The sequence below is a fragment of the Cucumis sativus genome, chromosome 6, assembly GCF_000004075.3.
Source record: "Cucumis sativus cultivar 9930 chromosome 6, Cucumber_9930_V3, whole genome shotgun sequence".
NCBI classification, from domain to species: domain Eukaryota; kingdom Viridiplantae; phylum Streptophyta; class Magnoliopsida; order Cucurbitales; family Cucurbitaceae; genus Cucumis; species Cucumis sativus.
Window position 1 is genome coordinate 9594462 of NC_026660.2, and position 59223 is coordinate 9653684.

Here is a 59223-nt window from a genome sequence, read left to right on the forward strand (position 1 = left end):
AACTTTATCTTACGTTTTTTTCTAAATTATATGTTTGATTATCATTTTTTTTTTGTCCTTGTTTTCCTTTTAATAAAAACTGAATCTGTATTCACTGATAATTACTATATTTCTTGTTCTCTATTTTCTAAAAATAGACAACTAAATCCTTTTCTCGTTTAGTTTTACTTATAAGTTTGAAATATCCCTGCCACAAAATAAATCTTTTAAAAGTTGTATAAAATCGAAGTTACAATGTGACTCGTGCAAAGTTGATAATTTGAGTGGCTAGTCGTTTGAAATAGTAAAACTTTTGAAAATATTTTTAGTATAGCAAAATGTCATTGTCTATCAATAATATCATTTAGTGATAAGTTGCGATTCAATAACAATTTGGACACATTTTTCAGTCCTACAAATAATTAAATCTCACCTATGTTCTCTCTAGAACCTCTAGATTTTGAGAAATTTTAAATGAATTCTATTGTTTGTTATAGCAAAAAGAGAATGATTTTAAAGTCTAGAATGATTTTAAATCATGTTTTTACTTAAATTTTCTTGACCAAAATGGTCAGATTTTGCAGAATTTTAAAGAAAATCACATAATTCATCTTTTCATTTTCTAATTTTCACTTTTAACACATTTGCAGATAACAGTCTCTATTTGTAAATTCATAACTTTATTTTTCTTTTTAATTATCATCCAAACATAGAAATTTTATTTATTTCAAATCTTTCTGGTTTCAAACAAAATAAATAATTTCATATCATTTCTAAAATTTCATATCATAAAATTTAAAATTATTTCTTCAACTTTCTAGAATCCAAACAAAGGGTTAAAGAAAAGAATATCAAAATTTTATCAAATTGAATTGAATATTATAAGGAATGTTTGTAGTGCTTAGTTGCTTACTGTAGGATTATAATAGTCCATTTTAGTATAAGTTAAAAATAGTATGTACTGAACTATTTTAATATAGAAGGAAAATAGTCCAAATAATAGAAATAGAAATATAGTTGTTGATACTAATTGGAAACGCCTACTATTATTATAATTAAAGTCGCAATCATGAAGATGATAGTTTACTCCACTCCCTTTTAAAAATTAGGAGTCCAAGCATCCCCTTAATTCTTAAATTAGCTAAGGAAAAGCACTTATATATTTTAAAGCAATTTCTCTTTGTTTTATATTGATGTAGAGGAGTTGTTGAACCTAATTCACCAACTGAAACTTTTATAAAAAATATGATGATATGTGACGTGTGTGCCCCTCCAAGAAAATCCCACTAATTGAATCGAAAAATCCAATTTAGATGAAAGATCCAAAGGACAAATCAATCTCTTATAATAATCTCACGTTACCAAAAATAGCTCTTCCAAAGGTTGCAATACGTAATCATTTAAGCCCTCCAATTTTCATCCAATATTCTAAGTTAACTTTTGAAATGAAGGATAGAAATGCTTTTGAAATAAAAGGTTGGTTTTTAATGATATTCACCTATAATTAATCAAATCCAAGTGAACAAAACAGTGAAATGCATTGAAAGTTGAAACACACACATAGAAGAGAAGATCAACAATGGAAAAAAAGGTTCCTCCACAACAGTAACTGCATTGAATCCGCAAGGTTCACTTCCAGATATGTTAAACTGGAAGAATGAACTCTCTTACATATCATCAAATTTTCCTTATTTCAAACTCTAAGATCCTAACTCTACTGTTCCACATTCGCAAACCGAATGATTCCATTCCAAGAAAAAATAATAAGAAGACACCTACCTCACTTAAATCAACTACTTACGATCAAAATCACAACCAACTGCTGGGCTTTGTGCCGATGACAAGAATATTGTTTAGTTTAAGGCTGAAACCATTGCCATGTGCTCGATAAGGTCCAGTACTCGGTTGCTGCAAAGACAAACAATAGTTGTTTACAAGCCATCTTCATAATACATTATAGATCAAAATGTGAAAACGTGTAAAGATGTGTGAAGTTGAGGGAGGAGAGTGTACCTGTATCCCCATTCATTGTCGTACCAAGTCACCAGCTTCATGAATGAGGTACTGAGACCTATTCCAGCCTTTGCATCAAAAATACTTGACCTATATCAATTAAATCATGTTATTCAGACCCAATAAAACTCAATTACGATCCATAGCGGAAAACTTCCATCAAAATCTATGGCTTCAATAGTCACCATTTTGACGCAATTTATAGATTTCTCAAAATATTTCATTTTGTTTTCTCCCATTTCAACGAAATTTTGATAAATCTCAAACTCAAAATTTCAAGAAAAGATTGATTTTTCTTTTTAACTAGATACCTTGGCTCGGTTCAAGTTTTTCAATTTCATGGTCATGATTAAACACAATTATATAGTTTCACACACCAATATCATTTTTGACAAAGGATCAGCTTTCTCAATGTTGTAATTTTTCTCATTTTCCAGTTTTATTTTCAATCCAAAACTTTGATTCCTAAAGAAATTGAATTTGGGAAAAAAAAGACCCACACAAAGATTCTATGTTTATTTTTAACCTCTTTTTTTACTTTTTCCATTAAATTTTCACACCATTTCACCTTAAAATAAAATTGACATGAGTTTTTTTTCCTTTACAACCCAAAATTTTCATTTTCACATCATTTTATATCAAACTATTCCTAAACTTTATGTTATTTTGTAATTATTTTCCTATTTCAATTTCAAAACTTATGCTCTTCATCAACAGTTACACAAATATTTACAGTGTATATCTTCTAAGTGTTGTCATACAATTAAAAATGGTCAATTATAGTTTAACTAAGACACAATCAAAGTTTAGTCAACTAATTATAACAATTTCTATCAACGTTCATAAAGTTTCCTGAAATTTCCATTCACATCAATAATTCAAGCCTTGTTACTAACTATGTTTAATAAATTATTTATTCTACTTTCCACACCTGGTATCGTATAGCCACATAAGTTAAATTAGAATATGCTGAAATTTTTTTACCTTGAGTCGCCAAGAAAATCAGTAGAGACAACATCCTCATCGGTATATCCAAGAATGCCTTTCAATGGACCTTCGGATGCATACCTATAGAAAGTATTGAAAAAGTTACCAAATGGTTATCACTCATCAAGCCTATGATAAACTAAGTTGCATTGGGAAAAGCTTAACGAAAAAAGCAGTGGTGGGGGCGACATACTTTACTGCTGCCTTTACATCTTCATAAGAAGCACTCTTTTCAAGTCGGCAAGTTAAGTCCACAACAGATACATTAGGTGTCGGAACACGGAAAGCCATTCCAGTAAGCTTTCCATTTAGCTCTGGAAGAACCTTCCCAACGGCCTGCAGGTATTAGAAAATTAAAGAAATAAAGACTGTCATTTTCAATTGATTAAAAACCATATAGATCTATTGGTTTTCTAGGCTGCATACCTTGGCAGCACCAGTAGAGCTAGGAATTATATTTTGTGCAGCACCACGACCCCCTCTCCAATCCTTCATTGAAGGGCCATCAACAGTCTTTTGTGTTGCTGAAAAAACAAATGAGAAATGAATACAATTGGCAAAGATGAAATAAGTTGAGAAAGCAAGAGAGTGAGAGAATGAAAAACCTGTTGTTGCATGCACTGTAGTCATTAGACCTTCAACAATGCCAAATTCCTCATGAACAACCTACATGAACATGACATAGCACACAATTTGAGTCAAGCAGACTGTATTAGACTAGCACAGAAAACTATACCCCTGTATTTTTTTAGATGGAGTGAAAATTATACAAATATCTGGTATAAAATCCACGCTGAATATGAATCCAAGAAACAATACTCCAAGTCTGAAATACTCAACACATTCATGGGTTTCATGCATACCTTTGCGAGAGGTGCAAGACAATTGGTAGTACAACTTGCGTTGGAAACAATATCCATTGCCGGCTTGTAAGTTTTTTCATTAACACCAACTACAAACATAGGTGCATCAGCTGATGGAGCTGAGATTACAACTTTCTTAGCACCACCCTGCAGTGCAAAATTATAAAATTGATAGCTTGGAGTTAAAAAGACATCAAAACAGAAGGGAAAAGCAGAAAACTAAAAAAGGAGAGAGTTTGATGCATCAACAATCAACAGCAACCTTCAAATGTGCTGAAGCCTTCTCTTTTGTAGTGAAAACTCCAGAGGACTCAACAACGTATTCAGCCCCATAATCACCCCATGGGATATCTGCAGGGTCCCTGAGTATGAACAAGAATCAGTTTCTAGTATAATTTAGTTATTATAGAATCAACCAAAAGCATACAAAACGACATTATAAGAATTTTACTGGTTAAACTACTTGCTGCACTAATTTACAATTTTAAAATGTTCTTGAGAAGCAAATGTTCAGTTACTACCTTTTGCTTACAACTTTGATCTGCTTCCCATTAATTTCCAAGGTAGAATCATCGAGAACCTTGATGGTTCCGTTGAAAACACCATGACTAGAATCGTATTTGAACATGTAAGCCTAAATAAGAAAATCCAAATAGATCATTAACTAAACTTGCATACTAAACACTTTGAGCACAAATGGATGATTGGCTAAACTTCTGCATACCATGTACTTGGCATCAACAAATGGATCATTAACTGCTACAACATCAATATCATCTCTGGAGGTTGCAACTCGCAATACCAGTCTTCCAATTCGACCAAAGCCTGTATAGTAAGTCATCACAAAAGTTTCTATTTGTCCTATGAACATTAATGGAAAGGAACCAACCAGCAAAAGAACTATTTTTATAAATGAGGGGAAACAAGTATTCCAATGTGGGAAGAAAAATCTAGATAACTAATGCAATAAGATGATCTTCCAGAATCAAATTACATAAAAGTAACAATAATAGACACCTTTCCCGAAAATGATGAATAATCAATCTGTGAACCTAGAGCATGGAAGACTTCTTGACATGATGAAACAATTAAAGATAAGACTTGTAAAAATTGAAGTACATTAGTTGAACCCTAGTTTTGAAAGAGGTCAATCAGGTTTCTTCAGCACACACGCAACCTTACTTAATCAAGCACTTCAATGAAATCAGTAGCTTCTGTTCTTCACATTCCAGTGCTTTTTGCTTCATTTTCATACGCAGAAACCTTGTTCACTAAGCTTATTATTATTCTTCTTTGTCTATTTCTCCATTTACGTTCTCTGACATTAAGTGACAACATAATATATCGACAGTATTACTCATATACATTGTGAATTGTCCCCTCACACAGTTACTGTTCAGTCTACAGAGAGCTTTCTAGACTTAAGACAAGGATTAAGAACCACAACACAATAAACTCCTACAAAAAAAAAAGAGTTACACAAATGTGCTGAAAGATCTTACCATTGATTCCAATCTTGGTCTTCCCACTTCTCGGAGTTTCTGAACATGCCACAGAAAGGGGAAAAAAAAGAATAAGAATCCATTATTCAGAAACTGACAAACAGAAACGCATCAACGTTTCTTGCGGGGGGAGGGGAAATAAAACGGAAAAAAGTACTTTGAATCGCTGGAGGCGCCTCAGTGGCCGTAGCTTTGATGGGTTGGACAGTTCGATTATTAGATGACCTGCCATCCACGTTTCAACATTCCCAAAGTAAATTAGCAAGGAAATCACACCATCCAATACGAAAACATACGCAATCCATTCAGATGGATGGTACTTAGAAGTTTAAAGCAGTATTTGAAGAACACATTCGATGAAGGCCGATCTTCACCTCAACTGTAAAGAAGACGCCCCACTCGAGACAGTAGTTCCAAAAAGACCAGATTGAAGCTTTAAAGAGTTCCCGACGAATGAAGCCTGTAGATACAGCCAACAAACACAACACGCACAAGAGAAATGAGAACAATAAATTAAACTCCAATCCAATCAACCTAAAGATCCAGTCATAAAAACACAACTATAACTCGATAATAAATACAACTATATTCATCAAGGACTAGACCACGACTAGACCCGTTTCCATTTTTCACAATGCAATTTATAACTATCAGTCCACCTTTAAACAGAACCAATGAAAAAAGTAACGGTCGGTAAAAGAAAAGCTACCTTCCGGAAATCAGACGGCGAAAAGTCAGAACGAGAAGCTTCGATCAGAGAAGAGGAAACGGTAGATCGAGCAAAGGAGGATGAGAAAGCCATGATCGCGTAGCTCCTTCGATGATCGATCGAAGAAGAAGTGGCGACAAATAAAAAAAAAAAAGAACGAAAAAGGAGAAGCTCCAAAACGCAAAAACCCTAGCGGAGAAACGGAAGCGAAATGAAAGATATTCAAAAAGTCTGCGGCCTCTTGTTAATATTTTAATAGCTCGATGGCGTTACTATTGATGTAGTAGGTGGCGATTCGGCGGCGTATGGCCGGTGATGGTCACCGGAACCGAGGAAAGAAAGCCACGTTGGATAAAAGTGATTATTTTTATGGGCCCCCGCGGCGTAAAGGGGACGCTTGTATGGCCGTTTAGGGTGCGACGGCGACCCGCTTTTTGGCGGTTGGTTTGGTTGGTAGAATCGAGCATTGGACATTGGGTGGGTTGGGGGGATCCAAGAAAAACCCCACATGATACGCACGTGCTCGTATTATTGTTTGGCAGAAGGCAAATCAAAATTTTCAACTCTTCCAATAGACCGCTAGCACGTGCATTTTGACTCCGTACTTACACGAAATTACTCTTTTCAATCTATACAAATGGTGTTTAGGTTTGATGTTGGTTTGGATTTGATGGTAAAAAAAATTCATCTGTGGATTGGTCAAAAAGAATTGTTATGTTCTTATTTGCATAAACTTTTTCAATTACTCTTCTACTTAATAATTATCGATCCAACTTAAATATCTTCTTTAGTTGCACCTCAAAGGTATTTTAATACGTTTTAATGAGAGGAATTAGATTCATAATTATTGATGGAAAACTTTTGTAACTTACTTTTTTTTCATATAACAAGCGAAAACAAAGAGATACTTAAAATTAACTAAATCAAAACAAAAAGAAAAACTAATAAGACTATTTAAATGGAGTTCTCTCGTGATCAACAAAACTCTCCTTTGCAAAGCTAGAATTTTCAATCAAAAGGTTCAAAAATTCTTTTAAAAAAATTTAAATTTTGAAAAAAAAAATCAAAGTATGATTAATAAATAGTTCAAATGCTATAAGAGGAGGGAAAATATCAATTTATATCCCTAAAATTTGAAAATCTCGAAAATTAAAATTCTGATATTTATGTTTATTAAAAGTTTCCTAAAACTAATATTTAAATTTGTTGATGAATATCTCTAAAAATTCATAAACTGATATCTATGTTTGTTTAAACTTTGAACTTCATGAATATAGTACACACCCTCTTCAAATTAAATTTGAAAAAGAAAAATCCATAAACTGATATTTATATTTTGAAAATCCCTAAAAATTCATAATTTGATATTTATGTTTGTTTAAACTTTCAACTTCCTGAGTATAGTACACACTCTTTTCAAATTAAATTTGAAAAGACAAAAATTGTACGAGACTTATAAATCTTTTAATTAAATAATTAATGTGTAATGACTAGACATATACCTTTTATTTAAAATTTTATTAATTAGTTAATGCTTAGACATGTGCATACTTTTATATGTCAAACTAATTACTCTTTTAAAATTACAAATTGGGTTAAAAAATTTAAACTTTTATTACTCTTTTAAAATTACAAATTGGGTTGAAGAATTTAAACTTAAAACTTATTAATTCTCAAATAAGTTTTAGTTGATTTAAGCCCTTATAAAAATTTACCACTTGAAAGATTAGAATGTATATATACTTGGTATGATAGGAGTATAAAAAGTTGAAAATCTAACCTTTTAATTTTGAATAAACTAGTTGAGTTCTCATAATTGGTTGTAAAGCAATGATGTTGTTGCAAAGTATTAAAATAAATTGCAAATTTTTATGGAATAAATAAACAAGTAGACGACATCATCCACGTGGTTGAACGTTTGGCCAATGAGATCATCTTTGTTAAATTTTTAAAAAGAAATAAGAGTGTGTTTGGTAAGCACTTACGATAGTTTTTTAATTTTATTTTAAAATGTTGTTATCAAAATCTTTTAGTGAATTAAATTTTGTTTTCAAGTCAACTCAAATGGGTGGAGAATTAGCATTTTTGCATAACTTTTAAATAGGAAAAATTGTTGATGGATATGTTTTTGGTTGGTTAGAAGTGTGCAAATGTGTTACATACATAGTATAGATTAAAGATAAGCGTTAAATCTCATTATTTTAGCACCCAATTTTTCATGTTTGTTATATTTTAATTTGTAAACTTTTAAAAATCTACTTTTGCTATTAAACTTTAAACAATACAATCATTTTGATGATTTTTATTGTCTACCTTACACACCTTTACTTTATTTAGATTGATATCACGTTCATTTTACATATTGATACACATACTTAAAGACTATGTAATTAATTTGTTAAATTAAATTAGAAGTAAGAATCAAAACAATTATGTTTTGAAAGTCAAATACGAGAGATTTGAGCTTTTAAACTATTGATCGAATCAATATGTTTTAACGGTTAGTCATACACTGTTTGAGATTAATTATAAAATAAAAGTCATTTTAATAGTAATAATGAAAATAACAATGGAAGAAGTATTTACAAGAGATAAATTTAGGGTTTAAAATCATTTAACAACTACCAATAAATTAATTTGTCAACATAAACATATTTCAACCAATATAAATTTATACTACCATCTTATGGAAGTTTATTTCTTCTTACACCATATGGTGGAAAAAAAATTGTGCATAACATCAAAAAAATTTAGATTAGGTATTGAGTCAAGTAGGCCTCTAGTTGTGCAACTCACCCAGGTACTCAATTAAAACTTCTGTGGCGATTTTTTTTCTTTAGATTATCATTTTTTAACCATGTGGCAAAAGAAATGGTGCATAAATGCAATATAAGGTTGCACCTAATTATTATTTTTGAATTTTATCTACGAGAAAAAATGAAAATAATTGAGAGGAAAATGGACATCCATGCACAAATTTATTACAACTCTTAAAGCAGTTGTTCTCCCTACAATCTGTTCCCAGCAAGCAAGGAAAAGTCAAATGCAGAGACAGAAAGGGAACAACAGTTGAAGTTACCACTTTTACAACAAAAACTCATCTTCTTCTACGACAATATATATATTTCTCTATTACACATTGCAATTTAAGCATTCAGCTGCAATGGGAGAAAAAAAAAATCAAATTGAATAATAATCCATCACCTACACGGCGACAGGTACGGCCTCATCAAGAGCGAGGACACCCGGTAGCTCTTTGCCTTCCAACAACTCCAAACTAGCACCCCCACCGGTTGAAATGTGGCTCATGACGTTTGCAACTCCCACCTTCTCCACGGCTGCAACCGAGTCTCCACCTCCGATGATGGTCGTCACCCCCTTTCCGCTGAGTTCTGCGAGTTTTTTAGCAATGGCCTGCAACCAAGTGCATATTTCAGATTGGTACTGGCGACATAAACACATCTGCTATACATAGTGTGCAAATGTTGAACTGCATTGGTTTATAGGTCTCTATCATGTCATACTTTGATGAACCAAACAAATCAGGCACCTCAGAGAACCATGAATATTCAAGATCTCACAGAGTTCCAGCACTATAACAAACATGTTGAGATCGGTATGCCATCCCCCACCTCCAATAATAGGGGAGGTGTGTTGCAATAACATGAAGGTTAAAAAGAGAAACGCTATCCTTACTCCTTGGTTTAACTTCAAATCAATATTTATGACTCACATACAAATACAAATCGGCTATATAAGTATGCAAATGACATCAATGTGAAGTATTAAAATGCATTTTTATCACCATGGGGAAGTTCTTTCTTACCTCTGTGCCCACTGCAAACTTGTCGAATTCGAACACTCCCATTGGTCCATTCCAGATGATAGTTTGGGTAGTGTCCAAAGCATCATTGAATGTCTTTACGGAATCTGGTCCAATGTCCAGCCCCATCCATCCATCAGGGATGGCAGATGCTGGGACAATCTGCAATTTAAAACAACATGTTCTTTATTTCCCTATCCATAGTTTTGAAGTTTCCAAGAGACTGGAAAACCAAGACTAGTTGAATCAATCAATAAAATTTCAGAAGCTTGTGTTTCTGTGCATTGGTTTGAGAAATGGATCTAAGAACCAAGATTCACAAACAAACCTTGCTGTTTGCATCAGGAGCAAACTTGTCTGCAATGATGACATCGGTTGGTAATAAAAGGGATACTCCTTTAGCCTTGGCCTTCTCAAGGAGGGAGGTCGCTAGTTCTAGCTTATCCTCTTCCACCAAAGATGAACCAACGGAAAGTCCCTGTGCCTTGTAAAATGTAAAGATCATTCCACCACCGAGGAGTAGGATGTCACATTTTTCTAGAAGTGACTCAATCACTCCAATCTTTGAAGAAACCTTTGAACCACCAACAATAGCAGCAAATGGCCTCTTCGGGCTTGACACGGCCCCCACTAGATAGTCGAGTTCCTAAAGTGATTACCCGCAGGGTTAAAAATCATTAGACATAGCAGCAATAAAATAACATGATAAACATTGAGCCAACCATAATGTATTGAAGTTTGGAGATTGTGAACAAATTGAGGCCGGTTACCAGTTACATACGAGATCAGTGAAAAAGAAAAATAGTATATAATTAGTAACATATGGTATTTGTGCAAGTAACCAGTGAATCCTACAAGGAGAAAAAGATCCAACCTTCTGCAAGAGGAAACCAGCTACGGATGGCTTTAAAAACTTGGTGACTCCCTCGGTTGAAGCGTGAGCTCTATGTGCAGTCCCAAATGCATCATTCACAAAAAGATCGGCTAGAGAAGCAAGCTTCTTTGCAAACTCGGGTTCGTTTTTCTCTTCTTCCTTGTAGAATCTCACATTTTCAAGGAGAAGAACTCCACCGTCGGGCAGGGAAGCAACCAACTTTTCGACCTCCGGACCAATGCAGTCATCAGCCTTCACAACCTGCTTGGACATGACATCTAGAAATGTTTAGTGTAACTCTGAGGCGTTAAATGAACAACATACGGGAAAGGAAGGAATCAAAGAACAGTAAAACAAACCCTTCTTTCAGATCATATGAAGGAAAAGGTACCTGAATGCTAAGGAGTTCAGAAAGCCTAGGCACAAGAGGAGCCAAGCTGTACTTTGGAGTCACACCTTTTGGTCGTCCCTGAAAACTCCATTGTTTAACAACATATTCACAAGCTTGTGCAACATAAACAGTATACTGTCAACACTCTAATCTGATCCCTGATCACAAGTTTCCATGGATGGCTAATCAAAAAACCAAAAACCCAATTGTCATTACATGCAATGTACCATCACAGCTAACATCCCTTAACCTTTTCTCTACAAATTCCATTAACCAAGAGACTGTCACATACAAAATCACCAAAACCATCAACCCATCAATAACTTCAAACGACTTTATAGCTACTGTCATCCAGAAACAACAGAACAAGTCTAACTAGTAAACAAGAAGTCCCAAAGGTACACTCACCAAATGACTGGATAGAATAACTTTAGCTCCCTTCTCCGTCAAATGCTTGATTGTAGGAATAGCAGCTCTGATCCTAGTGTCGTCAGTAATATTCTGATTATCATCCAAAGGCACATTCAGATCAGCTCTCACGAACACCTTCTTCCCCTTCAAGTCAGCGGCAGACAAATCCCCAACGCTCTTCTTAGCCATGGACACCACACCCCTCGAAGCCTTCCCCCCAAACGACCGAATCTTGGAAGCTACATGGAGGGAGAAAAGTGGGTCTGCAGCGGCAAAGCCAAGGCGAGGAGTGGCGGCGCTACGGAGGCGAATTGAGGAAGAGGAAGTGGTAGATGGGGAAAATTGAAGAAGGGCAGAGCGGGTTGAAGAGGAGGAAGAGGATGTGGTGGGAAGGAGATGGAAAGTTGCACGAGAAGCTGCAGACGCCATTGATGATGATGAGAGAGGAGAAGAGTGAAGTGGGTTTTTGTGGGTGAGTGAAAAACAGAGAAGGAAGCGATTTGGCGAATTGGGGAAGTATTTTTATGTGGAAGAAATGGAAGGATGAAGATGATTTGTGGAGGGGGAGAGAGATTGAATGGACGAGAAGAACAATGAGAACGAATGGGCAATAATCAATTTGTGGCTTTGATCACACATATCTCTTATCGTTGAGATGAGGTTGACGATCCATGCTTTCGAGATTGTGTGATGAACTAGGTTGATTTCTTCAAGCTTTTGTCCACTCCATTGTTGTACATTTGTAAATTTCATCATAGTAGATAATTATAATATTGTTATTAGAGTTCGATAAAATCTTATAAAATTTCTCTATAATTTAATAAAACCTTCATTAATTCTAATTTTTCTTCAAACTATAAGAATCAATTTTGCAATTTAACCTCTTCTAATCTTGCATTTTTAATATTAAATTCTATACAAACAACAAAAAATTCAATATAGCAAACGAGGGTGACTTGAATGGTGGACTATTTTCATTATGTTTGTATTAGCAATCTGGCAAGGATTCAATCCACGAGAATTTAACTCAAATAAGATTAAGAAAAAAATGATATGTTATGTGTTCACGTTGTGGTTGTTAGAGCTTGTATGATAATATTGTGGATTATGAAGAACATTATTTAGCATGTGATGAGCTATATTGTGATGAATATAGTGAGTCTTACAGGTTTTCCTATCTAAGACCAAGTGTAAACTTAGGTTTTCTGATGAATACATGGTCGAACACAATAATTTGGCGTTTATGATTGATTGTCTAAATTGATCTTTTAGCAAATATCCAAAATAACTTAAATTTAGAGTTTTAACAAACAATTCTGTGGACAATTTTTTGCACCAATTAACCTCTTCTCTTAGTGACATAAACGATCTTTTTGTGATTGTATAAGGTAGGGTGTTGAGCAATCAAGTATAAAACAAACAGTTAAGTTAAAAGAATTATAGATGATGCATAGGGTTGAGAAGACTTTTCAACCCTTCCTCCAAGCCATGCATGAGTAACATTTATATGTCAAAAAACCTTTAATTACGACAAACTAACTTTCGGCGCCTTAATGCAACATATACTCTGTTTATAAATGTAAATAATGTAGTTGTGCATGATAGACTTACTCTTGTTTCTTAGATTGTTTTCACATTCGTTTAATGAGTCTCAACCACTTATTATTTAAATTAGTTAGCTACCTATACTTTAATCAACCTTTCAATTGACCTAAGTGTTGATATCTTTTTCAAATTAAACATTGAACTAAAGTTTACTCGTGCATACTTTTCTAGAATGTTAGTTCATCTTTTCAACTTAGTGAACGATTTAACGAAAGACAATAACATGAATGAATTAGAAGTGGAAACGATAGCGCTCATATTGAAAATATAAAAGATTTTTCAGTTCTTAATTCAACAATACATCACTAAATAAGCACAAAGTGAAATAGAATATTAACGTCTAACCACCAATCACAATTTCTTGCTCTCTTTGACTACTTAAGTGATGGATTGTATTGATTCGCGACTTGATTGCCAAGTGAACAGAGAATGAAAGGGATGAAAGGATTTTATTATCTAGTATTATTATCTCCCTTTGTATGTCTTATGTGTCCATATTTATAGGCTTAAAAAGTATGACTTCGTTTTGTTTGTCCTCCATTAAGCATATTTCCTTAGTTTGAGGAGGATTATTCACACGGTCTAGGGTCCTCTCCCATACTATTTTTGTTATTTTGCAAGCACATTAACATAAGATAATACGACTCATACTCTGTTGTCTTGTTATTGGGCGTTGAACTTTCCAATATGCATTCAGGTTATTCTCAACGCCTAGTGAAGGTTTTCTTGTTTCTTCAACCATTTATCATGTGCTCCTTTACTTTTTTTAGTTTAATCATATTGTTTTCTCATACGGTGATTATGCGTTGCCACTCCTATGCATCCAAACTTGCGACAATTTGTTCCTTAACTAATTTCTTCTTCTTTTCTTCCAATCCTACAATACAACAAACAACAGAGACTCTTATATTTTCTTTCAAGATTTAAGCCATATAAACACACATAAACGCATACTTCCGTAAATTTACAAAGTTTCAAAGTCTATTTGATGTGTTTTCTATCATCTTTTCTTAATTATCTTGAATAAAGATAAACATTTAATTTTTACGAGTTATATGTTCACCCATTGAGTTGATGATTTAACATATGTTTTAAGAATTTTGAATTAAAATGGGTATGTTTTAATTCACTATATCTTCTTTTGATGTAACGTTGGTATGATTTTAGTTTGTAGCATAACAACCAACACTACCATCATTCAATTAGCTGAGATGGTTATTTTATAAACTTTCTAACAAAAAAAAAATAAATGATATTTTAGTCTAAAAAGATTTTTCTCCAAAAAAAAAAAAATTATAAGAGAATTCTACCTACTACAAGTTTCAATATTTGTTATTCAAATTTCTCATCTCGATTATATTAAAGAAATAAAATACGACCCATTTTCTAGCTTCTTTATCACAACTAATCAAATTGAAATAGTATATTCTACGTATGAGTGTGATCTAGACCATAGACAATTACGAAATATATATAATAAACTTGTTTTTCTTACTATAAACTTTGTGTGCATTATACATTTTATCGTGGAAAAAGAAAATCATGTTTATTAATTGAGAAACTTCTAGATTTATTGTTGATAAGTATGAATATTAAATATAAGAAATAAAAGTATCTAATAAATACTTTTATGTTTCAATAATTAATGTTTGTGAGTTATGTATTTATATTTGAATAACAATGTAAAAATTTAAAATGTGAAACATCTAATAATGTAAACCATATAATAAAACAAACATTGTATGACAAAGCTACGAAACAAACAAAACACTGAATGAGCTCAGACCTTTTCCTTTAGAGTTTGAAAGTTTGATCGCTCATCCTCATGAGTGGTTATTGGGTAACGTTTATTCATAGAAATTATGAACAAACTAATAATCTTATTAATTTTTTGTTTTGAAAAAGAAGTAAAAAAGTTGCTATACTATCAAATATCCGAACAATATACGGGCCAAACGTGGGCCTGGATTTAAGAAACCGTGGGAAGGTTGGCCCACGTTATTCGGCCCAATGAGACACCGAATCCAAATTAAGATCCAACCCAGATAATAGGGTCGAATATCGGCGGGTTCATCCATTTCTTAAAATTACAAATCAATTTACGCAGTTAAAACTCAAAGCTCTTCCACGGGCAAAAATCCACCGGAAAAGACGACGGAAACGGCGGCAGAGTAGTGAAAATTTTGTAGTGTCTATTGTTTCTTAACATTGACGATGAAGCTTTAGCTTTAGCTGCGCATTTCAGTGTAATAACTCTATCCATGTCTGGATATCACATAAACCCCTAGCTTAAACCCCAGTTACCCACATCCCCATTTCAATTTTCACCTTATCTTCCCAATTGCAACTCAATTTCTTCGAGTATGGATGTTGTAACCCGTTACAGACCCAACCAACTTCTATCTCCCGCCACTCCGTTCCTCCAACAATCTCAAAATGTGATTCTTTTCACTCTTCCGGCCAAGCGGCGAGCTAAGTACTCCCGTCAGAGGGCAAAATTACGAGTTCTAGGATCCGCTGATGGTAATGCAGCTGATGAATCTCCTTTTGGAAGTTTCAGTAGGTCAGTTCGTCGTGGGTCCGAGAGATTCTGGTTGAATTTTGGCGAGTCTATTAGAAAGGAAACTGGGTTTGGTTTGAAGAATACTGATGGGAGGTTGGTTGAGTTTTTTGCGCGGGCGAATGAACGGTTAGAGAATATGGGACCTGAGCTGCAGAGGTTGAAGAATGAAACTTTACCGGAATTTATAACCTGGAATCGTTGGGATCGCTGGAAGGTAATCTTTGAATCCAATTCAAACACTGGTTTATTTATTTTGGTTTGAGAAGTTGAGTAAAAAATAGACATTGAATCATCTTCCTAAATTTAAAAGGCAACGTAGATGATGTAGCTTTTTATTCTAGTCACGTCTGTTTAAAGCCTCTCTTCGTGAATTATTTTTGTCTCCGACTGGTTCATAAATTGTCAGAGAAGACAGAAAACTTGAAATCCCAACAAGCGAAAGAAAGTTTCATAATTTTGATTATGGAAAATGCCATGCGATTGAAATTTGAAGTTATTTGCTATGGATTGTCTCAATTGCTCTGCATCTACAACTCTTTTGCAGGATTTCAAGAACTGGGAGCCAAAACGAGTGGGTGCTCTGTTTCTCTATGCTCTTGTGATGATTGTTTCTTGTCAAAGAATTTATATGTCAGTTCGAGTGCCATTCGTAAATCGCGAAAGACTAAAGCTAACAGAGGCTTATATGGAGGCATTGATTCCTGAGCCGTCTCCTAATAATATTAGAAAGTGAGCTTCAGTTTACTCTTTTCCAACTGTTGAAGCAATATATCAAGTAAAATACATATCTGTACGGTCAGATTCTTAATATTGTCTACCTGTGCTGCCTATTTATTCTATAGCAAAGGCAATGTACCACCCATATCTGTGCCTGCAGAAGTATATCTGCTTCACGGTTATCTGGTGATTACAGAATATTAAAATTTTTATTGGCGCTACATAATTCTTTTGTAATAAAGTCTAAGATCCCCTAATTCTTGTGTAAATATAAAACACATTAGATTATGACGGTTAGATGTTGAAAAGTTTCTAAGATAGGGATACTATCTCTGGCTTTACAGCACAATTTCAGTATCGCGTAATAATCTCTATACTTTTCTTTCATCCTCTCCTTCAGCAAGGAGCTTGATTCAAAGCTTCAATAAATGAACACACACACACACACATTTGAAATCTAACAGCGGTCGACCTAGCTTGAAACGTATGATATTCTTTATGCTGCTGCATGGAAAGGGTAAATTATAATGCCAGTAGGTTATTTCCTCTATTAAATATCTCAGGAGACTTTCAGAAATTTACAGATTTAAGACAAATATGCTTGATTGGAAAATGTTGGACTTGAGTTTAAGCTTCATTTTGGTTGTTCTCAGCTTTGCGTTGAAAGTCACAATTGGCCCTTGTACTGCCTGTGCAGGTTTAAGAAAGGGTTATGGAGGAAAACAATGCCTAAAGGTCTGAAAATAAAGAAATTTATTGAAGGAACTGACGGAACCCTTGTTCAAGATTCTTCTTATGTTGGAGAAGATGCATGGGATGATGATTCGGAGCTTCTGCAAGATAATGTTAAAAAGATTATTGACAGTGATGAAAAGATTAAGGGTGATGAAAAGGAGAAGATAAAGGAACAATTGGAGATATCAGGTTACGCTTTATAGATAAACTTGTGTATTTTTATTCTCTCTGTTGTTTATTCAGCATATTCTTAATGAATTCAATGCCTCGTTGAGAACCCAAACAATTTTTTTGTTGCAAGACATTTTTCAACTTTTTTTTCCTTCTTTAAAAAATATAATGTTTACATGAGAATAATGTCATTGTTTTATTTAGTTACACTGTACATGTACAGTTTTAGGCATATTTAAATTAGTGCAATTCTATTTAACTTGGTGTTGTGCAAGGTAGAAAAGACAAATGAATTTGTGCCATGGCTTCCATAAATTACAACTTGAGATTGTATTATTATTAAACCACCAATTCACTCAAAAGCTTAAGTTGGTGGTTGAAGACAAATTTAATTATATATCACCAACAATTATGACTTGTTTGAATTGAGCTTGTATTCTTCTACAGGATGAGCAGCCGTAGTACTGAAACTTTCATAAAAATTAGTAATCAAGCACTCTAATAGAGCATTGTAAATCTAGACACTATCGCAACTAAAAGGCCATAGAGAATTGTGGTATATTTTACTTAAAAATCTACCTATGGCTAGTGAGATACACTCAGTTTTTATTCTTCAAATCCAGAAACATTTATGCTTTACTCTACTCATTCAGGACAAAAGGACTCTGGAACTTGGCGTGAAAGGCTACAAACATGGAAGGAGATCCTTAGGAAAGAGAAATTAACTGAAGCTATAGATTCTCTGCGTGCTAAATATGTTGTTGAATTTGACATGAAAGAGGTTGAAAAGAGTCTTCGTAAGGACGTGGTAGAAAAAAAAACAGATACTCAAGGAACAAGGGCACTTTGGGTATCTAAGAGATGGTGGCATTATCGACCTAAACTTCCTTACACATACTTTCTTGACAAACTTGATTCCTCTGAGGTACAATGCTCTATTTTATATGCTTGCTTTTCTTGGCAATCCGATCTGACTTATTGGTGTTGACAGCTTTAAAGTGTTTTTTCTCCTGGGTTCTTAGTGTTTAATTTCTTTTAGTTCTTGTTCTTTCTTTTCTTTTTTTTGGGGGCAAGTATTTGAAGTTATGACTTCTGCTTAGAAAGTGGGTGATACATTAACTTACTGTATTTGTCTTTCATTAAAATATATATGGAAGCTTTTATAAAAAAGATAGCTATTTATATGGAAGCAAATTTAAATTGGGTATCAGTGAGTTATTATATCAGTTGCATTTGGAACAGAGTTAATTCTTAATGCCAGTAATAGCACAAACAAGCTTGTTTATTCCACTGTTGTCGCAGTCTCTCAGAAAAAAGTTATATATTTGCATTTGGCAATAATAATGTTTTCTATGTAATCTTGTATTTAGCTGGTTTACTCTGATGCTGTGGATTGTCTTAGGACAGGTTGCTGCTGTTGTCTTCACTGAGGACATGAAAAGATTGTTTGTAACAATGAAAGAAGGTTTTCCATTAGAGTATACTGTAAGTTTATTGCATGGATGTTATAGTGCCAGTTCATGGACTGTTTCTCTTGGGTATAACTTTGTTTATCGTTCTTACATTGAATAGGTTGATATTCCCCTTGATCCTTACTTGTTTGAGGCTATCACCGGTTCTGGAGTTGAAGTTGATCTTCTTCAGAAGCGCCAAATCCATTATTTTCTCAAAGTTCTGATTGCATTGCTGCCTGGACTATTGATCCTTTGGTTCATTAGAGAGTCTGTTATGCTTCTAAGTATTACTACTAAGCGTCTTCTTTATAAAAAGTACCAACAACTTTTTGACATGGAATATACAGAAAACTTTATCCTGGTAAGTTTTTGGTTATTTTCTTTCAGTTTGCCAATCGTGTATTCTTTGGTGTCCTTGTCTAATGTTTTCAGCGTCTGTCATTTTTATTTGGCCAGCCAATCGGGAATGTTGGTGATGGTGAAACAACATCAATGCACAAGGAAGTAGTTTTGGGTGGTGATGTTTGGGATCTTCTTGATGAATTGATGATTTATATCCAGAATCCTATGCAGTACTATGAAAAAAGGGTGCCGTTTGTGCGGGTAAATCTTCCCATTCTCTTTTCCTTAACCTTTTTCCATTCAGTGTGAAGCACGGTGGTTCTGTTGCCCTGTTCTCTGAATCTAAAAAAACGAACATGATAGAATTATATTTTTACTGTGGTTCACTGGGTTTATCTGATCTGTTTTGCTTCTTTTATTATTTTCCCTTTCTGTTATTTTGTACCATCTTATTGCTTGACAGTTGACAAGACGTATTTTGTCAATATATATATCAATGATATTCACTGTGGTTTTTGTCAGCACATCTTCTCACTTGTGTATGCCCTTATTGTATACCACTCATACAGAACTTGACTTCTTGCTTTTTGGGTAAAACAGGGTGTTCTTCTTTCTGGACCTCCAGGTACTGGGAAAACACTTTTTGCGAGGACACTTTCCAAGCAAAGTGGATTGCCCTTTGTGTATGCATCAGGGGCAGAGTTTACGGATAGTGAAAAAAGTGGTGCAGCAAGGATCAATGAGATATTTTCTATTGCAAGAAGAAATGTAGGCTATGTTACTTGAGTCTGTGTTTATTAATGAAGTTAGTTTTATTACTGTTTATTATTATTTTCATGATTCATATTTGGGAAAATATTGGTCTTTTGAAAGCTTCTCAATGGACTAAATATGCCCCTTCCCTTCTTTTCGAACCAATTAACTTTCTGTCTCAACCAATTTACTCACTGTTTCTCCATTTTCTCTCTCTAACATGGGAGTCCTTTCACGGGTCAATGATATTTTTTCTTGTTTAGAATAAAAACATGTCCCCTCTCTTGAAAAATGAATTACCAAATCATTTTGCAATTATCAGTTAGAATTGATCCTTCCGGATCAATGGCTCTTCTTGTTGCTAGTGGGATTCTTCTGTTTTTTTTTCCTTTTTTTGTATGGCTTTATATTCCCTTTTATTTCCCTCGTTGAAAGCTCAGTTGCCAAAGAGGAGAGGAAAAAGAAAAAACTAAAGCATTTTGGGTCAGCATCAATTTCTGCTTTTTTTTTTGTTGTCGTTGTTGAAAGAACTTCTTCTTCTTATCTAGGTAGATTGTAAATACTGATGTTTTAAAAATTAGTTTGAGTTTGCATGCAACGGGTTAACAAAGAAATGTCAGGAGGTTCTTTGAGTTTATCTGTAAAAGGCTTTATTTGATATTTTCTTTTCCATATTCCGTGCTGCAATCATAACTTTGACTCATTTATAGGAGACAATTATTACTCATCGCTGTCCTGTATGCAGGCTCCATCATTTATTTTTGTTGATGAAATTGATGCCATTGCTGGAAGGCATGCAAGAAATGATCCAAGAAGAAGAGCAACTTTTGAGGCTTTGATTGCCCAACTTGATGGCGAGTAAGTGTTTTATTTCAATGTTAGCATATGGATTTCTTTTTCACTGTGCATAACATGACTGAGCATATAAGTTGACCGAAATGGCTAAGACTATAATAGTATAACACCAGCGTAACTACTTGGGCTTTTCTATTGGAGGGGGTCGTAATAGAAAAGAGATGTGGAACACCCTTGAAGAGCGATTCAGATATAAAATCAACAAGTGGAGGAATGTGATTTTTAGGATCCCACCTGGATTATCTCAAGAAGAAAAGATGAACTCAAGAACACTTAAAAAGACCCCCCTCCATTGCTGTTCCTTTGATTCGTCATATTTGGAAGACTAAAATTTTGAAAAAGGTGAAATTTTTCTTATGGTCTCTCGCTTACAGAAGCCTTAACACTCGTGAGAAGCTACAAAAAAAAAAAAAAAATCAGTACACTATGCTTAGCCCCTCGACGTGTTGCCTTTGCTTCAAAGAAGAGGAAACCTTGGACCATTTATTTCTGCACTGTCTCTTTACTAAGAAAGCTTGGAACACTTTGTTTAGAATTTTTGATTTGGAGCTTCGTCTTCCTAGTAAGGTTGATAGTTGGATGATTGAAGGGCTCAACATTAGAGGTTATAGCTCGAAAGGAAGCATCTTATGGAGATGTGCTACTTGGTCCCTTTTGTGTTGCATTTGGAAAGAAAGGAATAGTAGAATTTTTTAAGATAGCTATAATTCTTTTGATTCTTTTTGGACTGTATTGCAACACACAACTTCTTGGTGGAGTACGGATTACACCAAACACTTTTGTAATTATAGCCTTTCAATGGTATTCAACAATTGGAAGACCATCATTTTTTAGTTTCTTCTAGGGAGGGCCCCCTTGTCTCTTGCCCCTAAGTTGTTCTTTTTTGTTATATGGATACACACGTTTCTTATCTAAAAAAATATAACACCAGCCTAACATAACTAGTAACTTAGTAAATGTTGTCACTTCACTTCCTAGCTAAGTCTGGATTTAGTTTAGTTTGCGTTTAGGAGTCATTTTGAAATTGTTAAAATCACTCGTCATATCCAAAATAAGTCTGAAGCATGCTTTTAATCATTTAAAATTGATTTATTTTTAATTTAACACTTTTTTAAATGCATTTTTTCATATCATCAAAATTGGTTTTGAACGATTAAAAACATGTTTTAGTGTGATTTTGAAAATAATGAAAATGGTTTGAATCATCTGAGAATCACTCTTAAACATGTCCTCGACCTTAATTGGAAGGTGTTCTTGAAATAGTTTTATGTGGTGTGCCCAACTGAGAATAACTCAATTATTTATGGCATTATTTCTCCAACCAAAATGTCAATAGTTTTAATTTTATTATTTATGGCATTATTTACCCTTTATTATCTTTGTTCTTTTCCATATTTGTAAGAGTTCTCTCTCCTATATAAGAAAACCTAAATTGCTTATATTCAACCAGACAAATATTTCTATTTCGTCAATTTAAGGTTTTGGGTCAATTAGTAATTTAACATATTAGATAACACGAAGTTCCAACTCAAAACCAATTGGCAATGAGAATGGTAGACCATCCATCTATCATATTAAGATTATGAGTTCCCTTCACTTTTCTAATATGAAATCTCTAATATGCCCCTTGAACCTCTTTTGGTTCACCATTTCTAGATTGGATCACAATTTTTTTGGGACTGTATGCATGTTTGGTCTTCATGGGCTCTAATGCTATATTTGAGGTTCCATCTTAAAACCAATTAGCAATGAGCAAAGTAACTCATTGATCTTATTAAGATTTTGAGGTAACTTGGTTTTTTGACGTGGGATCCTCAACATCATCCCTACATGTTATGCTAAAAAAGTTTACTGTACTGGGGCTTCCACTACTCTGGCTTTAGGTAGTTTTCTTTCTGCTCTGAGTATTTAATGTCGTATAGTGCAGTCCAATTGATATGAGATAAAAATTTCAGTCATATAAATTTAGGGATTGCAAACATTTTCAGCACTGCCCTCTTTAACTAATTAGTTTTATTGTCCGGTAATAATTAGGAAGGAAACAACTGGTATTGATCGATTCTCACTTAGACAAGCTGTGATATTCATCTGTGCAACCAATAGGCCTGATGAGTTAGACCTAGAATTTGTTCGTTCTGGACGCATTGATCGTCGCTTGTACATAGGATTGCCAGATGCAAAACAGAGAGTGAAAATATTTGGTGTGCACAGTGCAGGAAAGCAACTTGCAGAGGACATTGATTTTGGGAAGGTAAACTTGGTTTCTTCCTTTTTCAATCTGCTTTGGATTCTTTTTCGAACAGAAAATTGATTTCAAATTGCATGTCAAGCATATTTACACTAAAAATTTGATTCAAATGCATAGTGCTGTTTATTAAGATATCTCTCAAACAACTCCTTAACTGCTGTACATAGTTATTGGTTTTGGTGATCTAGCCACCATTCGCCCTAACATACTTCTCCCAATGGCTTGTTTTGTTTTCAAGTTTTCTAAATAGGTTATCTTTTGTGAGTTTAATAAATGTGTAGGGATTAAAAGTGGTGTTTCCTTTACAATTCACTAATCACTAGCCATTAATATATTTCATAAATTCAAGGTCAAAATTCAGAATTTTATAGAAAGAGGATTGGACAAGCTTCTATCTGAGTCCATTATAGCTTGTTCCTTCCCTTTTGCTGACTGAACTTTGAGAAGGCTTGACCATGAAGGGGTTTTTCTTTGTTTTGATTTGCAGTAGATATTGTCCTCTTCGTACAAGCAAAAAAGGGTTTATTACATATATTCTCTTTTGTTGAGAACAATGACCATCTAGTTATTTTATAGGTTTTTGAGGTGATAAGCCTGTGACTGGGTGTTAGGGAGGGGAAGAAAAGAACATGTTTACTGTTAGAAATAATTAGTCTAGGTCATGTTGAAAGCCCAAGGGTAGTTTGATAGACCCCTATTATTCATCAGTATAGTAGAAGAGGAAAGAAAAAAGAGAATGTTAGTATTAGCATGTGCGGGGAGAATAATCAAGTCGGTTAAGTGAGTTAGTTAGAATATGAAGTATAAATAGAATTGTATTTTTTGGGGGAAAGGCAGTCAAGCTTTGAGTCAAGAAAGTATTTGTGCACCTTTGAGAGATAGGGTAACAAAGAGGGAGATTATAATCAAATTGAGTTGTTCTCAGTTCGATCCTTTCATTTCATTTCATTGTTCTTGTAATCGAATACTATATTCAATATCAATAAAGTACTATTGATTGAACACAAGAAAGGGGTTCCACCATATTGGTATCAGAGCAGTAGTTTTGGGAAGGAGAATCACGATGGTACAAACACGCATCGAAGAGAGATTGGAAGCGCACGATCTAGAAATGTTTGGAATGAAGAAGGAACTAAGCAAATTACCGGCGATGGACAAGAAGTTGACGACGATCACGAAGAATATGGAAAGCCTTAGCGTGCAGACAGAAAAGACTCATTAGATGATTTTGATGTTTATGGAGTCGATAGTAAAGGAGTGTTCCGCCATGAGTGAAAAGATGGTCGAATCTAGCATGCGTGAAACAATGACGATAAGAACCAGAGGAGGTGAAGGCTCGTCAAGTAAAGAAAGCAAGGCGAAGCACAGGAAGGGAAAACAGAAGACGAAGACGGAAGTACTGAGTGAAACAAGTTCCAATACTTTACCCGCACCTAGTTTTTATCCCTGTACTAGGGTAAAATTGCGTCGTCTCTAATTCCAATAGTTGCTTTTTAAAATGTCACTGCTTCAAGCTGAAGTAGCAGTGTTGACTTGCTTTCTTTGGTCGCTTTATTAATATTTCGATTCTTAATGTTGCATTTTCTCGTTGAGGTTCAAATTAGTCTTGTATTTTTACTTACAATCACCATCTTGTACTCAACAGCTTGTCTACCGCACAGTTGGTTTTTCTGGAGCAGATATACGGAATCTTGTCAATGAGGCGGCAATAATGTCGGTATGCTACATATCTCTTAAATACCATCCTTTTGTTCTACATCTGATTCTGAAGTGTATAACTAATTGGGTTACACCTGGGATGCTTCTTTCTCTTTCTGATTGATGCGCCACACGAGTTAGGGGAAAAGGTTAACATAAGGTCTTTCCACCAACAACTAATACAAAAAGGGTGTGTATAAAGCACTCCTAGAGGAGGTTGTTAACTGCAGTGTCAGTTTTTTCATATATTTTAAATATTTTATAATCCTTTAATTTATCACTTTTTTCAGCTCTTAGCAACATGAAAACTCTTGTTGGTGGAGATAACCTTCCGCACATATATCCTTAGGGGGGCAGTATTTGCATATAGTAATTAGTACACATTATTTTGCAGACTCTTATTTTGTTTTTCCTCATCTCTCATTCTCAAGCTGTGAAGGCTGTTTGACCGTTGTAAATTTCTTTCGTTTGATGGTCTCCAAATAGGCCACAAAGATGTCATATGAATATTTGTAATCTATTTCATCATTTCAGCACTATTGTGTGTTCTTTTTTATTTTCAACTTTTAAGTATACGAATGGGTCACTTAAATATCTTGGAATGGTATTTGAAGCTACCAACGCTTCTTGCTTGTTAGTAGAGACTCTGTTTACTCTTCACTTCTGATGTTTGATCTTGTAATTAGTACACATTATTTTGCAGACTCTTATTTTGTTTTTCCTCATCTCTCATTCTCAAGCTGTGAAGGCTGTTTGACCGTTGTAAATTTCTTTCGTTTGATGGTCTCCAAATAGGCCACAAAGATGTCATATGAATATTTGTAATCTATTTCATCATTTCAGCACTATTGTGTGTTCTTTTTTATTTTCAACTTTTAAGTATACGAATGGGTCACTTAAATATCTTGGAGTGGTATTTGAAGCTACCAACGCTTCTTGCTTGTTAGTAGAGACTCTGTTTACTCTTCACTTCTGACGTTTGATCTTGTCTGGATACCAGGTGAGGAAGGGACATTCTAGGATCAACCAACAAGACCTTGTTGATGTTTTAGACAAACAACTGCTTGAGGGTATGGGTGTACTTCTCACCGCAGAAGAGCAACAGAAATGTGAAGAAAGAGTATAACTTGCTCTCGTTCTTTTTTTTTCTTTTTTTTTTTTTCACTTTTTGTGTGTGTGTGTTGGGTGGTGGGGGTGGGTGGGGGGTGTATTCTAATAGAGATTGACTGTTTATGGAACTATGGTCATTATTATTGAATCATTGGTAATATTACCTTTTGGTGACTGCACAACAGGTGTCCATAGAAAAAAGGAGACTGCTGGCTGTACATGAAGCTGGTCATATATTGTTAGCACACTTGTTTCCTCGTTTTGATTGGCATGCCTTTTCTCAGCTTCTACCAGGGGGCAAGGTGATTATTTCTTCCATAAAATTTGAATGCAGACGCCACTTGTTCTGTTGGAAGGATTATATATTAACATGTTTTTCTTTCAACATTAGGAAACAGCAATTTCTGTTTTCTTCCCTCGAGAAGATATGGTTGGTCAAGGTTACACCACCTTCGGTTACTTGAAAATGCAAATGGTAGTTGCTCATGGAGGACGCTGTGCTGAGCGTCTTATATTTGGTAATGACATAACTGATGGAGGAAAGGATGACCTAGAAAAAATAACGAAGGTTGATACTTCTAGTCTTATTTGTGGAAAAATTTGAAAAATTATTACTATATTGGATAATCTGAAACAGAACTTACTGCCGTGGGTTTTAATACTAAATAAAATTTTACAATTATTTCCTTACACTCAAGATGCTGTAAACTGCTTAGCATATAAAGCTGGAATCTGGGAGTTTTTCTTTGCTCTAAAGGAATTATCTTAAAATTATTTTCTTAATTATCTTAAGTTAAACTTCTTCAGTTCCTTATGTTTCCAGATTGCTAGGGAGATGGTAATCAGTCCTCAGAATTCAAGACTTGGTCTTGCTGCCTTAACGAAGAAGTTTGGGATGACAGATCAACCAGATAATCCAGATGGCGAATTGATTAGATATACGGTGATCTTTTTCTCTAGTGGTTAAAAGGACGACAAAAAAACCCAAAATTATTCATTTTTGATTTTGTAGCTTCATCTAACGGACTTATCTTCTGCATTTTCTTGTCAGTGGGATGATCCACGAGTGACTCCGGTCAACATGACACTTGAATTGTCTGAGTTATTTTCACGGGAGTTGGCAAGGGTACGTTTAGTTGCTTCAAATCTCCCTTGACTGTATCATATTGTGCTATGAAGAGACTACATGCATGACATGATTCACATCATTGCATCAATCTAACTTGTAGCTAAACACCAAAATAGTAAACGAAAATACAATACAAGGGCATCTTGCCAATATGCAAATATTTATAGCAAAAAGTAATTGGAAAATTCACGTCCATAAACTACTTGAAAATTTGTATGATAGCTAGTATTTTTATCTCATGCATACCATAGATTTCCATCATTGTCACAAAATTAGAAATGTCCCAAGATGCAAGTCTATAAACAATCAAGTGTACTATGTAATCAATTGTCGATATAGCCAATAATTTGTTATTCTAGAACAAGAGCTATGTTAACAATATTTCTTAAATACACTTGCTGGTTTTGTGGTATAAAATTATCCTCCGGCTCACTAGAAAAAGCAGAAAGAAAAGAGAAGAAAAAGGAAAACCTTTGAATGATCTTTGGAGCTCATCTTTAAGTATGAGTACTTTTCTGCAGTATATTGAAGAGACTGAAGAATTGGCGATGAACGGTTTGAGGGAAAACAAACACATACTGGATATGATTACCGAGGAGCTGCTGAATAAGTCTAGAATGACTGGATTGGTAAGTTGTTAACGTCTACTTTGCTTGCTTGCATCAAATTGGAATGCAGTTTTGTTTACAGTATTGACTTAATCCCCCAAACCTCCGTTCCACAAAAGAGATACAAGAGACACGTACACAAGCAGGCACACACGTTCACCGATACATAAATCCAGATTAAAGCATCCCTGAATACGAAAGATGGTTAGATGAAAAGGCCATTAGTATCAATTAAAATGTATTCTCTACTGTGACATGAGCAAAATATCAAAATCTTGTCCATTTATACTACTATCTTGTAATATGAAACAATATCGACGGACAAATACCTGCTTACAAAAGGGGGATGGAGAACAGGGGCGTTTATAAAAAACTATGAATCTAGAATTTGAAATTATTTTCTTTGCCATTGCTTCTTTTGGTTCAATCATTATTGATAGTATTAGTGCCAGAGGAGCTTTTATTTTACTTTTTTGGATTTAAACTGAAATCATTTTTAACCGATCGAATTATCATTCCCCTGCTCACTCCCTTTTGTAGGAAGTTATAGAGAAAATGAAGGACCTGGCGCCATCCATGTTTGAGGACTTCATCAAGCCAATTCAGATAGACTTGGATGTGGTAATCTCATTTCTTTTTGTTTCAATCAACTAAGAGAGTGTTTAATTTTGAAAATTAGTTATTTTGAAAAAAGTTGAAGTGTTTGGCAACTACTCAAAATAAGTTTTGAAACATTTCTAAATTATATTTTAAACTCTTTTTATTAAAATAGTTCATAAAAATGATTGTTTTGAAAAACACTGTATTCTTTAGTTAATCCAAACTTGCCCTAAATATGTGGAGAAGAGCCTAGTTTGAACAAAGATTATATAGGTTACCCAACTGTCTAAGGAGATAAGCATTTCGCTGCTTTTCTTTTATGCTCACTTTCATCTAGACATAATTTTTTCTAACAAAATCAAGCAGTTGATCTTAAACTTAAGGGATGGGACAATTTTAAATTGGAATTTCTGTCTAGGAGGGAGCACTGCCACATAAGGATAAACTGCGATACCAACCTCTGGTCATATACCCCGCACCGCTGCACAGATGTTGAAGGGGCTGTTTCTGTTCTTGGTGTTGCTTTGTTTTGATGTTGGTGGATGCAGTCAAGAGACAACAACGGGAGGAGCTAAGCGGAGGCCCTTGCTTTATGCATAATTGAACATCTCAAGTGATTGTATGGTGCATCGGCCTCGACCTCGACGTCGACATAATAAGAGAAAATCAAATGTCAGTCTTCTTGAGGATTGTGGGCTGAAGCATCAAGAGTTTAGCTATGAACTTGTACACCTTTGTATTGTATTCTTTCTTTATTTAGCAATTCTAATTTATAAGTAAGATGACTGCCATTAGAGCAATCAACATGTTTCAGGAAGTACAATCTCTGGCATCTTGATTGTTGGCATTTATTGGAGGGTAGCTTAATGCAATGGATAAATGTACAAGGTTTTGTAACTATGGTTGTAGATCTTGCTTTTGTAGTAGTTGAATTAAAATAACAAATAAAAATGACCAAATGTCAATTGAGCTATAAACTCACAGCTTCCTAACTCAAATTTATATTAAAGTTTTTAAATTTTTTATTTTGCTTCATAAAATTTTAATACTATAGTTGAAACTATCATCTTTCATCAATTTTAGTTTAGAGTAACTGTTGAAGTTTGAAAATTTTAAATGGGTTGGGAGATATTCTCAACCCAATCCATTTTTTCGAGTTGGTTGGATTGGCAACTCGAATTAAGTTTACAACTCAGCGGGTAGAAAATAAGTTGGGTTGTCAGATTTGTTTTCTCTAAATTTTAATGTTTGTAAATGAAAATCAGCATAAATCAAATATGTTTTGCATCAAGTTAAGCTACAACAAAAAACAAAAAAAAAATCTCAAAACACATAAGATCGTTTAACTTTTATTAAATAAATAAATTATAAATGTATATATAAATTGGAGGGTTAGGTTGGGTTGACTCGAATTTTTCATCTCTTCAACTTGAGACCCAATCCAACTTGAAAAGAATCAAAATTTTCAATCCAATCCACATTTTAAACTAACCTAATCCAATTCATATGATATGGGTGGAGTAGTTTGGGTTGTCGGCTTATTCTTACTCCTACATTTAATCTTTGAAGGTCTTAAAGTTTTTGTTGAGTTTTATGTCCTAAAATTTGTGATTTGTGAATGTTAACTTACTATATTATTCAATAAAGTTGTTATTTAATAAGTGATTTGCTCATTTTAAATTGTGAAGCTAATAAACTAAGGTTCCTTGACTACAAATATTTAAACTTAATAAAGTGACATAAAAGTGAATTAAGTTTGAGTTGGTAGTCTAAATGATCTATGATATAGGAATAAGGTTGAACACCTTATTTTGGGACATTATAGATGTAACCCACTTTGTATTTAGTGCAAACGATGTGATCATAAATCGTTCATGTAGAGACGTGTAAGTGGGTCATTCTATGTAAAGAGTTTACATAAGATCGGACCATGACATAGTTAGTTTACTATATAACAACATTTATTATCTAAAACTAGCTATCTCGACTTCGATAGTCTATGTAATTTGATCTTAATCCTAATCTAACTATGAAATCCTTATTTATACTTACTTATTTTCAAATTTATAATTGTGAGGATAACTCAACAACACTTGTCCGAATTCATTCCTATCCGCTTCTAGAGATGGTAAAGAGGTTTTTTTTCTTATGTACTGACTTTAGGACTTGAACAAGAGGCCACACCCTTTCATTGAACCATAAGAGATTCGATTTAGTAGTTAAACTATAAATCAATTGTTCATTAAAAACAACGAAACTTAAGGGACCAAAATTAAACTTAAAAAAGTGTGATCAAAGAATTCAAATTGATCAAATTCATTTAGAGGATAAAGTGTTGATAATATTCAATATAATTAACGATTACAAATTGGAAGAGAAATGATATTTAAATAAGATTTACGTATAAATTCAAATAGGAATTTGAATTAAGTCAATTGAATTCATCGAGATGAATGATTAAAATAATAATTTAATATTTGATATTAAATTTGAATTAATTAAAATTGAATTTATCAATTATTTTGATTAATTATGATTTTATTTAACTAAATAGAATATTGATAAAATTGGAAATTTGAGAAAAATTTGGGTTTGAAATTGGAAGCCAACAAAAGTAAGTGAGTTTCTCCAACCAAAGTGGGAGGGTGAATAAGGTGCTTCAATGGTCAAATGTTATTCCCTTAACCTCCCTGCAGATTTCATTCCATTTCATTTCATTAACATTCAAGTTGAATTTAAACCACAGACTTCTTACTCAAGAATTCTTTCTTTAAAATATTTCTTAAATCGATCACAAATTTGATCCCACAACTAAGTTCTAGGTCTTAAAAGATATTGAGGATGGTCTTACAAGAATTTGAGATAAACTTTTATGGCATTCTTTTTTTTGTATTCTTTTCAATAATTTTGGTAAGGCAAGCAAAAATATAAAAGAATATTTAAGTTTAATGCTGAAAAAGCCAAAACTTATGTAAATTTAAACCTTATAATATAATATTCCTATAGATGTTTATGGTGACTTAGGGTATGGGGTATCGGCTTACCTTGCCGTCGCTTCTCTTCCTCGCCTTTGACTGACTTTTCATACGCTGATTTTGCCCTAATTTAACGGTTCGCACTTTTGCACGGCGCCAATCCTTCGAAATTTTGCTCCAATTTTTCAAACCTGCAAACCCTTTGGATTCTTGTTCCATGGATCAAGAAGTAATTGTCGACCGGAATTTCCCGCTTTTCTCAAAACCCCATCGGAAAAAGCATAAACCTTCCGAAAACCCTACCGCCGTCCCGAACGTTGCTCCGAAAAAGTCTCTTCAGATTGAGAAATCCACAGAACTTACCACTAAATCCACCAACAATATCACATTTGCCGACCTGGGATTGTCGGAATGGATCATCCAGACCTGCAAAGAATTGGTTATGAAGAAGCCCACGGCTGTTCAAACCCACTGCATCCCTAAGATTCTTGCTGGCCTCGACGTACTTGGTATTGCTCAAACTGGGAGTGGGAAGACTGCTGCCTTTGCGTTGCCTATTCTTCAACGACTTTCAGAGACCCCTTTTGGTGTATTTGCGTTGGTGGTTACTCCCACTAGGGAACTGGCCTATCAATTGGCTGAGCAGTTTAGAGCACTTGGTTCCTGCTTGAATTTGCGATGCTCTGTGGTTGTTGGAGGAATGGATATGTTGAACCAGACGCAGAGTTTGTTGAAGAGACCTCATATTGTAATTGCAACGCCGGGGCGGATTAAGGTATTACTGGAGGATAATCCTGATATCCCTGTCGTCTTCTCCAAGACTAAGGTTCGTTAAATTGGTTCTTCGTTCGTTTCTATTATAGATGTGGGACTAGCTAATTTGAATTTGGTTAGTATTGAAAGGTCAGATGATTAATGGGTATTGGTAGATGAACAGAAATGCCATATATTTTTTTACATTTGTTTTGAAATGAAACGATGAAAGGGGGAAAAATCATCCAAGTTCTACATGGGGCTAATGGCTAATGAGTGAGAACTTTCCAGTTCAGGAGTTGAGATTCTGAGTTTTTTCAATTTTGTTCTATTGCACACAAGACGAGATATATTATTGGTGGTAACTAAGATAAAGAAAGTGATTTTTTATACTATGCTTGGGAGTGATTGTGAAATTGTTAACTTCGCTTTTGTGGTGTTTAGATCACGCTCTGAAAAACACTTGCAACTAATTGAGCATTTAAGTTTATACTTTTAAATTTAATTTAAATGTCATGAAAATTGGTTTTGAACTATTAAAAACATGTTTTCAAGTGATTTTGGCATGAAAATTGGTTTTGAACTATTAAAAACATGTTTTCAAGTGATTTTGGCTTCTTTTTCTCATGCACGAGGAAGCTGTTTGTTGTTTCATAGTTGCTTGTCATGTTTGTAACGTTCATGTTCTCATATCTGCATAACCCCATAACTGCAAAACTTCTCATTTTTTTTTGGATAATGACCAAGCAGCTCATGTTCGTGACTTTTTTATTATCCATTGATACTTCAGTTCTTAGTTCTGGATGAAGCAGATAGAGTATTAGATGTTGGCTTTGAAGAAGAGTTGAAAGTAATCTTCCAATGCTTGCCACGTAACCGTCAAACTCTATTATTCTCTGCAACGATGACAAAGGATCTGGAAACACTGCACAAGCTTTCTGCAAACAAGGCATACTTTTACGAGGCTTATGAAGGGTTCAAGACAGTTGATATGCTCAAGCAGCAATATGTATTTATACCCAAGGATGTGAAGGATCTGTATTTATTACATCTTTTGTCTAAAATGGAAGACATGGGTATTCGATCAGCAATTATATTTGTCCAAACTTGCAAGTATGCATTTTTTGGCCTTCACCTCCTTATTCTCTGTCTATCTCTCCCCCACAGTATTCATATGAACATTGGCATAGGTTTTAACTTTCAAATCTTATTAACTTAGCATTGTAAAAGCTTTAATTAATTGATTTCTTTAACTACTCTACCTAAAGCTGGTGTTTATTCTTTCCTCCAACTGTATGCAGAAGTTGTCACCTATTAGGGTTGTTGCTTGAAGCACTTGATCAGGAGGTGGCGGCATTGCATTCAGTTAAGTCACAGTCTGAGAGGCTTGCTGCACTATATCGGTTTAAATCAGGACGAGTTCCTGTGTTGCTTGCAACTGATGTTGCTAGTCGAGGTTTGGATATTCCAACAGTTGATCTTGTTATCAACTACGATATTCCAAGGTGGGCTTTTAAATTGATTTCTTCTGCTTACATTAGAAGTGTTCTCAAAATGTTTTGTGACATAATATAGTGGCATTTTAATTCAGGTTCCCAAGAGATTATGTTCACCGAGTGGGACGTACGGCACGTGCAGGCAGAGGAGGATTGGCTGTGAGCTTTATTACCCAGGTGGGTGTTACTAATGTGGTGGATTATTGTAACATTTCAATTCAGCATGTTTCTTGGAGATGAGCTCAACATCAAATGTTAAAAAGTTTCTTAAAGAAGTCGCTTTTCATATGTAGTGTGAATGGTTATCAGTAAGCTACATCACGCTTGTAATATCATATAGTAACTGTTCTTGCTATTTCTTCCATATTAAACATTCTCCAGTTTACGTGGGTTATTTATTTTAAAAAATATGGGTAATAGGACAATCAATGTGGGGGTATGAAATTTGAACCTCCGACTCTTAGGAAAAAATGTATGTGTACATGCAAATTATGCCTGAGCTACGCTCATGTTGGCAAATCTGTGCAATGTTAAAATGGATTTGTAATCAAGGTTATATTATTATTACTGTCATGCAATTGCAAAATCTACCACGCTATATCCATGCAGAAAAGTTATAAATTGCATATGTTTTTTGTCTTCATCTCTTTAAGCAAATGCTTTTCCTGAGTTATATTTGTTTCCTTACACTTAAACATGAATTCTGTTTGCAGAATGATGTGCACCTTATTCATGAAATAGAGGCCAATCTTGGAAAGCAATTGGAGATTTTTGAATGCAAGGAGAACGAAGTGCTTGAAAATATCACCAAGGTAAGTTTTGGATGCTTTGACTATTTTCCTCCTTCAACGCAATGACAGAACTTTGGATGCGAAATAAATTTCTGTATTTTATACCGCTTGCCAATTGAACTTGAAGCCAATTTAACGTTGGAGGGAAAAACAATTTCCTGCTCTCCTATTCGATCACCATGGAGTTCTTACCACAAAAGTTATTTATAGTGAAACTGTTTTGTTATCTTGCAACACTGGTGACAAGACAACATCTGTTTTTTGAGGGATCATCTGTGCATCAGGACGCATGCGTTTGATCATCTCATTCATTCTACTTCATAACATTCATCTGACAATCAGATGATATTTGGTTTTTGCATTTCTTGTCATTATATTGAGAGGCCATGGAGTTTGATTCATCTTGTAACGTTTATACACAGGTTTACAAAGCTAGACATGTGGCAAAAATGAAGATGGTGGATGGTGGATTTGAGGAGAAAGTGAAAGAACGAAAGAAACAGAAAAGAAAAACATTGGCAGAGAAAGGATTATTGAAGAAACGGAACAAAAGGAGAAGAAAAGAAAAAACTTCCGAGTAATTGGCAGTTGGTTGTATGAGAATCTCAACTACCATCATCAAAATTTTGATATTGCTTAATTTTAATGTGTAATTATTTTCCCAGCGGTTTAGTGTCTTTTGGCTCTTCCCTTAGAAAATTCCATAGAGAGATAGAATAATGGTAGGGGGGGTCCTATAAACTTGTTAGTATTTTTTTCTCTTTAATATGTTTGTACCATAGTTTTTTAAATTTTGATTACCTAACCTTGCGTCCCATTTTGTTTTGTTTTCTATTTTTCAAAAGGCTGTATGCCTTTTTTCTCAATTAGAAAATGAGAATATTCTTAGGCTCTTTCTTTTTCTCTCAGAAAACTTAACTTTTACTTAAACACTTCATGAAAAAAATGTTACAAAAGTTATTTTGAATTGTTATCAAATGCTTAAATTTGACTCAAAATGATTTATTTTAAATGAAAATTATTATAAACGATAATTGTTAAAAATATTTATGTAGTATAATATAATTTTTATCAATAGAATACGAAAAATTGTTATATTAAGTAAATATTTTGGTTAATTTTACTCTATTTTATAATACTCATTTGGTAAATTGAACACTTAAAAATGTATTTTAGTTGGTTTTTCTCTGATTTTTATTTTAAACCACTTTTTAACGATTGAATGATACTATCTATTTTTAGTTTCAATTTTTGTTCATTTTCTTCTCATCGTTTTTGTGCTAGATCTATTAAAATCTGTTGGTTTATATATATATGTATGTATTAAAAGTAGCTATTTTATTTGCTGTATGCGAAAATTTGATCACATAGGAACAGAGAAAAGTTGCATGAACTGCAATTAAAATAGCATTTTGGAAAATTTCTATGATCTTCATTCAAATCTTTTTGAAGAGAACTGTATACGCAAAATGAGAACATGTAAGATTTGAATTTTTCCAATAAAAAAAAAACAAAAAAAGTAACCCTTTCAACCAAGTTATGAAGTTTCAATGTCAACGATTTTTAGCTTTTAAAATTATAGAAATATATCATACAGTCGGAAAAGAAATATATGATTCAGAGCAAAAGGTATAAATTTAATAGCAATTGAAAGAATAGTCTCCCAAAGAAAAGAAAAGAAAAACTGAATTTAAAAGTTCAAAGGAACCAAACTATAAATTTTGAAAGAGGGGTAGAGGTACAACATAACAACAAACGAGACCAAGAAGCTGCTGGTGAGTTCCAAAACAGACATTTAAACTCAAATAAGAAATATAAGATTTTACCTCACTAAGAAAGTCAATGGATTATGGATTATGGATTGAATTGGCTTTCTAAATAACTATAGACACCTTTTTTAAAGAAACTTATAACCACTTAAAATGTCAATTCAAAGAATATTTCACAACCGCACTACAAATCACAACATATTAACTAACAAAATGGGGAGTGAGAAAAAAAATAGTTACATAATTCAGATATAAGTAGATGATAACTCAATTTGTGAATCAACCAAAGGGCAGAAACTAGGTTGGAAAATCGGTGGCAGCAATGCCTGGCTATAACTAATTTTTTTTTTCTTTTTTTCTTTAATCAGTTTTTGCATCAACTATAATAAAGAATTATATGAGTGGTTCACAATAATATATTTTCACACCAAGAAAGACACTTATCTACCTTCTATTGACAAAAATACACACAATTTTCAAGACTGTAGAATAGAATGAACAAATATATATAAGAAAGCATGTGAATAGAACTCAACAATCTTTTTGAATCATTATATTTATGACCTTGCTATTTTGGGACCTTGTGCTTTTGTTTGGCTACTAGCACTAGTTGACATAACGCGCAGCCTGCCAGCGACTTCGGTGAAGGATGGCCTATCTGTAGGATTTGGTGCCCAGCAATGTTCCATCAACCTTCTCCATTCAGAATCACAGTAACTTGGTATGGTTGGTCTCAGTGTGTTATTCACAATACCCCCTGCACAAAAAGCGTGATATCTTCAAGATCAAGTTTCGCTTCGGAGATGATTTAAAATCACTTGTATTGCTAATCTCCAGTGCTCATATGGTCAAAACCAGCGGGATCCACAAGTCAGAATAAAAAACCAAACTTTCATTGATAAAAAAGAATTGAAAGCATACACAGACACACAATAAAGGAGAGCCCACAAAAATGGAACACAACCTACAAAAATAACCTCCAATCTAAAAAAACAATACATAGCTGGAAATTACAAAAGAAATTAGTTACAAATTCCCATAAATACATAGAGACACGTTGAGTTAATGTACAGTCATTACTTGTCAGGTTTCCATAAAACTAAAACAGGTATTGATAACCAAAACTTAGCTTGATTTAGAATGCCTGAACTCGAATAGCATATAAAGTTATGGATCCTAATCAGTACTATATTTTTCTTTGATATATGAGAGATGAAGAGAAGAAAGGTCATACGTGCATGAATCGACATAGAGATAGTATTTTAACAAGCAGGTCCGAAGTTAGAGTCTAGATATTCTTACCTATGATAGCCCCATAGTGCATGTTCGCATATGGTTCCTCTCCTGTGAGAATCTCCCATAAGACAATACCGAAGGAGAACACATCAACCTGTATATCAAATGGCTTTTTGTCAGCTGGACAGTCGCTTTAGAGTTTTGTATCCACGTTGTTTCCAATTGCAATAGATTCAGAATTATTTCTTTAGCCACCTCATATAATATATGTGCCAGATCAGAACATATATTATATGCATGCATGCATGCATGTATGTAGTGTCAGTGTGTATACAGAGAGAGGGAGTTGTGCGTTTTTGTATATTTCCACAAAATACACGCGTCTTAAATTTGAAACCATAACATGCAAACAAAGCTATCTTCCATAGATTTAAAGAGTTCTTGGAATAGTTTCAAATTTCAGTGTCAAATACAGGCAACTGAGAAATTCCCATGCCATCCCAAACTTCCATGAATCCAAATGGTAGCTAGAATAACAGAGAAATTCTGGTTAATTTTCTAGTAGGGCATTTAAAAGATAGTGAAACGTGTCATTCACCTTCTCAGAGACCTTATTGCTGCTGCCATTTAGTAGCTCAGGTGCCATCCATGGGAGGGTTCCTCTTACACCACCAGACACCAAGGTATTTCGCTTGATCTTTGAGAGGCCGAAATCAGCTACCTGAAATAGGTGACAAGCGCATAGTAAAGAATATATATCTTAAATGGACTAACATCATAAAACAGCATAAACACCCTCGGATTACCTTGCAAATTGGTCTTTGAGAATCCTTCAAGTTAACAAGCAAATTATCACATTTCAAATCAAAATGGACAATATTTTTTGAGTGTAAATATTCCATTCCAAATGCTGCATCCATAGCAATTATTAGCCTCTTACGTCGATCAAGATGCCTGCAAGTTCAAATTTTGTAAAATGGAAAAGGTAACAATGAAAATAAACTGGAGCACAGATCAAAGTCTCTCTTTAAGACAATCGATTTAGTATATAAATGATATAATTTGGTTTATTTTTGGATAGATCCTGAAATATACTAACTCAAAACCAGAACTCAATATCTGGAGACTTACCGATCCTTGGAAAGCAAAACATGTCGAAGGGAACCATCAACCATGTACTCTGTCACAGTAGCTAATGTTCCGCCAGGACCATCTTGCACAACACCATAAAATGCTACCACGTTGGGATGGTGAAGTTTTGAAAGGATGTCGGCTTCCCTCCAGAACTCTACAGTCTATAGGGGAAGAAAGAAAAGAGAAGTAAAAGATTAAAAATGATGGTGTTAATGGCAACCCAAATAGATAGAGACCATTACATACCCATGATTAAAGGGAAAAAAACACGATGAGTATGACATAGCAGCATAATTTCTTAGTACTTTCCCCAATAAATGCCAGGAACTAACGGTGTGTTGGAAAGTGTCCAAAATAATAGTAATAATAAAAACGAAAATAATGCAGCAGCAACAAACAGCTGGAATTCATTAAAATTACCAATCTCTCTAGCTCTGAAGATCGACCCATAAAGCAGGTTTTTTTTATCCTCTTAATCGCGACATCAGTTCCTCTCCACTTTCCATGATAGACAGTGCCGAAAGTACCAGAACCCAATTCCTTCAACTCTTCAAGATCATCGTTCATTATGATCTAATATGTGCATGCAGAAAGTAAGCAAAATGCAAAGATAGTACAGATTCAGGAAAAAACAAGACAGAAGCTAGTTTGAAATTGATCTTCAATTAAGATCACGCAACCCGAGGTATTTGGGAAAACCAGGTGGTTTTACCGCAGGAAAGATGTGTAAGGTGATGAAGCAGATTAATTCTAAAATGCTAATTAATATAAATTAAAAATTAAATAAATATTAGACTCATATATACTAATTATTTCGTATTTCTCCTCATCACAAGGATTAACGGGGCAGAAGAAGTTATTTACAGCCAGCAAAGAGGATATCATATATTAAACAACATCAAAGAAATATACCTGTAATGAATTAGGATCAAAATTTCCCAAAGAAGGATCATTGGGAGGTAGGCCACTGTCCTTAGATGCTACCTTAACATTCTGCCAGGAGGATAATTTTTAGTTAAAAATCATCAAAGTTTACGTGTCATTTTCTAAAAATAAATAAATAAAGGAATTACAGATCTGTAGTAAAAACTGAAGTGCACCTCATGCCTATACTCCAATGTCTTTAGGTTTTCCATCATAGCATCAAATTGCGAACTATCAATGCCATTCATACGGGAATGATCACAACGTGAAAGAAAATTGGTGGCATCATTTCCACTTATCCTATGTACTTTCTGATCATCACCAAAATTGAGCTGGGAATCTTCACGAAGTATAGTTGTTAAAGGTGTAAAATCATCTCCCGCAGTCTTAGGAGCAGAAGGAAAAACAATGTGATCTTGGTCAATAAGAGAAACATCATTTTGAACATACTTTTCTTGTGCCAAATCATGGACATATGACCAGCCCTTATGTTCATGATTGTCCACATCAGGACTCAAACCAGTTCCATCGTTGTGCAGTTGGCTCCGACTATCTAATGAATTCTCGAAAGGTATTGCTTTGGAGAATATATCAGATAAGAAATCACGAGAAAATCGATCATCAATATCTATAACAATGTCTCCTTGCACTGGCTTGGAAACATTTCCCGTGGATGGTCTTTCATTAACATGATTAATTAAACTTTCTTCCTTATAAGCCAACTGAGTTTGCTTAAGACTATTATCATCGGTACACCTCATTCCAACAACCTCGCCCAAGTTGAGCTGCAAAAGATCCAACGCAGAATCCTCATGATTCTTTAAAGAAGATACTTGGCCAAGAGCAGGTAATTCTGATTCAGGTCTACTTAATTTAGGACCTGCAAGCTTCTCATTGTTATTCACTGGGCAATTCAGGTCCTTGCCAGCCTTAACAACCCCATCTACTTTTGAATCAAGTGTAACATCAAAGTTGTTCTGCAACTTCAACTCGGTATCACCATCATGTGAAATATTCCAATTCCTTCCACTAACTGCCTCATTAACATTTCTGCCATCTTGAATATGGGAAAGCTCATCATTCCGGACTTTAGTAGCATTATGTGATGATTTTTCCATGGGAATGGAATTTTCAGATTCGTAATTACTGCTATCTTGCAATTTGACAGCAGAGTCTGGAATTTGGTCCTGATCAGACTGTGAATGAGAGATTAGAAACTGGGAACCATACGAATCATCAGATTTAGACAACCGATTCAGTAACTCCTCCTGCTCCCTAGGAATTCTCTCAGAGTAATAGACTCTTTGCGCAACAGCTGGAGGCTCAAGGAGACTCAAATCAACAATCTTTGACTCGCTGTCTGTATGACCATGTGGATATGCATTTGATGGCATGTTATGAATAATGTTATCCATATCATTTGATCTAGAAACTATAGGATTTCCAGAAGCAAGCATCGAAGAAAGCCCTTCAGAACTCTGGAGCTCGGTCTCATTCTTGTGAGTTAAAAAGGGAAACTCACCTTGCGCGATGGAAACTGGTGTTGATTTTTTATCCGAAGTCATGAGATTGCCATCAAAAAAGTGAGAAGGATTTGAAGAGCAGCCACTTGCATCATGAGTTTCTTTCTCAAATGAATCCTTGAACTTACCTTTCAACTGTGTTGATGGTATCTCTGAATTTTGTCCTTGAGGTTCATGATAAGCCTGTAAAAAGGTTTCATAAGCATTCGATGCACTTGCCCGAACAGGTTGTGAAGACTGTAAGGATGACGATGCAACATTAGCAGTTAAGGCCGATGCATTTACACCGACCAAGTCCTTAAGAACTGTACCCCTCTCAATACTCTGTCCATCTACCTCATCCAGGTTATTGGCAGAAAAACTTGATAAACCATGCAGGTTTGAGTTTTTCCTGTCCATGCCATTGACTGCAACAACATACTGGATCTCAGAGTCATTATCAACATTACCCATGGAAAAATGCCCTTCATCCAAATCACTCATTGAAAACAAAAAAATTCTAAGTTTTTTGGATCCTTTATCATTTTTGAATTCATTGCACTCCTCCATCATATTTTGAAGATCCTCATCACAAGAAACTGAAACCAAAGCATCAAGCTCCTCGCCGGGAAGCTGATATTTAATTGCATATGTTTCATTATAGATTGATGATGTTTTCCGCATAAGCTCCTGCCAAGAGATGTCCATTTTTATCTGAATGATACGAGTTTCACCCCCAACATATCTCAACTTACTATCACTTGGACGAGGTAAAATTTTCCCACCAAAACTGCAGAGGACTTTCATCTTTGCTGATGAGCCATCAGAAGTTCCAGAAGATGCATAGCCATGACCAATTGCACGACCACTATCATATCTTGATAGCTCCGGTGATTTTTGATGAGCTGATCCAAGGTTATTTCTGTCTCCTCCATGTAATGAAGAGTTTGTCCGCTCAAAATCTTTTGACCCTTTTTCCATTGAAATGATCATAGAATTATCTGAGCCACACTCAGACCCAGTACGACTAAGGCCTAAAATTCCTTTTAAATCCATATAACGTGATGCACAACTGGGGTCACTAACAGAGTCCGAAACGAGTGGTTTCCGGGGATTTGCTCGGTCGCGCATAAATTCAAAAGAGAATTCCTCACCTGTCTGTATGGAGTAATTAAGGACGGGCTTAACCTCTGACATCCTAAGGTCCATGGTTCTTCCATCACTTTGCATGTTAACAATGCTCACACGGTTCTCTATGGATGATTTAGACGCAGGTTGGAGTTCCCCAAATCCATAATGCATGGGAGTGCATTGGAACTGGTCATTTCTTGACTGTTCCATACCATCATGTTTTTAAACTTTAAAGTTAACTCGGCCAAACTTGAACTAGCTCCACCAGTCAAAAGACAACAAGGAAAGCTGCTTGAAAATCAGATTGCTAGCTCTACAATAGCAGGAAAGGGAATATATATTAAAAAAAAAAAGACCATAAGAGACAGTACAAAGTAACTAAATTAGCTGAAGCATTTCGACTTGCAAACAATTGAAATTTCCAGATATGATCTGATACATATAAGTATCTAGAAGAAATATATGTGTGCTTTAAATTGTTTGCTATATCCCAGAAGATAGTTGGCTGTGAAAGAAGACTTACATAAACCATCAAAACTACTATTCATCACTAAAGTAACCTGATAGCTCCAGCCAGAGAAGTATAAACACAGACACGAAGATAAAATAGCACAGATAACATGACACATGAAATACATATGATTGGTTAGTTTTAACATTTTTTTAGTTTACGATCTTTTCATAAGAATGAAAATTTAAAAGTGAAGTACAGGTGTGAGTAATATTTCAAGTGATCTAAGAGACTAGTTTCTTATTTAGAAATGTCTTACAATACCTGAGAAACGTCTAAAATCAGTTTAAAATTCTTCCAAATTATTTAGCATCTTATAAAATAGAAAATTTTGAGTCAATCATGGTCGTGTATTTGAATACTGAAAAAGGAAAGTTTAAGTATACTTGCACCAATATTCCAATATAGATCAATAATCAAGCACTTAAGTGTTTGACGCATGTCCGATAAGTGGAGAGGAATTTGAGTGTATCTGGCAGCGTCAGTGATAAACATGCTACCAAGCTTAAGTTCTTGTGATTCATAGACTCAAAACAATCAATTTTCTAAAACTAGTTGATCCACACAGAAATTCATAAATACTCTACATTCTTTATTTCCTTCATCTGATTAGAGTCAAACAAAGACTTACGATCTGTACAATCAAAGCCAAGTCAATCCATTTGAAACAAACTACGATACTCTAGTTTTGAGTAATCAAAACAAAACAACTAGACAACGAAGAGGATGGATAATAAGGATCCATCCACCATCTCAATACGTTCCCCCAAACTGTCAGTATACTTTACGATCACAAACACTCCGTTAGGTTTACAATAGAATTCAGATTCATCAAACCGAAAACTCAATTACAGAACAAGACACACACTAAACGAACATAAAATTTAACAGCAATGAAAGTAGTATCACACTAATAAACATCAGATCAAGCCAAAATCTCCAAAAGTTAAATCAGATCCACAAAAAAGAATAAAAACATAACGAATCGGAATACCTGATGAATTTGCAGAGTGACACCAGGGAAGAAACACCATATCTCAAAGCTCCCGAGAAGGCTTAAGTTAGTACTAAACAATAGTACTACCTCCACGAGAAGCTCGACAAACGAAATTTTCCTTGGATTTCTCTCAGTTCACTCACTCTTCCCAACACTTTCAGCCTTTGATTCGAGAAAAGAAAAAAAAAAAAAAACTAAAAGAAAAAACAGAAAAACGAAATTAAAAGACCTTTTATCTTCAGATTTCACGAACAGATTTCATTGAAGCTTCGTTTTGGGTTAGATTATATGCAATCGGAAGTTCGATCTTGGTTGAGGTTTGTATAAGTCGAAATTTGGTATGGTTTCTTGTTTTGAATGAGCGAATTGTTCACCAACAGTCAAACGAGAAGAAGGTAACCAAGACCATAAAAACTAACTTCCATAAATACCCCTACTAAACCGCATTCTTACACAAAAATGCCATTCTCATTTCAAACTGTTTTCCGCGTTGACTATAATTTACATTTTCCACTCTAAGCAAACTGCCCTCTTCCCTCTTCCCTTCTTCTTTGCAATTTTATCTTCGCCACCTGGCCTTATTACAACCCAACCATTGCTCTACAAACATCGGAGTGGGAACCACCAATGCTACCGTAGCATTTCTATCCTTCTTTTTCTTTATTTATTTATACCGTCTAATTTTGAAATATATTTTAAAATAGGGATTTCCTTGAATTTTAAAATTGTTCCATATATATACTTATATATTGATGAGAATTGATAATGACATCTTATGTCATGAATTTATATAGTGATGTGGAAGGTAAAGATTATTGCATTTATTCTAAAATTATTTACATAATTGATTTTTTATGTTATAGAACATGTCACCTCTATTTTTCAATTTTTTTTATAATACTTACCGATTAAACATGTACTCCAATCTCACAAAAATACCCTACCCTACAGAGTATTGAAAGGAGATACAAAATAATACACGATTCAAAAGAAAAATGTCAATGTCTTGAGATCTTTGTCTGATACCTTATTATTAGACATGAATTAGAGAATGACCTATACATAATCACACTCAACCATCCTAAATGGAAGAATAAGTCATCTTCAAATGAGATCAAATCTTACTTCTTTTATATTTAATTGAACCAAACACTCGTTGTTTTAACTTAATCATCATAATACAGAAGGCTTCATGAAATAATGATGTGACAATCTTTATGTACGTCGACTTGGAATATTTCGAGACCAAACAAGAGGGAGGCCAATAGCATTAGAGACACACAATGAAGCTCAACGTGCATAAATTTCTAATATTTTTTAACAAACTTCCAAATAAAAGAATAAATTATATTTTTAAAAGTTTAAGAGCATGATTAAAACATTTAGTTTCTTAAAAAGGAATCCATTACAATATTACCTCTGACTTTTAATAAATCTTTTGACACTTATTTTTTTTGTTTGACAATTGAAATTTACATATTAATTTATGTCTTAAGGGAAGATTCTAAATAAGTTATGCACTGAGAAAAGTTTATTAAAAATAAAGGTGAATGTTACCACTTTTTAAAGTATTAAGATACTACTGATATTAAATTTTAGGAGCATTGTTTATACTTTTTAACTTTTTCTTCCTTTATAAAAGACACAATAATTTCTTTTCTTTCTTCGGTTTAATCGTGTTGGCAGTCTCAATTAGATTTGGCCACACCAAATAACTACCCTTATCTCCACGTGGCACTTCCATCCATATGGAAAGTTTCGAGTTTTTCTTCAAACCCACGGAATGGAAAACTATGGACAGGAAATTCTATTTATTATTTTTCGAGATAACAAACAAAATAAATAATAATAATAATAAATAAATAAATATAAAACTGTTTTTCTTTTTAAAAAATTATTTTAAATATTAGTGCCACTTAGTCCTAAATAAATATTAGTCCTATCAATGAGTCAATGCAGATGACTTTTTAAACTACCTTTTTTTTTTAGAAAAAATGACCTTCTAAATGGTCTGTTAATAATATATCAAAGGGTTATTTTTCTTTTTTAAACATATATATTCGAGGTCAAATAATATAGTTTTGTTGAAACAAATAATAAGATAATTTAGGTAGAAGTTTGAAGGTTGGATCTCTTATTTTTATAAAATAATTTCAAATAAAAAATATCATACTATCTTTGTTTGAGGTTGGAAGTTGAAAATTTTAAATTATTAGACACAAATCATGTTTCTTTTAGTGATAATTTTCTTTGTTTATAATGATTTATTTATTTAAATGACTTCTTATTTGGATGTAAGTTGGAAAAAAAATTTAACTTTTTAAAAAGATGACAAAAATATAAAGTAGATGCGAAAAAATAATTTTAATAATGTATTTTTAAAAATAAAATGGTTTGATTTAAGAGTTTGAAATGGAAATAACAACAAAGTAGGGTAGTTGAGTGGGTAGAGAAACTTGTGTAGGCATTACATGCTTTTGGTCGTCCACCTTATTCCTACGTGGAAGTCCACGCGAGCAACTGGTGTACAAGGGATGCCAAAAATTCAATTCAAGACTTTTTTTGGGTTAATTTGGCTTAATGCATTTCTTAGTTTGAACTGAAATTGGAGAGACGTGTAATAGGGGAAATATATAATTCATCCTATGGTATTCAATCGGACATGCATTCAAAATTAAAAATATCATTACATTAATTTCAGCAATAATTCATGTGACATATGATCATAATCTTCTCTCACGATGAGGTAAAAGTATATAGAAATGTTGTTGAGGAAGTTTACATTGTCAATGTCTTGTTGGATTGCAATAGGCGGGAATTCGTCGTATTCTTGATATTAAACTAGAATTTTCATGTGATGTTTGGTTGAACTTCTAGCTGGTGAGTGTCTAAGTTAGATTGTCATTAACTATACAAGGTTTTTAGTATGTTGTGTGTGAATTTTAGCCTACTCAAAGAGAACTTACGAAAGAGTCTAAGCGAACCTAGTAAAAGCTTGATGGACCCTTGAAATAAATCTAAGTGAGCCTAGTGCGAGCTCTGTGGACCCATGAGGGCGATTGTGTTTAAGCGAGCCTAGCAAGAGCTCGATGAACCCATGAGGTGAACCTAATTAAGCAAATTCAGTAATAGCTCAATGAACCCATGAGGTGATTCTAAGCAAGCTTAATAGTAGCTCGGTGGACCTCATGGGGTATCTTAAGCGAGCCTAATAAGAGCTTGTGGTAGACTCGTGAGGTGAACCTAAGCAAGCTCAATGGTAGCTCAACAAACCCATAAGGTAAGTCTAAGTAAGCTTGTTTGAGCTCATAAAAGGAATACCCAGTAGGAGAACCTAATCTATTAAGAAGAGTCATAGGATCGGAGGAAGACCCCACAAAGGAGAGTCTAACCTCCTAAGAAGAGCTTACCAAAGGAGGACTCACTAAGAAGAGTCTAGTCTCTTAAGAGAAGCTCATAGAAGAAGGATCCATTAGAGAGAGTTTGGCCTCTTAAGAGAAGCTCATAGGAGGGGGAACCCACTAGAATGGCCCTAACTTCCTAAGAGAAGGAGGACCCACAAGGAAAAGTACTCCTAGGGCAGTACTAAAGAGAGCTCAGAAGACTCACGAAGTTGGAAGATCTTTGAGCCATTGAATGTGAAATTGTTTAGAATTCAAACAAACAAGTGTCCTTTAGGAAATCGTTAGGAGCATTCATGAGTTTGTCACAATTGTAGTGAAGCTGCTCATTGGTTATCAACTCAACGGTCGTGGAAAGTTCAAAAGGCACAATTATGACAAGTGTTGATTACAAATCACTGTATTATATAAACGACCAAGGTCATTGGTTAATGGTATGTTCGAATACGTCAAATGACATCAAAATACGCCTAAATATTCACTATTTTCTCTACTGTCTAGCTACTTCGAAACACTATAGACCGATTTGAGCTTTAGAGTGTCTGTGGTTAGACACCACACTTGTGCTTACTTTCTTTTGTCTTGCAAGCACTCGAAAGAATCTCCCCCTGTAAATCAAATTTTACGATTGATCCATTTTTTGGCGTCAACATAGCCAACGTGTCGCTTAGAATTCTTTTGCATGATGTCATTTTGGCATCTACGATCAACATATCTTCTATTAAGCTTTAGCAACAGATTAAGTCTTCATGCCTATTGAATGATATATGTTACACTTACCACACATTGAACCGTATTGAACCTAATTGTGGTAAGTTGTGTTTAAAAGAACCAAAAATTTCTTCATGAAGAAAAATATTAATATATTATAATTGAAAAAAGTTAGATTATAAAATTATTAATTACCATATACAATATTTACAAATGTTGTCATTTGTTATATATTTTCATATAATTGAGTCGTACCATAGTATTATAAATTGCATTTGACACAACTAAATAATCTAATATATCTCCCTTATGTGCATATAATGATCACAACGTCTACTTCAAGTTTGTTTAACACAACGATGAGACACAGTTTGTTGTAGGTCCAATTGTTTAATTTTAACATCCCACATAGGTGATGCCACTTTATGACATGCATCATCTAGGAAAGTTATCATCAACCGAAATGCTTTACCATTTTTACGACAATAGTTAAGACAACAATGGCATAATAACTAGTATTTATGACTTCCAATTGATAAAATATTCATAAATGCTCTTACATAATTGACTAATATTTAGAACCCTAAAAGTTAACTAATATTTGATTTTAGTAAAAGATATATGTTCTTACATAATTGTGTATGAGTCAACCAAATGATATGGAATTTATATAATTAACATGTTTACTAGTTGTTTAGATAGCTACGGTTAAGATATACCACCCCATTCTACGTTGAAAAATAATTTTATTATAAAAAATTATAATAAAACAAAATACCTAAACCAACCATAATTAGAATGGATAGCAATTTTAAAAGATAACACTAAAGAAAATTGCAAAAATTATTGTAAGTCTCGCGGGATAGTTATAGTGAAAAAAAGTGAAACTTTGGGTGAAAATCTTATAAAATAAAAAAATATGCTTAATTGTGTACATTAAATTCATTTCTTAGAAATTTTAAATTGGATTGAAACCATCAAATTAAGATGTTTAATATACAAATTAACATATATGAAAGTTAAATTTGTTGTTTATTTAAATAACAATAACTAAATTGAGTTAAATTTGACAAATATTTCCAAACTTAATGTTATTTTGTATTTTGAAAGTTACTAAGTTGTTAACTTATACATAACAACTTGATAATTCAGCATATATTTTCAAAATGAAGAGTTCTCTCCTCTCTTCTTTCATCTTCTTTATAGTTGAGTCGAGTTGAGAGTAAGTCAAAAATTTCTGCCAGATTCGAGAGTAGTTTGAGGTTGTAGTTGAGTTTAAACCCTAAATTCAAGACTTCTATTGACAATTTTATTTAAACAATCTTGATATCAAGAATTACGATTTTTATCGATTGAGTTTAAATATAAGGCTTCATTTGCAGCAAGTCTATTTATGAAATTATCTCCAATGGTATCAAATGACACTTTTGTTTTATGCATTCAACTGATCTCCAAATTGACAATTCATCCACTTATGCCTCAATGTCTCTATTTCTAAGTTCAACTATTCAAATATTACTAAATCTTTTATGGTTCTGTTAAATAACAAGTACCCAAAAGGCAGTCCAACAAGAGTTCAAACTCATTAAAAGATATCCAAAAACATCACAAATAAACATACCAAAAGCAGTTATAGTATATGTAACAAAAACAAAAAGTCTATAAAGTTCGTAAAATATTTTCATAAATTTCAGATTTGTTATTGATATTGTGAACGATTCGTCACTTCCCTTTCTTATTTTTCTTTGCGATTTATTCATATTCTCTAGTTTCTCTTTCAAATTTTCTTTCTTCTATTTTTACTCTTCTTTTTATTTATTTCTTCATCTTTTCGTTCTTTCTTCTAACTTCTCTTCTAGAATATCATGATCATTTAAATGTCACTTTGATATAATATAAACGATTGCTTAACCTAATCAACATGATTGTTTAGCATGATCTGATCAACACGTTATTTAGATTTGAAGTTTTTTCCCATCGTTTAAAAAAAACTACAAGATTGTATGTATATGATCTAAATGATTGCTTACCATGATCAACGCGACTATTTTATCCATCGTTAAAAAGAACTACACGATTGCATATCATGACAATCATTTAAAAGAAGAATTACATGTGCACATGTGGCCGATTAATCGTGTGTCGATGGAAGGCGTTTTTTTGTATTTTTTTTATTGTGAGCTTTTCTTCGTTTGTAAAATTATTTTATACCTTACAAAATTTAATGTCATGCTATTATTGAAACTGATGATGAAGTAGTTAAAAAGCAAATTTAATTCGATGCACTCTCAATTTAAAATAAAAAATTGATCTCAATCTACTCAATTATTATACTAATTGAAAAGGTAGAAGGAATCAACCATAGATATTAAATGCATAACATTTCACACCTAGAAATTAGGAGACACTGAAATTGTGACCACCGACTTCATCATGATAAAAGTTTTGAAATTATTGATGATAATCAACCTTTATATCTTATTAAATTAATTAGGTCTCAATAATTATAGTGTTAAAAAGAAGTTTTGTACTATATATATACTTAATTAGTATATTTTCCAGAGAGAAGAACAAAAGGTACTTTAATTGTGTGTGTAATCACATGTACACAAGATGAAGGTGACGCCTTGAATGAGTGGAATCAATTTATAATCTATAATCTACAATATATTAACAAAAGTGAGGAGTTGGAAAACCTTTTTTGCACATGTTTGTCTCCTTTTCAATCCACTCATTTACAAACACATTTTATTAAATGTTAATTATAAATAATTAGTTAATTAGGGAAGTCAATTTTTGTTATTAGTTATCAATATAATTCACACAATTTATTCATTGTTAATTATCAACTTATTTTTATAGCAGTAAAAGTTCATATAACACTTGAACTTCTATAAAAATGAGTTGTTCTGATCTTGATTATCAATGATGAGTGTAATATAGAAACTTAATTAGATGTTAGAAGGTAAGAAGTTTCTCATATTTGAGAATATCTCATTTTAATTTAATTAAAAATATAAAATATTAATGGTTTTAAAATTCAGATTTCTTTTTTGTTGATGCTAAATTTTGGTCAAGGGAAAACACACTTTGACTTTCGAGTGACATGAGTAATAAATTTGTAGTTTAAGGAAGAGAGGACCTGTAAAAAAAAAAAAACTTTGGTGCCTAAGTCGAGAATTAGATAAAAGAATAATTTATAAGTTATGAGATATCTCACGAATAACATTCAATTAGGGTTAAGAAATGAGTTTCCTAATCCCAAATAAGATAGGTTATCTCTCAAGCTAAATAGTCAAGGTATGGATTTGACATGTAGTGTTCATCAAATTTTGAGGCTTGGCCTCAACCAAAGAGGGGTCAAGGTTGAGGACGAGGAGGTTGGTTTGGGCTTTTGACCAAAATCCAACGTCTCTTTTCAAGGTCCAAATAGGTTATAGTACACTTTGTTCATCAAACAGAGAAGGTTGACATTGGTCTTATTCTAGCTCATCCTTGACCAAGTTGAGGTTGGTTTGAGTTTTTTGCCCAAACTATCATCCTCTTAATGCTTAAATAGGTCATAGTACGCGAGTTTTGGCCTTATCATTGTTTGTGGAGATTAGTTTGAGCTTTTGTCCCAAGCCATCATCTTTTCAACGTCGAAATAGGTCATAGTATATGTTCTTTTAATCAGACAAAGAAGGTCAACCTTGACCTCATCTTTGGTTGAGGTCGAAATCGATTAGGTTATTTTTGTTTAAAGTCTAATTAGTCGATCTTTTTTCTTGAGATCATTTTATCCTATCAACTTATGAAATAAAATGTTGTTTACACGTTAATTTTGTTTGTGTTTGGCGTGCGTATGCGTCAACAACATATTTAAAAAATAAAATTAAAAGATTGTAGTTACTAAGAAATAAAAAGATGGAACACAATAATTATTTACTTCATTCCCAAGGAATTTAAAGAAATTTTCTCCAATTATAAGAAGCAATATTAAGTATATAATATGAAATAGATAGTAAATTAAAATCTTGAGTTTGAAAGGTTCTATCATATAGCAAAGAAAAGTTGGCTTAAAAATCTATAAAAAAATATTTAATAAAATAATTTTAAAAAAATTATATTTTCAAATGGAAAAAATATCTTTAAAATTATTGCAAAAGAAATTATTTTTAAAATTTTTTGAGAAGATTACCTCTATATTTCTTTAACTTAGGTTAAAGAAAAATTAAACGTAGGGTAATTTCTTAGGCTAATAGTTAAAAATTACAATAACATTTACAAACATTATAAATATAAAAAAATTATTAGTGATAAGTTCTTATTTATGAACTCAGGAAGTTAGACCTAATTTATGTTGTATTTGCAAATTATTTTATATTATACCATACTTTTTAAATCGTAGGATCTAGTTTTCATTTGATCCCTAGGTTTTAAAATATCACAATTAATTCTTAAAATTTTTTAATTTGACTTCTATTTAGTACCTAAATTTCAAAATTATGTGATGATTTCAAGTTTTTAAACTAATTTTTTATTAGATAATAACTTTTAGTGAATGATGAAGTGATATTTTAAATTTAATTTCACTAGGGATAAGAAAATAGTGACACTTAATTAATTATAATCATGATAAAAAAAAATATGTATTAAAAAAACAAATGCTCCAAGTGTAAATTTTAAATTCTATCAAATTTTAAAGGTAAAGTTGTAATATTTTAAAATTTAAAATTAAAATTCTAAAACCAAACTTAAAATTCAAACACAAAATAAAAGTATTGAAAATATTTACAAATAGAGTGAAATTTCACAACTTAGCCTTCAATAATCTACTACTTATTCTATATATCTTACATTTTTTTATATTTATAAATATTTTAATTGATTTTACTATATTTAAAATATAATATTTTAGGATATAAAAATGGAATTAGAAAGCAGATTGAATATCCAGTAAAATAATATTGATCTCATACAAAAAAGATAAAAGGAGAATGGTGTAAATGGGTAATGTTGAAAATGTAAAAATTTGGTAGAAGAAGTGATTAAGGAAAAAATGAGAGGGCAAAATGGGGAAAAGGAAAATTTCCTAAAACGAAGTTTGCCTTTTCTTTAAGAGAAAACTTGCATATATGTATCCATTAAGTAATCAACTTGCAATCAACAGAAAACCACTTCCTTTGCTCATAAATAAAATTTGTTAGCGTTTTGTTTAAAAAATACTCTTGAACGAGTAATTTTTTTTAAAATGGTTTAAAATGATTGCGGTTGATTCAAAGTTTACACCAATATTTTTTAATCAAAATAAATACCAAAATTTTAAGTTAAAACATAAAGTTTCATAAAGTCTCACAAGATTCTAAAATAAAATTATTTTTTAAAACAGACTAAAACAATAACTAGTAAAATAAAAAAAATGTATTTAACTATTAACATATACAAAACTTTTGAAAGTAGCGTTAAAATTTTAAAATATCATTGTTATTACGTAGCATAAACAATTAATACCATCTTACTTCTCTGTAAGATATAAAAAGAACACTATGGAAGTTGCATACTTTAGTAAGAGGATAATGAAAGCACCCCAAGAAATTTTAGGACTTAAATGTTTTAACATAGTTGTATGTTAGAATTTTAGTGTTTGTGCAAATGAATTCTTTTATTTGACTAATTATCGTTTTATTCTTTAAAGAGAAACTTTTATTTTGGAATTTTGTGAGATCTCGTCAATTTTATGTTTTGACTTAAAATTTTGGTTGTTATTTTGAGTTTTGAGAAATTTGACATAAAAAGTGGATGATAGACTTTGTTATTGTGGGTCTCACATGTAGATAATTTGTCGTTAAATGCAATGACGTATCCAACCATTATACCAAATGTAAAATAAAGTAAAAATAAAGCATTATTTAACATATATTATAATTTAAAACTTCAAAATTAATATTAAAATACAAAAACTGGAAATGTGAAGGAGCACGTGTCCAACCCCTTAATAGATCCGCCCATGCTTAAATGTCTTGCTTATGTATGTAGATTTTTTTAAATGACAATTTTGGTTCCTACGCTAACAATTTGCTTCTTCTCGTAAATTGTTGCAGTAAAACTAGATATATATATTTGATCAGGATTTGAACTTAAACTCTATTTAGTATCTAGTTTTCAAAACTAAAAGTTAAATTAAACTTTTTTTTTTTCCTTAGGCCACTGTTTTAAAGATGATAAGTTTGGTTTCGAAGGTTGATTTTTTTGATCGATTTTTGAATTGGTTTTTTGGAGGTTAGAGTTTGAAATTAATGTTTAAATAGTATTATAAGTTAATACAACTTTAGGATTAGTTGACATTTAAAATACATCACTCTTTTAAACTTAACAAAAATAAGACCCTTTTAATTTTATAACCAACAAAGTTATTTTTCTGAAAAAGGGGTTGTTTTCTTACTTGTTTGTGATAGTTTTTGTTATTCCTTCACAAACATTTTTTGAATTCAAATTTTGAAAACCAAACGTGAGTATTTATATAAACTTCATTTAAATTTTGAAAACATCACTGTTTTAAATTATATAACAAAGATGTAGCAGTAATTAACTTTAAAAGAGTTATTAACAAAGTCTAAACAGTTGTTTTTGAAAGCTTAAGTTTATTTCATTTAATTACTATTAAGTTTTTAGTTAATTTATGTTTTTTAATCTTTTTCGAATACAACAAAAAGAAAAGAGATTTAACCCTTTAATTGATCCGTAGGTATAGAGATCATGCTAATACCATAAAGATCGTGCTAATACCAATGAATCAAACTCAATTTAATAGATTTTTTTAAAAAAATTAAACAAATAAATACTACTTTTACTTGTAAATCTATTTGATTTGATATTTATTTTCAAACAAGATTTTAGTTTGTTTTTTAAAAGTATATTATAAAAATTATACGTTAAAAGAAGCACGAAAAAACAAATATTACATAAATGTAAGTCTTTCTCTCCCATTTACGACTATTCTAACTAATAACAGAAAAACAAAGTTCCATTAACGAAATTTAAAACAAATTAGTAGTTTGATAACTATAAATTCCTAGTTAATTAAATTCAAATAATGTTAGAGATATAAGTATAGTTTACACTACAAATAACTATAAAAAAAACAGAGATTATTTTTACAAAACAAACTATAAACCCTAAACTTAAAATTAAAGAATGAAAATGACATCAAATTTTTTTTTTAACTTAAAAAAAAGAAAGAAACAAAGTGTTATGGACAGTTGCGTTTTGATGGAAGAGTTTAATTAATTAAAGCAACCTGTGCTCCAAGGCATCCTACCAACTAGATGGGTCTATTTTATATTGTTTTGGTCTTCACAATCGTATATAATTAAGACGGTGTTATCGATTCATAATTAACATTGGTGTAATCATAATAGAATTATATTGATAGATCGATCGTAATAATAGATTACAATAATTGTAGATGCAATTCGATTGTTTTTAATTACGTTATTTCAAATGCAATTGAATCGATCGCTCTTTACCTGTCAATCAAATTGCAGTTTTAATTTGTTTATATATTTGAACGTGGGCTCCATATGTTAGTACAAATGCAAAACACAAGTAAATTACAACATTTACATAATCACGTGAGATTCACTTTTTAAATTACTACTAATATTGGGGTGAGGTAAACATGAAATATTATACTGGTTCATCCCAAATTCGAGACTATCACTACAAGAAATCGAAACAAATGTGAAGCTAGAAACAACATCAACGAAAGGTGCGTCGGCATTGATCAACTTTCACCGATGCAAGAAACACTACGTCGTGGAAAGGGTCGTTCCCCGACGTACAAAAATGACACGTTGCAGAAAATGAACGTATTAAATCTAATTTTTACTTTTCGCGACATGTGACAGGACGACGTAGGGAAAAGTTTAAATATTGATTTCTTATTTAAACTTTTTCCGACGTCTATCTACCAAACGTTGGAAAAAGTGGAAATTGAAACGACAAATTTTCACTTTCCTCGACGACTGATAGAGTGACGTTGCGAAAAGTTTAATAAATCATTATGATTTACACTTTTTCCAATGTGCACCCTATCACACGTTGCAGAAAGTGTCCATTTTAAAGTGACAATTGACACGCTTTCTCGACATGTGACAGGATGCATGTCGGAAAAAGTTTAAATAATAAATTTTTTGTCACGTGCACTTTATATGTCCAATCTTATACACAATTGCAAGCTTTGTTATGATAGAAATTGAAAGAAACCTTGGAACACGCTTACAAATCTCTTGACTCCAAATAGGCCACCGAGAACTATTTGAATCTAAAATACCACACGTTGATATCTTATAATAAAATAAGAGAAACCTAAACCAGAAAAATACACACTATATTTTGCTTACTGTCACCCTAACGATGACCCACAAAATTTTATTTCTTCAATAAAGACGGAGCTCGGCACTCATACACCCACACATAATTTCATGCAAAATAAGCTCACGCGGTGGTGATCTTCCAATCTGCTTCCAATCTTTGATTTATATAAAGAAATTCACCATCCACATTAACCAATTAAACTTATTTCCTCAATATCCTCACTATCATGCAAACCCATCAAAAACCATATTACTTGCCTCCACAATTACCAATTAAAAACTAAACATAAAATTCACAATATATATATATATATATAACATATCAAAATATATGGATGAAAAAAAATTAAAATCAGCAAGTATAGATGAAAAGAGTATTTTTCACAGTAATTTATACGAAAAAGAATCAATATTATTTCAATTTAGATTGGTTGGATTTAATATTCTAAGTGTATAATTAAATGAAACAAAAAGTTTTTTTCTCAAAAGGGATTTAATATGGACAGTAGATGATATTACAAATAAAGCAATGATGTGTACATCTTATCTGGCACAAGGAGCGGCATTGTACAAGTATGCTTGTCTCAATGCCACGTGTTGGTTCATGCAAAAAGAAAAAGACAACAAACGAACAGTTACAAAACGTTGCGTTTTAGTTGTTTTCGTTCTCGAAAGACTCGCCGTCTATTCATTAATTGTACACCATATCGTGGACTCCATATTGTCATTGAGCCCTGAGGTGGCAGACAAGTCATCATCAAGTCTAGTCAGAAATGTTCTTTAATTCAATTGAATGGTTTGATTCGGTGTATTATGATGCCAATATTTTCCTTTTGTTTTGTTTTTCGCCTTTCTATATCTAAACAAATTTTCTTAAAAAGAAGATACAAGTATTTAATAACCATTTATTCGAAACAAAACTCGAAAATATAACTTTAAATAAGATATTTCTCATGGTAGTATAATATTTATAGTTTTAAGTCCAAAATTAGAGGTTAAAATGTACATTGAAATATTAAAAATAATTTAAATTAAAAAATTACTTATTAAAAATCTACCAATATAATAAGATATGCATGATAGATCTCAATAGATCCATGTATACTACTATTTATGTTTAGTATAAAAATGATAAATTGTGATATTTTGTAAATATTATTTATATTTATGAAAAAGATGACCAAAGCAGGTCTTACTGAGTAATACTGGAATGGCTTTGGTTGGTATGAGATTTAATTTTGAAAAAAGCACTTATATCTCACATGTCCTCTCACTAACATAAGTAAGTAAATAAGTTAGCTTGATTTTATTATAGTTCTTTTAGTGAGTAAAAAGAAAAGATTAGGGATTTTGGAAATTGGGATGCTTCCAAGTTTGGGAGCCGACTCAATACTGTGTATTGAGTTTTGGGTACGTGTTGAAATTTGATTGGAAGAAAGGATTGAATGTTGAAATTACAATAAGAATAATAACATTTGGTCGGTTTTAAAGGTTGCTTCTAAAAGAGGGGACCGCCGGTGGCCGGTTCATTAGATGGATGGGACTTAACATAACGTTTTCCTATTTTCTTATTTAATTCTTTTATCTTTCAAATTTTCTAAATACTTTTTCAATTTTGTTTCTAATAAATTCCTTAGTATTCAATTCTCATTTTTAAAATTACTAATCTACTAAACAAAAAAAAATTTGGAAGTTTATGATCTTATTAAGCAAAGATTTTCCATTTTATATGTTAAATCAATTACACTTTAGATATTTTAAATGTATAAAATTAAAAGCTTTAAGAATTGAAAGTGAGGTTGAAATCCTTCTATTCAGTAGACTTTTAAATTCAAAATTAGAAATTTTAGACCAAACTATATATATATAAGAGGGAGTAGATTGTGTTTACGAAATTATGTATCCATAGGCCCATTAAGGAAAGTCCATAATCGCAAAGCCATATTCTCATTAGTGGGCTGAAGAAGGTAACTCGGCCCAATCGTATATTAATCATCGTTCGTGTCCCATCACCGCGACAGTACGGAGGGAAGCTCCCCACGAAGAAAACAGAAAATTGACAAAAATGACCCTCTAACTTTATGTAAATACTTTTCCAAATTACCCATTTTTTAAAACTTAATCCCTAACTCTATGATTTGTGATTGTTCTGGGTCTGCTATAAAAGTACTAATGCACCAAACCACTATTTATCCATATTAAAAAAATAATGATAAATATTTATTTTTTAATATATAGTATTGTAATTCAAGAAAAGAATATTAGGAATACACATAGCAATTGAACGTGTGATATACACTGCTCTCCTAAACTTTATGATATAACTAACATAATATCAATGTCATCAAATAGTTGAGCTAGTAGTTAATTTGTTTTCCAACCCCTCAAGACCTAAACTCTACTTAAAACTACTCATTTATCCTTAAAAAAAATATAAAGAGTCTTGTAAATTAATTTTACTGGCTAGTTTTAAGTTTTGAAATGGCTACATCATCAAAATATAATATCAACCTCCCCTACTTAACACTTAACTTTTCAGCCATGTTTTTAGTTCCCAGGTTTTCTCTGCACTTTTTCTCTCACCCAAATCATCTGATTCTATTTATTATCGTTGTTTGGGTGACAAAGGAACAAATAAGTTATCTGTTTGATGAACTTAAAATAAGAAATTTGGTTTTAAAAACATACCTAACCAAACTTTTTAACAAAACTTAATTGTATCGGGCGAAAATTACAAATACAATCATTAAATTCAAAGTATTAATATATATGATAACATTTTTAAAAAATCATTAATATAGAAAAATATGTCAGAATCTATGAATGATAAAAGTTTATCATTAATAAATCATATTGCAAATATTGACTTATCACTAATATATAGACTATATAATTTATTATTATGGTCTATTGGTGATAGAGTCTTTAAAAAAATGTTGCTATACACTTGATTATTATGCTTAAATTAAAATTAGGGACAATTACAAATATAACCTTGGTATTAGCATATGTAACAACATTTTAGAAAAATTGTAAATATGTCATCATGTATTAGACTTTGCTATACTTACATTCTTCTAAAAAAAATGATATACTATTAGTTAATATTTATAAAATTGTTATTGATTATAATTAACATAATAATTATTCAATTACATAACCATTTAGGTCAATCTATCCCTATGCCCATTAGGAGTGAGCATGATGGGCCGAAAAATCGAAACGATCGACGAAAATCGATCGAACTGAAGTTGGTCGATCGGAGAAATAGTAGAGACGGTTGAAAATCGATTTTTAAAAATTAAAAATCGATCTAAAGTCGGTCAGTTTGAATGGTAGGATCGACCGATATACAAAACCGACTATATTTGTTTTCTTTTTTAATAAAAAATATA

The 59223-nt window shown here is 32.8% G+C and overlaps 5 protein-coding genes across 6 annotated transcripts; 2 read left to right on the plus strand and 3 right to left on the minus strand.

Moving 5' to 3' along the window:
• Positions 1-1498: 1498 nt before the first annotated feature.
• Positions 1499-6497, minus strand: LOC101203472 (glyceraldehyde-3-phosphate dehydrogenase GAPCP2, chloroplastic). The gene is made up of 14 exons (XM_004139970.3): positions 6054-6497; positions 5719-5804; positions 5502-5569; positions 5345-5383; positions 4567-4667; positions 4364-4476; positions 4105-4204; positions 3843-3989; positions 3585-3645; positions 3406-3503; positions 3173-3315; positions 2977-3060; positions 1993-2082; positions 1499-1887 (listed from the first exon to the last, which is right to left on the minus strand). Exons 1-14 carry the CDS (start codon positions 6144-6146, stop codon positions 1833-1835), a joined length of 1278 nt encoding a protein of 425 aa, XP_004140018.2. The 5' UTR covers positions 6147-6497; the 3' UTR covers positions 1499-1832.
• Positions 6498-9000: 2503 nt separating this feature from the next.
• Positions 9001-12236, minus strand: LOC101215670 (phosphoglycerate kinase, chloroplastic). The gene is made up of 6 exons (XM_004139856.3): positions 11550-12236; positions 11142-11219; positions 10751-11011; positions 10205-10522; positions 9880-10038; positions 9001-9467 (listed from the first exon to the last, which is right to left on the minus strand). The coding sequence occupies exons 1-6, from the start codon at positions 11979-11981 to the stop codon at positions 9258-9260; spliced, it is 1458 nt and encodes a 485-aa protein (XP_004139904.1). The 5' UTR covers positions 11982-12236; the 3' UTR covers positions 9001-9257.
• A 3007-nt stretch (positions 12237-15243) lies between these two features.
• On the plus strand, positions 15244-29117 carry LOC101215439 (ATP-dependent zinc metalloprotease FTSH 12, chloroplastic). Its single transcript, XM_004139855.3, has 19 exons — positions 15244-15934; positions 16265-16449; positions 17135-17361; positions 17997-18268; positions 18751-18828; positions 18916-19158; positions 19254-19400; positions 19740-19907; positions 20638-20750; positions 22782-22998; positions 24641-24712; positions 25694-25813; positions 25989-26105; positions 26195-26371; positions 26627-26746; positions 26855-26929; positions 27454-27561; positions 28081-28161; positions 28559-29117. Exons 1-19 carry the CDS (start codon positions 15521-15523, stop codon positions 28634-28636), a joined length of 3012 nt encoding a protein of 1003 aa, XP_004139903.1. The 5' UTR covers positions 15244-15520; the 3' UTR covers positions 28637-29117.
• A 2025-nt stretch (positions 29118-31142) lies between these two features.
• Positions 31143-35048, plus strand: LOC101215196 (DEAD-box ATP-dependent RNA helicase 36). The gene is made up of 6 exons (XM_004139854.3): positions 31143-31941; positions 32659-32981; positions 33170-33373; positions 33460-33541; positions 34078-34176; positions 34578-35048. The coding sequence occupies exons 1-6, from the start codon at positions 31333-31335 to the stop codon at positions 34734-34736; spliced, it is 1476 nt and encodes a 491-aa protein (XP_004139902.1). The 5' UTR covers positions 31143-31332; the 3' UTR covers positions 34737-35048.
• Positions 35049-36222: 1174 nt separating this feature from the next.
• Positions 36223-43753, minus strand: LOC101203233 (hypothetical protein). Of its 2 annotated transcripts, XM_011658674.2 has the most exons (9): positions 43357-43753; positions 39395-42164; positions 39207-39287; positions 38715-38867; positions 38292-38455; positions 37967-38114; positions 37759-37881; positions 37227-37314; positions 36223-36681 (listed from the first exon to the last, which is right to left on the minus strand). In XM_011658674.2, the coding sequence occupies exons 2-9, from the start codon at positions 42059-42061 to the stop codon at positions 36482-36484; spliced, it is 3624 nt and encodes a 1207-aa protein (XP_011656976.1). In that variant the 5' UTR covers positions 42062-42164; positions 43357-43753; the 3' UTR covers positions 36223-36481. The 2 variants fall into 2 exon arrangements, 1 of the variants encoding a protein (XP_011656976.1); XR_004217225.1 differs by lacking the exon at positions 36223-36681 and having other exon boundaries at positions 37287-37314; positions 37967-38070.
• Positions 43754-59223: the final 15470 nt, after the last annotated feature.

Excerpts from the sequence above, each read along its gene's own strand:
- LOC101203233 (XM_011658674.2), bottom strand. The coding sequence starts at position 42,061 with ATGGAACAGTCAAGAAATGACCAGTTCCAATGCACTCCCATGCATTAT. Across the intron at positions 38,456-38,714 it reads CTTCAGAGCTAGAGAGATTG|ACTGTAGAGTTCTGGAGGGA; the intron begins GTAATTTTAATG and ends CTTCCCCTATAG. Across the intron at positions 36,682-37,226 it reads GCACTATGGGGCTATCATAG|GGGGTATTGTGAATAACACA; the intron begins GTAAGAATATCT and ends CTTTTTGTGCAG.
- LOC101215670 (XM_004139856.3), bottom strand. The coding sequence starts at position 11,981 with ATGGCGTCTGCAGCTTCTCGTGCAACTTTCCATCTCCTTCCCACCACA. Across the intron at positions 11,220-11,549 it reads TTATTCTATCCAGTCATTTG|GGACGACCAAAAGGTGTGAC; the intron begins GTGAGTGTACCT and ends TGGAGTTTTCAG. Across the intron at positions 10,523-10,750 it reads CTGGTTTCCTCTTGCAGAAG|GAACTCGACTATCTAGTGGG; the intron begins GTTGGATCTTTT and ends TAATCACTTTAG.
- LOC101215439 (XM_004139855.3), top strand. The coding sequence starts at position 15,521 with ATGGATGTTGTAACCCGTTACAGACCCAACCAACTTCTATCTCCCGCC. Across the intron at positions 19,908-20,637 it reads TTTCTATTGCAAGAAGAAAT|GCTCCATCATTTATTTTTGT; the intron begins GTAGGCTATGTT and ends TCCTGTATGCAG. Across the intron at positions 20,751-22,781 it reads ATTGCCCAACTTGATGGCGA|GAAGGAAACAACTGGTATTG; the intron begins GTAAGTGTTTTA and ends GGTAATAATTAG.
- LOC101215196 (XM_004139854.3), top strand. The coding sequence starts at position 31,333 with ATGGATCAAGAAGTAATTGTCGACCGGAATTTCCCGCTTTTCTCAAAA. Across the intron at positions 32,982-33,169 it reads ATATTTGTCCAAACTTGCAA|AAGTTGTCACCTATTAGGGT; the intron begins GTATGCATTTTT and ends AACTGTATGCAG. Across the intron at positions 33,542-34,077 it reads CTGTGAGCTTTATTACCCAG|AATGATGTGCACCTTATTCA; the intron begins GTGGGTGTTACT and ends TTCTGTTTGCAG.
- LOC101203472 (XM_004139970.3), bottom strand. The coding sequence starts at position 6,146 with ATGGCTTTCTCATCCTCCTTTGCTCGATCTACCGTTTCCTCTTCTCTG. Across the intron at positions 2,083-2,976 it reads GATTTTCTTGGCGACTCAAG|GTCAAGTATTTTTGATGCAA; the intron begins GTAAAAAAATTT and ends TAATTGATATAG. Across the intron at positions 1,888-1,992 it reads GACAATGAATGGGGATACAG|CAACCGAGTACTGGACCTTA; the intron begins GTACACTCTCCT and ends TTGTCTTTGCAG.